This window comes from Dipteris shenzhenensis, chromosome 26 (assembly GCF_047967505.1).
Source record: "Dipteris shenzhenensis isolate YYH24624 ecotype China chromosome 26, Dip_SZ_1.0, whole genome shotgun sequence".
Taxonomy (NCBI): domain Eukaryota; kingdom Viridiplantae; phylum Streptophyta; class Polypodiopsida; order Gleicheniales; family Dipteridaceae; genus Dipteris; species Dipteris shenzhenensis.
Genome location: NC_141621.1, coordinates 18,855,292 through 18,927,380, shown reverse-complemented (window position 1 = coordinate 18,927,380; position 72,089 = coordinate 18,855,292). Strand labels below are relative to the sequence as shown.

The 72,089-nt window shown below is 41.5% G+C and overlaps 2 protein-coding genes and 1 pseudogene across 3 annotated transcripts in view; 2 read left to right on the top strand and 1 right to left on the bottom strand.

Moving 5' to 3' along the window:
- The window catches only part of LOC147884775 (filament-like plant protein 7), a 9,591-nt gene extending 3,654 nt beyond the window's left edge, over positions 1–5,937 (top strand). For both annotated transcript variants that reach the window (XM_087397727.1, XM_087397728.1), the window contains exons 5-7: positions 1–1,338; positions 1,475–1,550; positions 5,049–5,937. The exon at positions 1–1,338 is cut by the window's left edge and continues 1,354 nt beyond it. In XM_087397727.1, the coding sequence (XP_087253853.1) occupies positions 1–1,338; positions 1,475–1,550; positions 5,049–5,720 (2,086 nt within the window). In that variant the 3' untranslated portion in view covers positions 5,721–5,937. The remainder of the gene's footprint in view (positions 1,339–1,474; positions 1,551–5,048) is intronic.
- A 26,888-nt stretch (positions 5,938–32,825) lies between these two features.
- Positions 32,826–36,478, bottom strand: LOC147884774 (putative pentatricopeptide repeat-containing protein At3g01580 pseudogene; annotated as a pseudogene).
- Positions 36,479–66,707: 30,229 nt separating this feature from the next.
- On the top strand, positions 66,708–69,463 carry LOC147884773 (uncharacterized). Its single transcript, XM_087397391.1, has 7 exons — positions 66,708–67,094; positions 67,183–67,321; positions 67,445–67,498; positions 67,593–67,684; positions 67,930–68,156; positions 68,390–68,566; positions 68,936–69,463. Exons 1-7 carry the CDS (start codon positions 66,859–66,861, stop codon positions 69,031–69,033), a joined length of 1,023 nt encoding a protein of 340 aa, XP_087253517.1. The 5' UTR covers positions 66,708–66,858; the 3' UTR covers positions 69,034–69,463.
- The last annotated feature ends 2,626 nt before the right edge of the window (positions 69,464–72,089 follow it).

Sequence of the window (72,089 nt, the reverse complement as noted above, 5' to 3'; positions counted from 1 at the left end):
TAATGCCCTGCAGGCTAAGCAGTCCGAGAGTGAAGCCACAATTGCTAAACTTCAGCATCTGTTGGCCATGAAATTTGAGGTGGAAGCAGAAGGGAAAATATTGAGCAAGGCCCTGGAAGCTGCCAGACTTGCAATGGAAGCCGAGAAATATGCAGGAACTCAAGAACTGAAAGACCCTGCTGTAACAGAGATTCTAGGAGAAAAATCAAACGTTTGGTCACCTAACTGTATTCCTGTAGGAAGCCTTCCTCAATCTGATACAAGCCTTCCTCAATCTGATACAGATGTTTCAGGAGGACCTGAATTAGATGTTTGTGCTGCAGGCTCTGAGTTGGCTACAGCTGTACGAAAGGTACTTGAAATAGTAGAGAGTATCGCTCAGACGGATTATAGTTTGATCTTCTCTCAGTGGATGCCAGAGCCTGACTCTGGGCCAAACGTGACCTCTGAAAACGTTGAGGACTCTGCAGATGCTAGCCTGGGAAAGCAATGGAGGAGTTCTGGTTTAAATGCTTGTGTGGAGAGTCTCATCAATTTGTGCAACACTCTTTTGCAGGGGAAAGTGGATGTCGTAGATTTTATTGCAGAGGTTGCCTCTGCTTTGGATTGGCTGGTTGGACTCATTTTCTCTATCCCAGATAAGTCACCTAGTCAAAGACATGCTCAGAGCTGCAAAGGATCACCAGCTAGTAGTGACTCTGAGGTGATCAGTGCTGGAAATAGCCCTAGTCAAGTGTTGTGCAATGTAAGTGACTTGGAGGAAGCAAAAGTGAGAGAATCACAGGATGCTCTTCATGATCAAAGTTCAGTTTCTGATATAAGTTTCCAATTTTCGGAAGCATCTACTCATGATGAGGAACTCAGTAAAACCATATCTGAGAAAGCTGCTCTCAAGATGAAATTGGAGGCTGAAATAAGAAGGGCTGATAGTTTTGAATGTGAGGTAGCACGGTTGAAGTCCGAAAATGACCGATTTGAACAGGAGTATAAATTGACTACTGAGAAGCTTGCAGATCTAGGATCTCAGATACATGAAGCAAATAAGAAAATTCAGAACTTGAATAGTGAGCTTCTTGAATCTGAATTTCACTCTTCTGACTTACAATCGCAACTACGTGACATTTTGGACAAAAAAGAGTCAATGGAGAATACAATAGCAGACCTCCATTCCGCAAAGCAGGTACTGGAGTCACAACTTCATTATGCCAAAGAAAATGTGAAAGCACTCGGGAATAAAGTTTCAGCCCTGGAAGAGGAGCTTCACGAAGAGGTTAGCTCCCGCAAACAGGTCGAGATGCAGTTTCAGGAACTCAAGGAAGAGAGAGAGAAGCTTCAGTGGTAATACATTGAAGCTTTTTGTGTGTTAGATTTAGCTTTGAATAGCAATGCTTTAGGCTCACAGAAAAGTGACTAGGTAGGTGTTGATACGTTCGATACGAAATGTTATGAATGCATGAGTTTTACATCTCTGCAGGAAAAGGTCTGTGCTGTCAAATGAGTCAGTTAGTTCGGGAGTGTCGGCAGATGAAGAAGTGGCAAGATTGAAGAAGGTAACAAATCTTTCTTGGCTACATGCATAATAACTGTGGAAATGCTTAAATCACTGTAGGAGCTTCTGCGTTAAAACAGACAACAGGCCAGTAAGATCGATTTAGGAGACCCTTTTGTTTATCCAATGGATTGATTCTCCTGATTCTTGGAGGTCGTAGCCTAATTTTTTATTTTCGCTGCCTCCTTCCCTTGGGGATTCTGAGCATGGGGCATATGTTTTCCAACCCAGGCTGGGTGCATGTAGCTAATACAGTTTCAGCTTTCAAGCTGGGAATCTGTTCAGGCTTCGTGGATCCTCTTTCGGTCTGTAAGGTGCATTGCAAGTGTAGTTGGCATGGCTGTTTCCATGACTGCACAGTTATAAAGCATCTAGGGATTCTTTCAGAAAGGCAAGAAAGTGATTATCCACTATTAGACGCTTGCAGAGATAGAAAATGTAATCCAGCAGGGTTGGAGGTGAGAGACATGTGTAAACTTGTCAAAAGCTGCTCATTTGGGCTACGTGGGTCAAAGTCTAGACTGCCCTCATCTTTCATTTCTGAATACACACAGCTTATTTTAATTTTAGGAATAGTTTTCCAGATGTGCATACGGAGCTATCCTTTTGCGACGTACATAAGGACTACTGATTGCTACTCTGGATGCAATGTGAAGTAACCGCTTCCAAGTAGGGTACAAGACATGAGACTTTGATTCATCCTCTTTCAGGCATGACGTTGGTTTCTTCATGTTTCATATCTGCATCCACACTCTTGTACTCTACTAACACTACATTGATATCAAATCCTTGGGTCAGCTCATAAGCCAAATCAATCTAAGGGCATTAAGAGAGTGAAAGTGGCCAAAGCACGTAGGGTAGTCACGAGTGAACGAGGGAAACAAATCTTCAAAAGAGCCAGTAGCCACGCTGGAGGAAAGGAATCCCCTGTCATACCATGTGCATTGATGGAGAAGACAGTCAGCTTACGTCTCGAGGAAGGCTTCACAAGGGCCGATTCCTATGTTGTACATTTTCTTTTATTAAAAAAAAGTGATGTACAGATAACGTGGAGACGTGATCCCATAAACTAGAGCGGCTATCCCATGGCTTTTTAAATGCCCGGTCGCCTCCCAAAGTAGAGAGCTCTCCCCCCAAAACAATCTCGTTGACTCGTAGAATCCTGTCAACATCGTGAATAATCAGACGTGTCAACCATGTGCCGTAGGTCTCCTATTCCCTCTCGAGGTCATAGGCAAAGCCTAAGGAAATCACATTGCAGTGAGCTGAACCCAGGTCACGTATTCAAAAACTTGTGGAGGGTCTCTTAAATAGGCCAAGTTCACTGTCTTGGCATACCCCTGTGTGCGACACTGTACGAGTCAAATGTGCATGCTAACGAACAAGGCATTCCCCAGTTTCTGGTTCGGCGTTGCAACAGCACGAATAGCCATCCCTGGATCCAAGACAACGGACGTGTTGAGACGTACCAGTGTCATCTAATCAACCTCTGATCTCGAAGTACCGTAACTCTATTTAAGCGACCCAGCCGTTGTGATGAAAGTTCTGCCCTTGTCGCCAGATTGATGCTTAAGGATCGATCTCATCCTCGATAGCGAAGCCTCAACCGAGATGAAAAAACCCGCGTGAAGCTCCAAGCGGAAATACATCATGCTGTGCATGAGGAAACCCCCTGAAATAGGGAAGGTCGATTTTCTTTTGGTCTCAAGCATTTGTAAATTGCATGGGATCTACTTGCGATGATCTGGATCGATTGTGTGACCGTCTGATCCCAACAAAGTAACGGAGATTGAAAGACTCCAGTTAACTCGTGCACCTGAACTCAAAAGTGTCTTATAAAAGTTTCATGCAAATGATAATTTCATCCCGAGTTTGTGCTTAGGACTGGTCTCACCCATTGTCTTAAATGCTCCTATATCTCACTTGACCTGAAAGTCTTTGAGAAGCATGGCCTAATCTAAGACCGTGCTTTGCCTATGACTTTCGTAATCTAAGGTTCGTGGGAAAGAAAATCTGTCTCTACCAAGTAGTCATAGATTAATGTTTTAGGATGGCAATGGGCAAGTGGAAAGCGACCCTTAATGTCATATAAAGAGATCCGATAAGACGCTCAAGCCATATTTTTGAATTTCAATTTGCGTCTAATGCCTCTTGAAGGAATGGTCTAAATGGGATGCTTGTCTTCTTGAAATTCATCCAAGATAGAGATTGACATTCACATGCACGTTTACCATGTATACGAAGCTAATGCAAAGAAGTATTCACTCATTATTCAACAACTCTAGACAAAAATGCAAGAAAAGTGCTGCCAAGATCCACAATATATTCAAGAAGTTGATAAGTTTTTGTACTTCGGGAATTGTGCCAGATTTTGCAATCCGAGCTATGCCTTATGAGCTACGAAGGTATTATCATATAGACTCCTCAGAATTTCACTTGAGAATATTTTGTGAGCTTTGTTATCGAGGATGTGGGTGCTAAGTTTTATCATGGCGCTTCAAAATTGTGAGTTTGGGCAAGGAAGTCTTTTCAGGGTGTGATTTAGCATGTTGATAGGACTGAATGTGTAGTACTCCAACATTTATCATTTGTGATGAAGTAACGGTTGTCGACCTTTTGGGTCACTGTCGTGAGGTTGAAATTCGTTTTCGGAAAATGAGTTTGGGCATGTTCGTAAATTCACTGCAGCAGTAGACATGTAGATTTCATCATGTGAAGTTTTCATTTATGTTGCTGCCTGTTGATATTGTGATCGATTCTTTCTATTTTTTGAGAGTTCCCTATGGCCCATCTAAAACTAAAGTGTAATGCTCTAGTCTTTAGAAGTTGTTTGAATGAACAGAATGCGTATTCGCTCCTTATTGCTGGCCTTCGTCTTGGGGAGGGTGCCCTCACGTCTCTAGTGGTTAGAAAAACTCAGTACAAAGGCCTTTATTTAGATATATGCCCAAGTCTGCGGGTGCATGGATACCGACGCAACGGAGCATGCGTTTATGCTGTAGTCACTGATGAGTGTAGTCTATACCGGCTTTTCTCTTTGAAAGCAAAGAATTGAACGACGTGTTAGCATGCCTTCCAGGGAGTGCTCTCTCCTTTCACTTTTGTTAACAAGTGTCCTCTAAGCGGATCACCCTTCTGCTGCAAGCTTTCATCCAGAACAAACTTCTATAATAAATTAGGAACATAACAAACTCATCCTCAAACATATATTGCAATTTCAACAAATCGTGTCATCCCCGCTATCATTGTCAACTACCAATGGTGAGAATCTAAGGCGCAGTGCTCACGAGTACTGTTCTCCCTTGTTATAGTACATTCACTTTCATTTGTATGTAAACTGTGACATAAGGCACACAACGTGCTTGATCAAACTCGCTAGTTTTGTGTGCTCAACTATGGTGTACCAATGCTCAGATAACGCTTCTGTTTGCTCCTTATTTCTTGTGTGAGACATACAATCAGCAAAGGATCTCATCTAACGTTTGGAGTTTGTAAACAGGAGCAGGAAATTGCTGCAGCAGCAGAGAAGCTGGCAGAATGTCAGCAAACTATTCTTGTTCTCGGAAAGCAGCTGAAGGCTCTAGGGCTTCCCAAGGAAACATTGGACGTTCCCTTCACCGGTTCTGCTGAATCACCTAGACTGGTAAATAAGGTCTTTTCAAGCACAAACAGGCTGCGCAGTTCAAGCGAATACGAGCATTCTGAGAATGACGTCAGAGATGAGATCCTTTCGAGTGCCATCGAAGATCCAAGAGCCAGTCCTGTATCGGGTTGGACAAGAAACGAGAAAGAGCGAAAGCAAGAGCATGGGAGCAGTCGGTCTTCCAGGAGCAGTTACACAGCAAGTCTTCAGGAGCTAGAATCGGGACCGTCTGTACGAAGAGGGCATACTAGCGGTAGATATGGGCTGCCAGCACAACCTGAAAGGTATAGAGGCAATACTTTTCCATCACCAACTCGGGGTGATAATCAAGAAGGGTCAGGCTTCATGACAGGCTCCACAATGGAACCTGTGGTAAGCTCACCTTTAAGGTCTCCAGCAAGATTCTTAAGCTTGAGAAACAGGAATGCAAGCTCACATGATACATCCAAACACGGGGATTCTGAATCTTCTGAGAAACATGGTTCGGGATTTAGCAGGTTCTTTGCTAGAACGAGGAGCGGCCATTAAAGTACAGTTACCAGCTCACCAATGTTCATATTGTCCCCCCAATCATTGTACAGGTAAATAGCTTTTAGTCATGTTAACCCTCTTCTCGTTGCCTCTCGCTTTAACCAGGGCAGTGGTCACAGACTTGGGCACAATTTTTGACCATGGTAGAAGAAAAGGTCTGAATTGAATTGTTAGAGGAAGAACTTCTGCCCTCATAATATAAGCCTGTTACTGAGTTTTCTAGGGGGATAACTTTTCAACGTCGATATGGAACTCTTTGCCTTGGTTGAATGTCTTCTAGCACAGTCTGCTCACCCCATCAGAAAGCTAATATCTACCATGGGGTGAGAAAATGGTTTGATCTTTTGCCAAGATGGTTGGATTGTGTCTTAATGGAAGGTCTAAAGAGATTCCTATTTCATAAGAATGAATTTTGGAATTAATGTTTATGATAAGATGTCTTACCTCTCTCTCTCTCTCTCTCTCTCTCATTCTCATTCTCAAAGTAACAAGTGAAGAATGGATTTAATGTGATTTGTTCATAGGACCTATTCCCATTGGTATTGAAGGAGGCATACCTAAGCTCAATGATGACATAATAATGTAAGTGCATTCCCATTTAGACTTAGGAGGCTTTATTTATGTTGAATATTCAAGGGCTCTTGGGAAATGCTTGGGCTTGGTTAAGACCTTGCACTAACACATTCGATTGCCTTTGTGAATTGTAAGATGTAATCACATCAAGTTTTGCTTAATCCTATCCCTTGTGAATCTCTCAATGAGTAGGCTTTCAACTTGTTGACCTTTTTGCATTTGCAATATTCCTAATTCCTTGCTTGAAGTAGCTCTCAAAAGTGACTATATCAGCTTGTTCATTCACAATCAATTTCTTGAATTCTTTTATTGATCAACCATTAGTCAACTTGTTGGCTCATTGATTGGTACCCTATTCGTTAGCGATATGTCACTATTTCGTGTTGCCAGTTTATGATGCCATATTTGATTTATGGGCTTTAGCTTGTGGTTGTTTGATTTCAAAAGCTCTAAAGCCTTTTAAAGTGTGAAGTCATTCTTTATCTCCTAGAAGAGTATGCAAGTTGCTTCGTTGCACCTCCCTTTCTTTCGAAAAGTAGCACATATAAATTATAGCCACCTTGAAATCGACCAAACCTCTGCATTAACAAGGCTATGAAGTTTCCTTCTTGAACTTGTGCATTCCATTCAGTGCGGACTAATAGAACTATCAAATTTCTCTTGATGTATTATGTATTGATTGAGTACCTAGAGAGGGATTATAATGCTCGAAGAGTTTGGTATCAACAAGTTAAGTGCCTTGGAATGTAGGAATCATTGAAAGTTCATGTGGATCATCCTAACACAAGTGAGAATTATTGTGTAATCATGTGGACGATCCTAATACTATTGTGTACTAATTGAGAATTCTAAACCTCAATGAGTTACCCACTTGGGATTCGAGGTTAGATATTGACCCCATATGGGTAAGGATTAGTGCACTACAAGTATAGTAAGCAACTCATTAATCCCCAACAATCCCTTGAGTTCTTGGTGTGGCAAGATTTTATAGATTGACTATATGCAATAATTGTTGTAGTATGCCATAATGGACATGTATAAGTGAATGGCAAATTGCAATAAAAGAATGTTACTATCAAGTGTCATGATGGGTACTAGATGATGGACATGAGATGATGTCCTATGAAGTGTCATGATGAGCACTAGATGATGGGCACAGCCTATGAGAATGTTGTAGTCATGTTGTGATATGATAATGGATACTGTAGCCATACCCTAAAGGTGGAGCATACAAATCCTCCTGTATGCTCTAAGTGAATAAAGTAGAATGGCAAAAAAAAAAAAAAAAGAGGAACAGGGCCCGCTTTTATTAAAAAAAGGACAGGTGGGGGGGGGGGGTCAGATGTCATATAGACCCCAATCAAAAATGGACACAACCAAGATCCACGCACATATGCAATGTTTATTAAAAATAGGGCTAGACCTAGGTCTTTCAAGTGAGATGCCACCAGATCATTATACTTGACCCAAAATCCATCAGATGAGTAGCAGCTCCATCTAGTAACCCTCACCATAGCGAACAACCTCCACGATCTCCAAACATCCAATAATTCCTAGCATTCCAAATCGCAAGCCCTATAGCTACGCAAACATACGGCCATCAAGAAGCTAGCGTCAAAGGAACACCCACTATGTCTCCAAGTAGTATCAATCTCCACCTCGCCCTGATATAGAAATGAAGCATCATCCCTAATCTCCTTACAAGAGCCTCTATCTTTGACCAGACACCCCTTGCTTCGATATACCTAGGTGCTTCACTGATTCCACTACTTTGCCACAGAGGGGGCATCATGGGTTAATTTCCTGTCATAGAGCCAATTTAGCTCTCACAGGGAGCCACAACTGCATTGACTTCCATAACAAGAAATTTGCTCTCCCAATTTTGCATCCCTTCCATACCCCCCTCCACCGGGCAACCCACCACTTGTGTCCCCTCCTTAGTCTCCACTTTATATTCAACTCCTCAACCATTCTAGGCATCACAAACAATTTCTTGTACACCACTTTTAGCTAAAAACGCAGTGTTTTCCAAACCGTCTAGTAACCTCCACCCATGGCATTTCAACCCAAACAGCTTGGGAATCCATTTGCAAATTAGTGCCGTATTCCTAAATGCCACATCAGGATGCCCTGACCCACCTTGCAGTTTTGGAGCCTTCATTGCTTCCCAAGGAATACAATGGATGCTTCTCCATCTGCCCTCCTCTGCCCATACGAAAGCCCTAAATATCCATTCTATCTCCTACTAGCGAGACCTCCTAAAGTTCCAAACCGAGTCAATATAAGTAGTAATTGCAAACAACATTTGTTGCAAAACCAAGAGCGTAGCATTCCAATGTAGGGGAAGGCCACTCCATTGTTGCAGCTTCTGCTTCATCTTTTCTATTACCCACGCAAACCATAATCTTAGAGATACACTTAGACCAAGGGGGGCACCTAAGTACCTAACGATTTCTCCCCTTTTAATCCATTGCATAGGGAGAGCGTTTTCCCAATGAAGATAGGGACCCAAATCAATTCTAATGGCAAAGGTTTTTGCCCAACTGCATTGAGAACCCGAAGCCACACAGAACTGCTTCATTATCTCCAACACGGCATACTGAAGCATTGTGACCATGTCATCCACAAACATCTACAAGCATAATTGCTTGCCTGAGGGGAGGACAACCCCCTTCATTATCCCAATCTCACAGGCCTTCTTGATTTTAGTCATCAAAGGAACACTACACACAGCAAAGACGGGCGTGAGAAGGCACCTCGTCTAATTGGCCGTTTGAGGTCGTATCTTCCCACAACACCTCCATTGATACAAAGGATTGTAGAAGCATTGCCAAACAGTGTCTCAACCATCTTGCACAAGGCATCCCCAAACCCTAGCCACCGTAGCATAGCAAGCATAAAATCCCACGAACTCTATCATAAGTTTTGTCCAAATCGATGCCAACAAAGAGAACACATTTTTGCCCCATGCATAATCCAAGGCACTCAATACATTCATAATGTTTCCAAAGATCAACTATCTTAGTGCAAACATCCCGGATTTTGAGGGCCAATGCTTTGGCCACAATCTTAGATGAGGTATTCATCATAGTGATAGGCCTCCAATCCCCCAGTTTGAGCCTCTCCTTACGTTTTAGAAATAACTTCACCAACCCGGCATTCACATCCTTGGATAATTGACCCCTCAACACTGCTACTTTAGCCATTCCCACAAGGTCCCCTTTCAGCAGTCCCCAAAATGCAATGAAAAACTCTACAGGGAAACCATTCGGACCTTGAGACTTCTCCTTCTCCATGGTTGAAATTGTACCCCATTTCTCCTCCTCTTAGAAAGGGGCCTAGAAGGCTCCTTTGATAGTCCGACACGAGTCTGAACATCCTCCAACATTCCCAACAAGATGTTTTGCCACTGCTCATCACACTTCCAGGCAGCACCCACAATCGAGCTTAGTTCTAGATGAAAGACCTCAGCTACATGCCATAACTCAGTTATCAAGTTACCTTGTTTATTAGCACTCAGTCTATTCTCTCTCTAGTATGCTTCCTTTGCATAGATTGAAAGAAAAATTTGGCAGTCACCAACTTCTAACCAGAGTTGTCTACTCTTGGTCCTACTCTCCGAGCTACTTTGGTAGCTTCAAGTTCCTTGACCTGCAAGGTAGCCTCAGTTTCCACCAGTAGGGTACCCACCACACCATCTTGGGGATCTCTTGAGCCACTAGGAGGACTGCCTGCACAGCTTTATCCCACTTGGTGCATGGGTCTGCTTTTCTCTCAAAAGGATTTAGATTGAAGCAAAGCATTATCAAACTTAAAAGGAATATTCAAAGAATGATCCGAAGAAATCGGCAAAGGAGAATCGCCAACAGATAGGCAGATGATATGAGAGACCAAAAGACAAGATGTAAGACCCACTAAATGGGGCACATAGCCACCACCCTTCCTTAGGGACATAGAGTCTATAGATTCTACCCGCTCTAGACTCTAAACCTTGATGACTATTATTCCAAGAGAACCCTCCCACACCTTGTGAATCAAGCTCCACGCAATCAATAAGTCCCCAAGATAGGATCAGATCCTCCCAACAAGCATCCTTGTCAGAGCCAAACAAACTCCGCCCATGATTAGATCTATCATCTAATCCTTCAACTCCCTCCAACACTCACTACGCTCAACTACACTATTCGGAGCGTAAACACTAAGAACATTGAAAACAAAAGAATCAACTAGAAACCTTGAGCCCCATGAAATAGCCTTGAATATTTCGAAAAATCTCCTTAGCCTGGAATGAAGATTTTACAAGGACTGCTGAACCTCCCTTCCCACGACAAGGAAAATTCACAAACTGAACCCAATCCACTACAAGCGAGCCAAAAGCTATCAGATTCCCCACATTTAAGTTCCTGAAGCAAAACTACACCAGGTTTCCAAATGCAAATAACTTTGAGATAGCCATTCTATTATCGTAGCACCCCCTTAAGTTCTACAATAGCACCACAAGCAATCTTAGTTTGTTTGTCTTGTGCAATGGTCCTAATTACATCTCTGAGAAAATGGAATTGATTCTCTTTCCACGAACCTGTGTTGCAAGCCATATTTTTAATCCTTTTTGGCATGCCTTTTGTCTTAGCGACTTACCTTTGTGATTGACAGCTTCCGCTAATTGGTATTCGTAATATTTTCTTCAAGAACTCGCTTCTTGTGGTTGAAGACTTTCTCTTGACTAGAAGAAATAGCCACCACTTTAGACTCATTGCAAGATGAAGCAACAACTTTCTACACATTATCTTTTTTGCTCCCCTTCTCTATCGAAACCACATGTAGGGAAAGGACACTGGCCATAGATCTCTTGTACACTACCGACTTTGCTCAACTCTCAATCATTTTCACGCTTCGTCGCACCATCATCCTTCATTGAGCCACCATTAGACCGATCCACACCTTGCATGTCACATGTAGGCTCGTTTTCCTTAGCAACCACCACCACTGGAGGACTCTCCTCAACTCTCAATCCTTTATCTTCTTGTGCCAAAGTTATGTTCTTTAGCTGGGATGGGCAATTCCTTGCAAAATGTGATGTTTGCTTAAAGATATAACAGGAATTAGGGAAGGGCCCAAAGCGATGAACCTTGATCAGCAGCAATAAATCCATTTGGGAGGCTCTTACTTTGCACCGTATCTGAAATTTTTTGAGAGTGATCCCACAAGATCCAAGAGCACTTGCTTTATAAACAATTTTTGTTGTTGATTTGATTCTCATCCTATTTGCAGCATATTCTCTAATTGGTGCTCACCACTACCATAGCTAGGTGATCTTGTGTTCCAAGATTCAATGCTCAAAATCTGATGGAGCCAAAAATAGGACATGTAGCACTTTGCCCAACAAAGAAGCCACACAATCCAACTCCCCCCCCCAAGCCATGATGGGAGAAATGTAAAATCAACCCATACTAGACATTCCTTAAAAAGAAATTCATCCACTAAAAGATGGGCTCCATGGAATCGATAGAACCATCGCACCCGCATACACAAGCATCCTCCCAACAATCTCGTTCTTGATAGCCTCAAAAACATAATGCAACAGAAAGAAGCCCTTACCTATGAACTTAGCCGGACAAGCCTAGCTGCAACCTCACACTCATACAACAAAAACTCCCCCAACTTCGCCACAAACATGATTTTCCCCATAAAGAACAAATACACCTCACCCCTTTCCAAATGCTCAAACTCAAGCCCAAACTACATCAATTGGAATGTCAAACTTAGCAGCATGCATTTGCCAACCTTTACAATCAGCCGCCGCTTGATTCTGCCAAGCCACCTGTGCATGCAACAACTGAAGAACCTTTGAATCCTATAGGGGAAAAACGACCTTGCAGCTTAGCTACCAGCACATCCACATAGGATGGAGCTCGATTCTCTCTAGCGCTTCCTTTTGTTAGATTTAGAGCTTTGCAGCATGTAATTAAAAACTAGTTATCAATTGATATGCAAATGAAAACAATCACCTTCTATTAAGTTCTAGAATTGATCAGATTGTTGGACTATAGCACATGCCTACGGGCCTTGTTGTTGTGTTTACAACAATTGAAAGAAAGACAGACTATCGACTATGCCTAGAAAGACCTCTCTTGCATTATGCACAGCTGTACCACTTCTACAATTCTCCACATCATATAATTGCGCCATCACTTGCCAAGTGTCCGTTCATAGATTGACCAGTCACTGCCTTTTTGTGCATGGACCTATAGTTGCCAATGATCCACGTATGGACTCACCTCCTCATGCACTCAAATCATGTGCCCGTGCTAACCCAAATGTTTAGCATCATCTATGAGCCATACTGCCAACATTCCCCCCTAGAAGATGAATGGGGATTGCACAACAAAAAATGATCAGCTATAGCAACCACTACATCACCTCGGTGTTGAAGATTTATCCCCACGAAGAACCAAAACCTTCAAACCAAACATCGAAGCTATTTGAAAAGACTACACTGTGACCTGCTCACTAAGTGCCAAGATCATCTCAATTATTGTGTGTTTACCAATCACATGGACTAGCTCAAGGCCTCACCTTATAGATTTTAGATCAAAGCAATTCATGAGATTATAGCCACACAACACTGCAAAGACCTAAGGCTTTGCACTCTTTCTGATACATGTGAGGTGGAGACAAAGGAGCATGTCTAGATGCAAGTATTATGAGATACGAGGGAGATACCACTATGTGTATTCCCATGGATACATGGAGACGAGAAGAGTCATTGATTAGTTAGACTAAGAGACATGTACATTTTTTGCATACAAGATCACGTGACTGAGATTTAGACTCATGAGACCTACCATAGGACATGGCCTTAGATAGTGAGAGCTCATTAGAGAAGAAATGGATGGGAGACATCGGGATTGAGACCTTGATTTTCAAGGATGCTAGGACAGTAAGAGACTAACACAATCTATCTCACGCTATCCATGGTGGGTACACCTATAGAGGAGAGCATAAGATAGTAGTAGTAGGTCTCAAACATATTTTAGAGATATTGGGACTGTAGATGGGATTCTAGTCAAGCCCATGCAATGCTTAGGTCACTCTACCTATTGAGACTTGATATAGGACACTTGACATAATATGACAAGAAATCCTCTACACATGGAGTTTCATTCTTGTAGTTCCTAGTTTTCATTAGTAGTTCTTTCTTAGAGGTGCGAAAAACACCTCTAGTCCTCCCCATAGTAGGTGTACTCTCATAGTGATTTTAGTTTCCATGGTCTCATAAGGTGTTTTGACCTTTTGTAAGTGTTTATAAATCTTTCTTTCTTTCTTTCTTCTTCACATGGCATACATAGTTCTCTCTCTCTCTCTCTCTCTAGCTTTACTTGCATTAAGCAGACATCAATCTCAACTACAACAATTTGTGATAATTCTCTGATTACACGAATCACAACTCAATACAAAGATCACTTGATGACACATATCATACAAATCATTTTGGAATATCTTAAATTTTCAACCACACACATCTTGTCGCAAGTATCAAACATGATTGACAATACATATCATGACTTCACAAAGCTACTTGACCTCTGAGTTCTGCCTTAACTCAAAATTAGAACACAAAGGCGGTTAAAACTTTGGTGTTAGTATGAATCCAATGTTGGTTATACACATAACACTTGATGATTGTAATGGCTTTCCTTGAAAATGTGTATCTCTAATATAATTTAAACACAAGAACATAGTAGAAGAACATTTGGCCAAGTTTATCTATTTTACATTTCTAAACATGGACCTACTTTGGCATAAAGGGAAAAAGATCATAAAATCCTCAGTACCCATGAGAGATCATGTTTCTCGAATTGTTGTGATTACATATTCTCCTTTAAAAAGATTCATTAGCACATTTTACCATGAGTAGATTCTTGAATATTACCATTGTAGCACATTAGAATAAAGGATAGATACTGCACATACATTTTCTATCAAAAAGAATTTTCCAACCTTGGATGTGCAGATAGAATATACGTGTATAATTGCTCACAAATACTGATGGGATTTACACACGAGTGTATGGCTAAAATATCATGAAATAATTAATTACATATGGCTGACATTATTTTCAGATACTAGACTTTCTATCTTGCTACCTGATTAATTACTCCCACGTATATGGAAATATATTTTGTTGGTTAGTGTTAGCACGTGGCTAAAATGTGTCAAGGAACAATTGTAAAGATCCAAGTATGTTGACAACATCATTATCAATAAGTAAAATCACATAATCTTGAATCCTAAAACTACATAGGCTGTACATAATATGCATGAACATATGTATAGACATACCTACGTACATATGTTTGCATTCACACATACCCCCACATGAGGGGGGTGAACCTAAGCACAAAAGCATGGTACCTAGGTGCTAGTGAAGGGCCTGGCAAAGGCAGCTCAAGGCACCTTCATGGCAGGATGCAGTCACGATATAGGCGACCCGGATGGCAAGGATTGCAGGCAGGATCTCGACCTGCAGTAAGCCTTGGACAAGGCACAATGACAGTAGCAGGAATAGCACCGCTTTGGGGCCTGGAAAGTAACCTGGCAGGCCAGCACAGCAGGCTGGAACAGGCCTCACATGGAGGCAAATTGTGGCGCAGGGCCACGTGGCAAGGCAGGGGAGCAGAGGCTGGGCTGGACCCTGTATTTATAGGGCATCTGCTCTTGAAAGGTGGGCCAAAGGCCCTTGTAATGAGAGCCCCAAAAAGGGTAGCCTACAGTCCCATAAATGGGGAGCTGTGGGGTCGGTTTTGGTTGGCCAGGGGCAGGGGGCTGAACCGACTAGCAGTCGGCCCTTTCTAGGGCTGCTGGGTCGGTTGGTTGGCCATGCTCTTGGGCCTATATAAAGAGGTCATTCAGGCCTCATTTCATCATCATCTGGAGCAGCAATTCCACCAATAGAAGGAGCAGCAGTAGGGCTATCTTTGGGCCTACAGTCAGGAGGAGAAAGAAGTACCTTGTGCTGCAGACTTAGCTAACAGGAAGCTACCCACCTAGACTGGTTTCCAGACAGCAAGGTGGAGAAGATCATTCTAGACAGAAAGTTTACTTATGCTCGAGGTGGAGCATGCGGACTCTAGTCTAGAGATAGCCAGCAGATAGGAGAAGGACTTCGTGGTAAGATCAAAGGACCACATCATTGGTGGGACTCTAGATCTGTCTCTCTTATATTGTGTCCATAGTTGTGGACGAAAATATATTATTTGGTGGTTTCTTTATCTAGTTTGGTTCATTTTCTATTGATGAGTCTGCACACCTATTGAATGCACATAAGTAAAGAAGTTTGTGATTCCACACCCACACCGCACACTGTGTGAGCTCCTGGGCATTATTTCCGCTGTGTGTACCCCTGTGTGTACCCTCTGTTGGGTCATTTCTAACATGATGGCTCTCATGGCAGTATGCTTTATTAAGTTATGCAACTTTCTTATGTGGCTTTGCAGTCGAAGAAGCTTCTTTAAGTTTAGGAGTACATTCTCATGCTGATGGCAGAAATGTAAATGTAGCCGCCTTTTCGATGTTGCATATACTATTTCCTCCTGGTTTTCATTTTCATTTTAATATGTGTCTTGCAGGTGTTCGAAGCTAGACTGATAAGCTAAGCTAGCAATGATGCAGGATAGAAATGAGTCAAGGGAGGAGAAGCTGCAAATTTGTCTCCTTATGTGGTTGCAAAAAAATGAATTATAATTTAGAGTTGTTACCAGGATTTACTTCTTTGAATATGAACTTCTACACGAAGCTTAAGTTTCCACATGTGGCTTTTTTTTTTTTGTTCTTTTTGAATGTTCGAATTCCCCTAAATTTTGGGTTACAATTTTTGAGCATCTAGGGCTGCTATGATGGGTAGAGTAGAAGCTCAAAGGAGAGCATTTTATATGTGTGTGGGATTCTCTCAACCTTAAGTTCTTATCTATGGCATTTGGATTTTTAATCTTTAAGCTTCTCTCCTTTATCAAATTTTCACACATTGAAAGTCTAATTTTGAGCTCCCAACTTCATCTTCCTATATGTTGTGAAATCTTCGAGCATAAGCTTCTCTTATATGCTTTCGTTTACGTATCATAATATCGTCAAACAATTGTCCTTGTTCGTTTTTTAAGGAGCAAATAATCTTGAAATACTCGTCATTGTGCATGAGGATTTGTTTTTTAATTGGAATCATGAAGTTGTCGCTTCTTTTTTTTTAATCCATAGTATGCATATCAGACACAACGTCATATCTAGGGAAATTATCTTGTTTTAAGTCACTTTCATTAATGTTTTTAGCATCGTAATTATGTGCTTGAAGGGTGTTGCTTTGTTCTATATTGTGTTCATAGATGAGTTACTTTGTATATGAAGCCTTGTTTCATAGTATAACATTATATCTAGAATTATAGGCTTCTTGCTAGCAACCATGTACCAACAGTTCATGATTTTCATCATCTTTAAAAGGATAGTATAGGAGAACTTGTTCTCGATAGTAATTTTATGGATCCTTGACAATGTTGAACTTGACGAATCTTATAATCCTTACACTGCATCTTTTCTTAATGTTGCCGTTGTCGTAATTATATTATGCTACTACAAATGTTGCAAGACAAATGTCATCCATGTCTTTCCTTTTTGTGTATTTATTGATGATAGTGTCACATGTGATGTTTATTGAATCACTGGGGAGTTGCTGCACTTGTGTTTTTCGCTTGAGGATGAGAGCTCTATTTTCTTCTTTGTTTGTATTGATAAAGAAGAAGCTCCTTGTTGTTCGATGTAATGGTAAAGATAGAGTAATGAAAGATGCTAGTTGCACACTCATTTGTTTTGCGTGCAAAAAAGTGTTTCCCATCTTTCGTAATCTATCATATGCAAAACTATTGTATTGTATGCAAATTTTAATTGTGTGTTGGAGATTGTATCATCCATTTTTGTAATATATGATGTGCAGTATGTTGTGGATGAATATGGGTCCATGATGTATTGTATATCCATATTTGATTGCCATAGAAAGCTCATTTTTGGATTAAAAGCATTTGTAAAAATATCCTTAGGTTGTCTTTTCAAGAATATTGTTGGTTTTCCTATTTGTGATTGTATTGCTAACACATATGTTGATATGTCTATGCCAATATTACCAATCCATTCGGTAAATGTGATATTTGTTTTGGTATCTATACAATGCAAATGTGTAGTGATTTCTGCGTATATTGTTTTGTTAACATGGAGATCATTGCTATCTAAAGGGGTTAGAGTCATGGTTTCATGTAGTGGAGGCTTTGGATAATTGAATCTACAAGTGTTAGTTCTCTTCTTATGGCATGTGGATGTGTGCTTGTGTGTTTGTATGTCTTTGATCTTTGGGGGCAATAGGTTTTTGTCGCATGTTATCTATTTATCAACGAAAGATGTGATGGCATCAGCATTGTGAATTTTGTATGTGGGTGCATCTTTTATCCATATGATTCCATGTTCATGTTCGCTTCCTCTACTTTGGAATTCTGTGAGGCGAAGAAGTAATCGTCTATTTTCGCAAGAATTTGATCGTCCTTCATTAGTAGTTTGAAGAGTTATTAGATTTTGTGAGTGTAATATCTTGCGCAGATTGTAGGATTGTTTCTTATTAAGTCTCTTGTTTCAACATTTGTATGTTGTGGTGTTATATTTTTATTGCTGTTAGTTAAGTAAATATCATATAAACATTTCGTTAAAGGCTCCCACATTCTCTGCACATGATAATGTCATAAATAAAGATGGAGGGCCTAATTGTCTCATCATTGCAAATGCATCCTTTCTAAGTTTTTCTTTGTGATCTGGAGATGTACGTAGATTTTCGAAGTCTCTGTAACCAATTTTGGATTTTAAGATGGCTTCAATGTTCGTGTCATTTGAAACATCTTTAGCATATAGTACTTTATTTTGCAGAGCGCCTTTGTGCAATCTTACACAAATAGATTGCATTACTTGGTTAACAAGAACCTTGATTGATTTGAAAAATAGGTTAGGTATGTTTTGTGAAAACTTAATCATTTTGTGTGTCAATTCCCATTTTGCAATATCTTGATATGTTAGTCGAGGATTTAGAATATGTCTTCCTGAGCCAAAAAAAAGCGTAGGAAAATTTCACCCTTCACTATTCTTATCTTGAAATAAGCCTAATGGTCTATTGTCTTCACAAGGGGCCATGTAGTTGATGTCAGTTTCGTAATCAATGACCTATTCAACTGTAATGATGTTATGGATTAGGGTATTTGTGTAAGTTTTATCAGTGCCATCTATATAGTTTTGTTGGCAATTTTCTTCATCTTCTATACTTTGTTGTGCAGACAGGATTTCTTGTAAGTGTTGGGTCCATTGTTGGTTGATTTGCACATTGTTAGATTTGTAAAGTGGGGTTTGAATAAGAGAGCTCGAATAAGCATAGTTGGTCTAACTTTCCCAACTAAGTATGTACTTTTGTATTGAAGTTTTTTAAAAAATTCCTAGTATTATTGATGATTCGTCATTAATAAATCTTGGCAAAATATGTTGGACTTTAGTTGTGTTAGCCATAACATTCACAATGCTTCCATGCATTCCATATTGGCCACTGTGTGTTAGTTCTCTTATTTGAGTGAATGCTACTCTTGGAGCAACTAATTGTTCCTCAATGTCGTTAAGGATTACTATGTTTGGCAACTTCGTGTTTCGTTTTATTTGGTCAGGGACAATGGTCAGGGACAAAATACTTTGGGATGCTATTTAGTTTTATTGTAACCTTGCATTCTCTGCAAATACATTGTGTCCTTTCTGCAAAAGGAATATCTTGCTATCTTTTTGACATTATCCAAGTGTGTGTGATTTCCTTTACAAATGTTGTCTATTTTTTGAATAACAAACGCTCATGATAGACATTCATACTTTGGTGTGTCTTGATTGTGGCAATATACATTTCTATGAATTTAGGAGTTACAAATGCTTCTGAGTATTTTTTTGATGTTATACATTCATCTATTATACATGCTCGCTTTCGTCTGTGTATTCTTATTCCTAGTTGTGTGTTTGAGATTTGTTCTAATTCAATTGATATTATTGAGTCATTGTGTTGTTGTAATTGATTGTGTTGTTCACTTTCTTGATTGATATAATTATGTTTATGTTGTGTTGTTGAGTTTTTATGTTTCTTTCTAATGTTCATAATCTTATGCTTGACAGTGTCAGTTTGGAGAAATACTTGTGGGAACTCTTGTTTTAAAATACTCATTGTGTCAGTGGTGGAAGTGAGTGTATTTAGATTAATCAAGCATTAGGGCAGAATTGGGGTCTCAAAAGGGCCTCATAAGGAATGGATTAGTCCTAATGAAAGGGCCAAGGTAGGTCCCAAAAAGTCCTAACCCCCCCTCACCTAGATTTGAATTTTGAATTCCCTCCCTCCTCCTCTCTCCTCCCTCCCTCCCTCCCCCTCCTCCCTCCCCCTCCCTCACTCCCCCTCCTCCCTCCCTCCTCCCCCTCCCTCCTCCTCCTCCTCCCTCCCTCCCTCCTCCCCCTCCCCTCTCCTCCCCTCCCCCTCCCCCTCCTCACTCCCTCCTCCCCCTCCCTCCCTCCCTCCTCCATGCTTGCTCCTTCTGCCCTCCCCCACGCCAGCTCCTCCTGTCCTCCCCCTCCCTCCTCCTCCACTGCTACTCCTCCTCCTCCCTCCCTCTTGCTCCTCCCTCCTCCCTCCTTCCTCCTCCATGCCTACTCCTCCTCACCCTCCACACCTGCTAGTCTGCCCCCCTTTCCTCCTCTTCAACTACTGGTCCTCCCTCCCCCATCCCTCCTCCTCCTTGCCCTCCCTCTTCCTGTGTGATGCTCCTTCAATCTTGCATCTCCACACCTTCTCCTTCTCTACATCCTTTACTCATGGCACCATTCGAGGATGTCTCTGGGAAGAACGGATGGGGATGATATTGAATGTTCATATGCTCTAGCTAGTTTATTGAAGTCAAGCGATGTCATTGGGATACTAAGGGACCCAAGACACAAGCGCCTACGTGTGTAAGTTGCTGAGGAGGTGATGAAGGACTTCAAGGATATTGTGGATGCAAAGGAGATGCTTGCAGCTTGTGATACTACTGGTGTAAGTCCTGAAGCTTACATATCTGTTTTCAAAATTTTCAAGTCTGTTATTTTGGGAAAGTATAAGAAGTCTACAGTGCTCCTACCCACACCTTAGTCTGTGAGACGTGCATGGCGAGAAACAAACCAATGTGCAAGAGAAATGCTTGAAGGGTACCATTACATAAGGGGCACAATGACTTGGAAGAGTAAAAAGAAATCTGGCTTGCAAACCTTTGAGATGAATGCTTTCAACAGTGTCTACTTAGACGTTGAGAAACTGCAACAAGCAATGGTCAAATTCTATGGCATGAGAGAAGATGGTAAGAGGAAATCCATTATAGCATTGCACTTTACTTAGTTCATTTCCTATATCATGTTTATCCTAACGATTTTTCTCTTTTGTTGTACACATTGCAATGGAAAGCTCATATTTGTCATCAAAATGGATGAAGCTCAATTGGTGAAAGAACACAAGTTAGAAAGAATCAACATCTACATTATGAATAAAGCCTTAGCCTTTGTTTAAGAGGATGAAGAAGTAGAGCAAGATTTCTCAATGCAATCAGAGAAAGATATATGGTGGCTTGCATCATTTGAGACTCCGAAAGAGTGCCATGAGACATTGAAGTGGGTTCTAGATAGAACAGGAATCCCATCGACCATCCAAAGACAAGAGGAAGGGCAAACATTGACAGTCGATGGCCATGGAACCTTTTAAGTTGAATGGCATCTTGCTGGTGATTTGAAAACCCTCAAGTCCTTGCATGGTTGTGATACAGGGGCAAATGCAATGAACACATGCCTTTATTGCATGTGTTTATTGCATGTGTTCGCAACGTAAGCAAAAGGTTGGCTTACAATGGGAGAATGGCATTCTATCTTGCAGCCAAATGCAAGCTTCAAATCGTGACAAGAAGGATCCAAAGTGGGATCCCATCTTGCCCATCCCACTTGAGAGAGTACACATATGTACTTTACACGCAGAACTATGCGTACTTGATAAGTTGTATTTGCATCTTGTTTATGCTTGGAATTTAATTCCGCAAGAAGTATTCACACGGTGCATTGCAGAAGCTGAGAATTGACCATGGTTTGTACAAAATTGGGGTCCTTTGTCAATTTGGAATACACAAGGCATGGAGAAGTCACACTATAGAGCCAAGGCAGCCTACTTCAAGAACTCAAGGCATGGTGGTGGTGTCACTCGCAGTAATGCATTGCATGAGATGTTCGACTGGTTTTTTAGATGTTTACTAGGAAGGATTTTGAAGTCTGAAAAAGCAAAGGCATCAGAACTTGCAAAAGCAGTTCAAATTATATCAAAGAATAGAAGGCATAGTGCTTGGAAAGCATCCATAGGGAGTCAAGGAGTCACATGTTGGTTGCAATCTAGAGTGAGAGAAAGGAGCAGATGGGTCCAACCTCCAACAGAAGCTATGGTGTAATTGTATACAAATATGAAATAAATGTATTGCTTATTTTGACCACAATTTGTGTACTCTCTTTAATATCTTGCTTATTTTAACCACAATTTTTGTACTCACATGACGTTGGGGAACGTGGGGACATGGTGAAGGAGGGGGGAGAGAAGGCAGGGGCATGGGGCAGGGCAAGGGGAGGGGTGGAGTGGTAGCAAGGGTCAGGGGAGGGGGGCATGGGGGTATGGGGGAGGGTGACAGGTGTGGGCGGGGCAAGTAGGGGGAGGGCAAGGGGGGGGAGGGCAACGAGGGTGGGGGGGGTTGGAGGGGTTAGGGTGGGGGAAGGGGGCACGATGAAACCCTAGATGTAATTAAAAGGGATGTCAAAACATGATGGGCCCTTATAAAAAGTTAAAAAAAACCCTAACTCTCATTATTCAATGGCAAGAGTGAAGAACAGCAGTGCTAGACCCACTGGACGCTGCCTCCACCCTTCCTCCTCTAGCTCAACCACCTCCATGGCATCCGCGCACATGAACCTATCTGGATCCGATGGCACCTCCCCCGACTCTCGTGAGCCCTCCCCCAACTCCCCCAAGACCCGTGAGCCCACTCCCCATTCTCCTGAGCTTTCTTCTCCTCCCAAGTCCTGTGAGCCCACTCCCCACTCCCAAGAGCATGAGCCTTCCCCTTAGCCTTCTCCCCAGCCTTCCCCTCATCCTTAGCCTTCCCCTCAACCTCAGCCTTAGCCTGACCCTCAGCCTTCCCCTCAACCTTCCCCTAAGCCTTCCCCTCGGCCTTCCCCTCCCCATGAGATCCCCCTCCCTATCGAACAAAATGTGTTCGATAACCTCCCGGATATAGAGAGGCTTCATGAGGGTCAACAGACTACCAGGAAGAGCACCATCTTCCCTCTCTCGGAGATACAGCCCATGGCCGAGATGACCCTTGTGCCCATCAGGAGGGTAAAGCAGACTCCGAGAAAGCCCCATCCCAAAGAAGGCCAAAGCTACAGACTTCAGTGAGAGGACGACTCAAAGGAGGACCAATGCAGATAGGAGCAACAGAAGAAGTTCAAGGTAGAGAGGAGGCCGTGTGAAGGTGTTCGGGAAATCTGTAAGGCCCCACCAAGAATCAGGAAGCCGTACCGAGAAAAACCAAGGGTACAAGTTCTAAGGGAGATCAGGCAAATGTAGAAGACCATCGACAACTTGATCCTGTGTGCTCCCTTCTAACATGTGGTACGGGAGATCACACAGGGATACAAGGACAACGTGCACTTCAGCACAGGAGCTATGGGGGCGCTCCAGGAGGCTGTAGAGCAAGTGACCATTGCTCTATTTGAGGACGCCAACTTGTGTGCCATCCATGCAAAGCGCATCACGGTCATGGACAAGGACATGGATCTGGTGAAGCGGCTACGGAGTGACCCAAGTTTGAAGCCCTAGATTCTCTTGTAGCCCACTCTTAGGAGTTAGACCACCCCCTACCCTTGAAGGCACTATCTTGTATCTAAGGCCCAAGGGTCAATTTTTTTAAATAAAATATATCGACATTCTCAACACTATTGCATTCTTGTATATTTTCCATTTCAATGCTTGCAGTAAATGATCATTTTAAGTTAAGTTTTGAATTCTGTCAAATCTTGAAGGAATTTCACTATTGCGCAGAAGGAAAAAGTGTTCAGCACGTCACGAGGACCCCAAAAAGCCCAAAACCCACCACGATCCGAATTTGGGCATTCTGGACTTGCCAGAATGCCCAAATTCGTGCCGTGTTGGGTTTTGGGCTTTCTGGGGTCCTAGCGACGTGCCGGGTCTAGAATGCCCAAATTTGCACTGTGGCAAGTTTTGGGCTTTCTGGGGTTCTGGCGACGTGCTGGATACTTTTCCCTTCTGCATGACGGTGAAATTCCTTCAAGATTTGATAGAAATGAACTCTTGATACCCAAAATTGGTGAAAATGATACTAAATTGGCTAGAAATTTATTAAATTAACACAATTAAAATAATGGAGAAAATATATCGTCGACTTAAACAAATACAATGGAATTCATGACGAGCAATGATAACTTAAAGCAAATAATAAAGACATGTAGTCATGTATCCATTGAAATATCCATTTAAATATATGTTTATATATACAAAAGGCCTCATAGGATATCTTTCTTCTTGGCTAGTTCGAGTACATCCAGAATAGGGGTCTTTGAATCCCCTAGTGCATTCCTAGATATAAATCTAGCTGCAGCAGTAAGAACATCCTCCTCTCCTACTGCCAAAGACATAGCTATTCCCGTCAATGCCCTACCATGAATGTTTGATCTAAAGGCATTGATAACAGCCAGGCGGTGTACCAAAATGTCTTTGACAGCATTCCGAGTAATGTTGGAGTATCTGATAGCGTGCGCCAATGCCTTGCACTTCAATAGCTCTGAAGGACCTCAAGGAGAAAATTTGCCATGAAAGACCATGATATGCTCTGCGACTTTGCCAAGGTAATGGGCCAAAGAATGATCTGCCCAAATGTGCTACGAACATTACCCCATCAAGATGAGAATTCATCAAGCTCGAACGCATCCTGCAATAATTCAACAAACATTAGAAGACCAACAAAACAAATTATACTAAAAGAACATCAAAATAAAAAATATTGTTCGAACTTACCACTACATCGTCGTTGGCTTCTATCGCTTCCTCATTTGCAATGTTGATGGAACTAGGTGTTGTGTGATGTTCCATTTGGGAGGTGGACGCTTTCTCCGGACCTGTGTTGGAGGTGGAAGCTTCTGCATGAGAGGGTTGTGCATCGTATACGGACATGTCTGCATCCCTCATTGAAACCAGCATCGTCAAGAGAAAGTCTTCCATTGTTTGGTCTTCAGTACCTAAAACCTCAGGATCTTTGACACTTGTGTCAACATCGAACCCTGATAGGACTCTGAGTGCCTCATCCTCTCGTAGTCCAAAAAGAATCTCTATGTCATGGAGGAATACGTACTCTTCTCCATTGATGATGAGGGGGGACAAGGACCATAATTCTGAGTTTGGGTTAATGGCGGTCTCCGATGTAGATTCTTGCTCTAATGGGGGCTCTTGAAGTAGGCTCAATGCTTGAGCTGCTTCCATCTCCTCTGTTGGATCGTCAAGACTCTCTTCCATGTAGATGTCTGAGTCTAGTCTAGGGACGACTGGATTAGTAGTTCTAATAGAGGGGGTGCTAGATGATGAGGCTTCTTCCTCTAAATTTCCTTCTTGGAGAAGGAAGATGAATATCATCTCCCATGAAAGGAATTTGGTGCCTATATTTCCTGTGATCCTTGCATCTAGGATGTCTTGAACTTTGACTGTCCTAAACCCTTCATCTGTAAGGTTGTCACAAAAGCAGGCCAAGTGCTTTACAAACTTGGGTTCCTCTATGAATAGATACTTTATGTAATCTATGGGAACCCATCTCTTTGAAGTGTGGTCAACTGTATAGGCAAAATTTGAGAAATTATCTTGCATGTAAAGGATGAGATCTGAGAAGATCCTTGGCTCGCATATATGTGCCGAAGACATCTAAAGTCCTATCAAACACTAAAAATAGCTCTTCCTCATGATTTGCAAATGCAGTTCATGAGATGAAGTCATGGAATGCAGTTCTAGCTGAATCCATGGCAAATAGCAGTTGATGGAGGGAGTAACTTCTGAGGACGGGAGTTTCTATGGCTCTCTAAATGTGAAAGTGAGAATGTCATGTAAAAAGGGCTCTTACCTCTTAATATATATCAAAACCCTAAAAATTAAAATTAATCATAAAATCCCCAAATTTTTTAAAAAACATTTACCACCATGAACAGAAAGGAGAAAACATTTAAAAAAATAACATTTTAATTTAATTGTCCATCTTTTGAAGCAATAACTAGGATTTGACAGACAAAAAATTAAATTCTGCACTAGTCAAACACATTGTTAGCAATCTTTAAAGTTGTAGGAGGAATGAAATTGGCACTATGCATGCACTTCTCCACATGGCGGTTGATCTTACCACCATTTAAGGTAAAGTAGAAGGACTCTGACATGCCGTCCTCCATGACCAATAGGCGTTCTGGCTCATCCCTTAGAGTCCATTGCGATGTGACATTCACATTCTTGACATCTCCCTCTTCAACATCAATAGACAAACTTACCCCCGTATTGTCTCTATCATTAGAGTCTAGGGGAAGCCACCGGCCATTTGTTTTCTTCTAGCGCCTATACTGAAAAGCTAAATACAACATTTGGTGTGACAAATGGTATCTAATAACCACATTGTCTTTATATGCGTGACATTGAAACACATCACCCTTTTGGTCACCTGACCTGGTTCCCCAATTCATCCCAAGTAAATCTTCAAGAGCATTTTCATCTACACGCTTGTAGAACCACATATTTTTTGTTCTATGCATATGTGTATTCCGAAATAAAGAAGCAAAAATGTGCAGAGGCATAAACCAAGATAACCTTTCCCATTTGGATCCAAATGTAAACTTCATGGCCATGCCCACATCCTTTGCACAAGAGAGGGAGAGGAGAGAGAGAGAGAGATTGGAGCTGCAGCAAGCAGGCCAAAGCAGGAGGGAGTAGAGAAAGAGGGGGAAGAGGAAAAATGTGTGGGATTTGGTTCAAATCTGAGTGATTTGGCAGGCTAGACCAGAATAGTGGGGGGAAGAGGTCCTAGAAAGAGGGAGGGGAGAAGAAAAATTTGCCACAAGGGCCCTATTATCCCATTGAAGGTAGTTTTGGGCTCATGTGGGGGAGGTGCACCTGGTAGGAGGGTCAAACATGGGTTAAGAGGGAGGGGGGATGGTTTGGGTGGTCCCTAGTATAAGGGGAGCAACCAATAGGGGCTCTTTGCAGGCCTGCCCACCCTCCACCTCAACATACCATTGCCCCACACCTTCTAGCACTCTCATTGGTACACCTCAAATCACTCTTTAATCCCTTGAAATTAGGAAACACTAATTGGAGGCCCTTTTGAGACCCCAATTCTCCCCTAATGGTTTTCTAAAATGTGACTCATATCTTTTGTCCAGTGAGTATACTTTGTAGGTGTTGTTTCCGTTGAGCATGGAAAAATTAGCATCTCTGGGGTTATTAGTATGAGTTGTAGGTTTTGTGGCTTTTCTGTAAACTCAGCTATTTTGGAAGTATTTATGTTGATTTGTTGATGTGAATGATGTATTTCAAAGTTAAAGCCAAACATGTAAAAGAAAACATATTGCAAGAACAAGTCTTTAACAAAATAATAACAATTACTATCTAGCAATTGTTCGATATACTGGCCAATGGTTTCATTTCCGGGTATAGATTTCGAAAGAGCGTAGAATTGAAAAAAAGTAGACCCCATTCTACTGTACAAAATTCAGGTTGGTTTGAAAGTTCTTTGAATTGCATGTACACGGCTTTTCTCAATGTTGTAGGTAAGATATGAAATTTCAGAATGTAGGAAATACATAAGAAGATACATTTATTTTGCGGATATAGATCTACAAACTCTAGGTCAACCTGTATTTGTTTAGAGCACTTTGTACTCATAATGCTCGTTCGTTAACTTATATCGTGTGTATTCAGTCAAAGATTATTGGAGTAGTATTTTTGGAAGACATACAAATTAACTTGTTGAGAGTTGTCGACATTATTTTAAAATTGTAGTTTGCAAATTACATTTAATGATGACAATAAATTATTAGCATGTTTTGTAGCTTAATAAGTATCAATACCTCATTACAACAAATCTATTAAAAAGCTAAGAAGAAATGCTTAACTTTGAAGTAACGATTGTGTTGCCTTCATTAAAACACTACAATCGTATGTAACCTAGAGATGGATCTACTTCTAAATGCGAAAAATACATTATTTGCTGAATAAACTTCACTTGGATAATAAATTAAGTTAGGAGTAGGTACAACTTTCTTCTATGTACAAGTTTTTTTCTTTTTTTATAAAAGAAGATCTTTTTACAAGGTAGCATGTAGCAACAAGTGCTACTATGTTATGAAAAAACCAAGCTTACAAGCTTATGTTCTGTAGTTACAAAAAAAACACTCTTAGCACATGTTCTGAACTGTGTGACGAAGAAAACTGAAGATGGAAAACATTGAACTACTAGGCAGCCATAAGGAAATTAAGGTAATACACTCATCCAGCACCATTACGCCTTAGAGGGATAAACCCTGCAACCAAGCCGTGCATGTTCACTGCTGGGAAGCGGCCTTCAATCCTTTGATCAAATAATTCCAATTTTAGGAATTGCGTATTGTCTTCCAGTAATTCTATGAAAGGTCGGGGCAGGTCTAAAACTTTGTCAACCCATGTGCCCTTCAATGTTACTTCTACAGTTGCACCATCCAAGCTTGTTATGAGTACCTTCACTTTGGGGATCTTCTCCAAGATAGTTATTCGCTCACATGTTAAGCATCAGGGAACAATATTCTCCTTTAAAATCTTGCCTTCTTTACAAAATGAGCACACAGGCTCATATAATGTTGAGTTTAGACTCGTCACAGTGAGAATGCCATTATCTATCAAGACACCATTATAAATATTAAGTACTAATACATTTTGAACTGCTTCAAAATATTATAAACTAATGTATACGAATGGAATATCACTTGGTTCCCATAACCAATTTGCTGAATATGATGATGAAACACTCAGGCTAATTTCACAGAGATTGAAGGAACTCGCGCAGGTGCCATAATAGTTAGATCAAGCATGTTTAACGCAATTGGCTGGCTTTTTTTCTTTGCACCTACGTTTCTCAGAACCAAATGGCAAAAACCAACTGCCTTGAATATATCCACAATCTTCACATAATCTGATCGTCGATTATTCCAAAAAGTCAGCTCTGCAAGAAGCACCATGTCAAGATTGCTGCACTTAAAAGTGAGATTCAATGTTACCAACAATCTAAAGACTTATAATGGCAAGGTACCATGATAAGATCTTCTGCATTTTCACCATCACCAATGATTAGTTCATCCATCTGACGCATGTAGCTTCTGAGCTTAATCACCGTCACTGCAATTGTAGCCAGTGGCAAATAGTTGCCTTGTCCTTTGCTCATTATCTCTTTACAATCTTCTTTGTATTTCTAGATACTAGTGGTTGGAACGAATATTGGGTCAATTATGAAGGTTTCAGTACGTTCGACTCTAGTCGAAGGATCAAATACTAAGGTATAATCAGATGTCCCCCCATCATTCCAAGTATTTCTATTACAAACAGAAAAGTTTGTAACCTTGATACAATCTCCTATATTTAGCATCTTGACAAAGTCGGCATAATAAACCTCACCTATAGCAAGTGTAATACACCCACCTCTTTCTCGATTACTTAAATCTAGTTTCAAACTCTTGGGGTAATTAACATTTTGCAAGGCTCAAGTGCCGTACTTATTTAATATTCTACCTTCGAATATACCATTCTTAACACTTAGGTCTACTTCATGAATGAGTAAAGCCCTCTCATTAGGTAAATACTCACATTCAACGCTTAAATCATCTGAACATTCTATAGTTAAAGTATGGTAAGGTCTTTCCTCTTGCGAAGATTCTAACTTGGGACGTTTGTCTTCTTTATAATCTACTTTTGTATACATTCTTTTTACAGAGCTCTTGTCAATAGTTACCATAGCAAAATTTGATGATTCGCCATCAAACTCAACGGGGACTATTATATCGTCCTTAGTATAGTACCTACTTGAATCTGAAAATTTTACATTTGTTACATCTTGGTCTAATTCAAAAAATGCACATCGATTTCTAATGTAATTGCGATACTAAACATCTTGTACATTACAAACTTAGAGTACTTCGTTTAATCTCATGTTTATAAATTACATGTAGTATAAATAGTTCAACATAGAATAAAAGCATTTAATTAAACAAACTTCCAAAGATATATTCACACCATATTGTTTTTAACATCTACGTAAAGAAAGAGTGTTTATGTGTACAGATTAGTCTTGACTATACAAATGCATATGCGTGCTTATAAATTCAAAAAACCCTAAAGGTCTAGCATTTTCATAGAACCAAGGTTTCATTACAATCTTCTCTCCTGTCTTTTTACGATTTAGCTTCTTCTTTATCTTTACAATTGCAGCCAACTTCGATTTTGAAGTTTCATTACTATCATTGACTTTTTGTACAACTCCTGCATGTCATGTGCAAATCCTTTTAAGGTACAATGAGCAAGTACAAAGGTTGCTAAGGCTTATAAATTATTTTAGGATTTCAAGAAACACTACAAATTGTAATAACATGAAAATCTGTAATAGTTGATAGTATCTTTCTATTAGAGTAGCGTGCTATAGGAAACTATGTATTAGGATGAAATATATTGTAAAAAAACTTATAATTACAATTAATTCATATTCAACTTGGAAAATCACAACTAATTTATTTTAGGATTTTAAAAAACACACTACACTGTAATAATATGCAAATCTATAATAACTGATAGTACCTTTCTATTAGAGTAGAGTGCTATAGAAAACTATGTATTAGAATGAAATATATTTTAAAAAAATCATAATCACAACTAATTCATATTTAGCTTGGAAAACACCTTTGCTATGATGATTCTTTCTTAGGAAGTATTGGGAAAAAACATTTCAATTATTGACATATCTACACATATACAATTCCCTTTTAAATTAAAAAATAATGGACTTGCTATGTTTTCTTAATTGATAATTTCACAGATTTTGTTAATTTGATTACTTCTGAGTAGGATAGTAGACATTTACATTCACTATACCAAGCAACAGCCGCAAGCAAAAAAATAGGATACAAGCATGTGCAATAGCGCTTAGTTGTTGCAAATATTTTTAAAAAAATGCCAGAGTAAAAAACAAACTTAAAACATGTCTTATAAAAAAAAAAATAAACACCTGTTATAGCATGTTCTTTAAAATAAAAGCTAAGAAATGTAATAATGTTTATATTTTCTACCTGCAAATTTCAATAAGACTTCAAAGATTAAATTCCATACATTGATGCTTAAATTTATGCACGCTAAGTACTTCTACAATTTTAAACAAAAAAGTGATTGTAAAACTATTCAATTGCAATATAGCAATTGTGCTCCAATAATCTGTTTTAATTTATTTTCAAAATGGGGCTGTTGATACAATTTATATTACTGAAGTAATACTTCTCAAAATACAAAAGTCGTTGCCAAAAAGCAATCTTAAGAGATTATGCTATCTTCAAAGTAACTTGATACTATAAAAGGCCTACAAAATTACAACTCTAGAAGTAAACATCCCAATTTTTGATATATCTTCTCTAAAGTAAAAGAACATGTAGGGCCTCCCATTAATTATGTCTTCTAAACTTGTTAGAAGACATAGCCACATTTATACATGCAAGCACAACACAAGACAAAACCTACACAACATAACCAAACAATCCTTTGAAAACCCTAAGCCTTTTTATAAAACATGTAACCCTAAAATAACCTAACCATTCCTCTAACCATGGCGAAACTACCGTGGTTCCGCTAACCTGGTCAAATTGACCAGGTACTCACAAAATCCCCCTTTTACTAACCCAACCCCAAAAAACGACAGTACCCTAAGAGCCTTTGCAAGGCCAAAAACCATGATGTTTATAAAAGGCATGTTTATAGAAGGCCTTTGTTACAATGGACTCTGCAAACTACATAAATGGTAGCAAAGTGTGCTATGGATCTCGCATGGATTTCATACATGCAATGGGGCACATGGTGGAGCTGGAGGTTGCAGATTGGTGGCGATGATTGCGGCAAAATTGCCAGCACGGGCTGGCGAGTTGACATAGGGCCAGAGTTGGAGGTGCTGGCATGTGCATGGAGTGATCGACTACGGCTACAACTAAAAGGCTACAAGACTTCATGCCAGGCACGCAACATGGAGAATGAAACTTCCTACGAGAGATAGGGGATGATGGATCCGACAACGTCATCAACGCACAACAAGGCAACAGAGGCCACGATACCCATGAACTCCACGATGGCACAGATTCCAGATTAGCCCCTTCCTTTATCATGAACTATTGGTTCTAGAGAGAAAGAATCCTCGCTGTATTGCTCATTTCATATGCAATTTTTAGGATTGTCCATTCTTCAAAGGCAATATACCTAGATGAGTCCAGGAACATGCCCAAACTCATCCTCTGAAAACACAATATATAGTGCAGTTTCAACCTCATGATAGTCACTCAGAAGGTTGAAAACCATGAACTCCATCACGAATAGCAGGGACTAGCTATTATGACATCCCCACTGATGTCATCAGCACCCAACAGTAGGTGTAGACCATAATATAAACATATGCTCTCACTAAATCCACACACCCACACATATTTGAGCATCCATTTATACAAAGTCTTCGTACTGAGTTTCTGTCGGCACTCTGGAGGTGAAGGGCAGACTCAGCTATGACGAAGGCTAGCAGTAAAGGAGAAGGCTAATCAAAAGTTAGTCCAAAATCTCTTCATTCAAGCTATGACTGCTTGTGAAAACTAAATGATTTCATTTTAGTCTCTCCCAGACGAGCATCTAAAATCTAGCTGAATATGTTCGCAATGTCTGCAAGTTGAATACGGGGATGAGCACGCACAGCACGGACAGTGTCTCGCAATTCTTTTTCTCACACCCTTCCACATCGGCAGGGTCTGCAATTAGAGTGTCTTTTTACCCATGGCATCTCCTGACATAGTGGGCTTCAACTCTGTAGCAATCGCCAGCCTCTATATTTTCCACGCCATCAGATGGCTCCATATCTTCATCTTCTACATTAAATACTTACTCCCATCCAGCTTGCCATTCTCCATAAAATTGGGAGTAAGCATCCGTAAAGCCATAGCTGAAGTACTAGATGAACTAATTAGATTCCTATCCAAGCTTACACTTGATGCTAGCACACTGACTGACTTGGAGTTACCTTCCTTCCCTTGAGCAAGTGTCCACCTTCAACAGTCATTGTGGATCCTTGACATAGTTTTCTGGGATCTGATACCATGTCAGAATAATCAAGGCTTGCTTGCAAAGATAAACCCACGTGGCGGAATGTTTTGCGAAATCACCTAGCACTAAAGATCTCACACATAGGCGTGCACACAAGCAATAAAGACATATACATTCCAGAGACCGCCAAAAGTCATGTATATATCATGCTCCAAAAGTAAACAGACCATAGTGCAAAAGTTTCATACCAAAGAACCTCACATCTGCCAAGGACTGCTCAAATTTAGTACCAAAACGAGGGCCAAGGTGCTGCTCCTACTGCTGCAATCTGCCCTTGCTGTGTGCCCTAACTAAAGGGACTTTAGTGGCTTAAAGGAGCAGGCCAACTCCACTCTAAAAGAGGGCCGATTGTCAGGTGGCCAACCACTATTGTGACCAGCCATTTCAGACCAAACTGGTGGCAGACTTGCCCCGGGCCCCTTTTGCCCTGTAAATGCCTCTGCACCCTGCCATATTACAGGGCCTTTCCTGCCCCATACCTGGGCCAGCCAGCCCTTGTGGATGCTGACGCATGCTATCCATATGGCAACCTTTTGTGCTGCCTAAATGACAGCCCACACTGCTGCCCAAGTGGCAACCAACATAGCTTCCAGATCTGCCCACATGACAGTCCCAATCACTACCCATGTGGCAGCCCTCTCATAGCTCATAATTGCAGGTGACCTGCCCCTTTGTCCCTTCATTTGGGGCTCACAGGTGGGGCAGTCCACCGCAAGTCCTCAGAGCCTGGCTTCAGCCTCTTCAATAAGGACTGGCCATAATTGTATCCAGCCCTGGCAGCTCAGACATATTCTTTGTGTACTCGGTGAATTAGCAAGGCCATAAGGAATCAATTTGTAGTTAGCATGCTCAATTTTCTGTTGCCAAGAGTAGTCATAGTCCTGCACATCACCAATAATCTCCACATGAACATCTCCCATGGTGAAAATGATGGAAACGAGTAGAATCCCTCACAACAATTTCACGCTCAACAATCTTTCAGATAAACTTTATAGCATTGTGACAATCTGAACACACTCTAAGATTCTTGGTAATATGGAGAGATGCTCCAGATGGTGTACTTATCAAGCCAAACGAAATTGCCAATTTTTCACTATGGTAGCTGAGCATGTGCTCTCTAACTTCCTCTTCCACATCATGCAGCACTAACTTCGTGTCAGGCACCTATCCTGCTTCCTTTATCCGAGCATGCAAACTCTCCAACTCTGCATATATTTCCTGTGCATTTGGGTGCGCTTGATCTCGGACAAAAAACCGATGCAATTCATTCTTAACCTCAATCCAACTGCAGCCTGGCACCTTTTTTATACCTCTTTCCACCATGACTTTTCGAACCCTTTCTGCATCCTCCCACCTCTCCTCTGCAGAGTAGATGTTTGAGAGTAATACATATGGAGTTTCATTCTGAGGATCCAGGTCAAAGACCTTTTCTGCAGCATGTTTTGCTCGCCCCATATCACCATGGATTCTGCAACCACTAAGCAATGCAGACCATACAACTCCTGTGGCTTTAATGGGCAACTTCTGAATCAAGTTCTCTGCCTCTTCCAAGTGACCAGCTCGCCCAAGTAAGTCAATTAAAGAAGCATAATGCTCCAGCAAGGGTATGATTCCATAATCCTCCCTCATTGAAATAAAATAGGCATGGCCCTCATCTACCAACCCTGCATGACTGCATGCAGAGAGGAGGCTCACAAATGTAACTTCATTTGGCTTCACATCTTGCCGCTGCATCTGCTGAAACAGCTGAACAGCCTTCTTGCCATGCCCTTGCTGGGCATAAGCAGTAATCATTACATTCCAGGAGATCAATTCCTGTGGCCTCAAACTATCAAACAAGGCCCGAGCCTCGTCCAGCCTACCACATTTGCCATACATGTGGATCAGGGAATTCATCACAATAACATTTGACTCAAAGCCAATGCCAAGAATGCATTCATGGATCAGCTTCCCTTCTGCCAGGGCTGTCAGGTCAGCACATGCACTCAAGATGCTGATAAAGGTAACTTCATCAGCCCTCAACCCTGTCTCCTGCATGTGATAAAAGAGTTGCAGGGCTTCCTTACTATGCCCTTGCTGAGCATAGATTGTGATCATGGCATTCCAGCAAACCAGATCACATCGTGGAATTTTATCAAAAATCGCACGTGCCTCCTTGATAGCACCACACTTGCCATACATATTTACCAATGCCGTTGCAACAACCACATCTGATGCACATCCACCATCAACTACCTGCTTATGGATAAGTTTCCCGACTCTTAATGCTGCTGGGCTAGAACATGCACTTAAAATGTTGATAAAGGTGACATGGGTTGGCTTCATGCCTTCCCCCGGCATTTGTTGGAAAAGTTGAAGAGCTTCATCAGCATGTCCTTGCTGGGCATAACCTGCAATCATGGAATTCCAAGAGACAACATCACGTTGCTGCATTTTGCCAAATGCAGCACAGGCATCTTCCATAGCCCCACATTTGCCGTACATGTGGACAAGAGCATTGCCCACGGAAACGTCAGACTCCAATCCAACACTGATGACGCATACATGAATAAATATGCCTTCTGCTATTGCTCCTATATTCGCACATGCACTTAACGTGCTAATGAAGGTGCTGTAATCTGGCCGTATATCTTCCTGCTGCATTTGCCTAAACAGTTGAACAGCCTCTATGCCTTTCCCTTCCTGAGAATGAGCAGCGATCAAGGCATTCCAAGAAACTGTGTCATGTAAAGGCATTTTACTGAATAGAATACGTGCGTCGTTCAGAACCCGACATTTGCCGTACATATTGACGAGGGCAGTGCCAACCATAACCTCTGCATCGTGCCCCTGTTGAACAATTTGTGCATGCACTAGCTTACCTTCCACTAGTGCTTCAAGGCTGGCACAAGCAGTCGAAACGCTGACGAAGGTGACACTACTGGGCTTCGCTCCTTGCTGAAGCATTTGTTGAAAGAGTGCAAGAGCCTCCTTACTTTGCCCATGCTGTGAATAAGCTGAGATCATGGCACTCCAAGAGACCACGGTGCGTTCAAGCATGCTGTCAAAAACGGAACGCGCATCCACTACCTTTCCGTATCTCCCATACATACTGATCAGAAGGTTAGAAAGAAATGTATCCCCTTCGAGCCCGCTTCTTTTGATATGGAGATGAACTAGCTTTCCATCTGACAGGGAGATTCGATCTTGCAAGAGCGATGCCATTCCCTGTCGGTCCATACCAGCCAAGGAGTCCTTTAATCGATTTTCGTCCCGCAGCCCTTCCAATCTGTCCTCCAAAAGGTAGCTTTGCCCCACTCTAACAGAATCTGCAAAGATTGTGGACCTATGGGCATCCATGGGAGGCTGCGGAGAAGGCGAGCGACCATTGATTCTTGGAACATCGTCACGCGCTACCGATAATTCTTCCGCAAGGTGAGCAGAGCAGAGCAATCCAGTGTTCCGAGCAGTGTACGACGGCGGTGGGGAGGGGAGAGGTCCAAAGGAATGAACCTCCACACGGATACCCAAAGAAGAGGAGACGGGGGGAGCAAACAAGGATAAGTTCCACGAGCTCATGGCCATCGGGCACTTTGCATTTTTCACTCGGAATGAAAAATGCAAACAAGGATAAGCTAGAAGAGCTCATTGTGGGAAATTTGGTGTCTCCTTTCTCATTGAGAGCATTTTGCACTTTTCATTCGAAATGACTCTACTCCATTTTCATCGGGCATTTTGCATGCTTCTTTTTTGGCCTTCCCTCTCGATAGAGCCTCGCGTCTTTTCGTTTTTCTCAAAGCAAAAATTGCAAATTTTGAGAAATTAAACTCACTCCTTCACGGCACACACACAAAACTGTTTACTTCATGTTACATTGAAGGAGGCCAACAACAACTTTGCCCTTCAAACGACGCCATTTCGTCTTGTTCGTTAATAACTTATTAAGAGAGAACACGCTTCTTTCAACGATTTTTGGCGTCTTGCAAGTAAACAACACCTACAATGAATATTTGGATAGATTGCCTCTGCGTATACTCGTTCATCGTTTACTCCACTTCTGGAATTTTTGGCTGGCCTATAAAACTGTAAGTGGTGAGGGCTTGATACCAAAAGTCTTTGTGATACTTTACTACCATACGAAAATGGGAGCTATGGAGGGTTCAGCAGACTTGATAGAGACGGATAGTGGTGCTTTTGTGAAGGGTGGTGCACCTCTTCTACTTTGTCTTCCCTTTATATGATGTCATCCTTCCTTACTTCTGCATGCTCTTATTTTTTGTTCGTAATTTCTGTTGTGTGTAGGACTTGCTGCAAATTTTTAACGAGATCGTCTCTCGAACGCTTCCTGGCAGGTTGATTCGTAGTACGTGCAACTTTCGCGTTGTTTTGCTTTCTAAACCCTATGCTAGATCTCCACTTTCACGTCAATCCACTTTGGTTAGGGTTGGTGCTGCAGTTGAATCATTCGAGCTATAATAGCATGGCAAGGTCGAAAGGGTCTTACCAAGTGTCTTCTCACGTTTCTTCTCCTCCCTTAACCTCTTTGGAGGTAGAGGATGATGGCTGGTAGGGTCTGCTTTACGTGGTCGCCACTGGTGAGGTCGTCAGATTGAAAATTACCAACTAACGAAAGGCTTTATCAACAACCCCATTGCCTCCAAGGGCTATATTGGTTGCCTTATCAAGACCTAGCCCCCGGTGCAACGAGTTCCATCTTCTGCAAAGTAGACCTCTGCTCCGCTCTTGAATCTCCCCCGTAATTTGGCGTGGGATTTGCATCTTAAGAGTGGCCCTACGTCATACTCTATGGACAAGGCTGCTCCTGTCAGGTTCAGTAACTTGCAACCATGGAGTATAAGATGAAGAAGATAGCGTTGGAGGCATTCGTTCAGCTTCTCAAATCCAGACCCGATTGCACCGAAAATTCTCTATTCATAATAGTGTTTGATGATATGGTTTTGTTGATTAGCGGTCTAGGACCTCCCTTCTTCTTCAAACTTTTCATATGTAGTCGAATTCCATGTAGAAAGATTTTTGGCTTCTGGGTTCTTCAATAGCATGCACAAGAATTTGTGATACAAGGATTGGCTAGTTTTGGGTTGTTCAATAATATATCCATCAGGGTTCAATAGCCTTATAGTACACATACATTTATTTTCTTCGAGAGCCCAATAGCCATTCCATTTAGCATAGGGATAATCATCTTTTAGCCACCCCATTTTGACAGACACAAGGCATAAACAACCTTCTAGCATCATTTAGACGCTACAATTGGGCTACAATTTCTCAACATCATTGAGATGCTTGTGCAATGGTCATTGCATTAAACTTTGGGAGCTCTTAAATTCCCTTCACTTTGGGATTCTCCCCAAAGTGATTCTTTCTTGTTCCCCTTAGTATTTATGTAGCGGGATTGCTCTCATTTTCTCATGTTTTTAAAGTGGGTCACTCTCACTATCTTCGATATTTATGGGCAAGTTGCTTCCACTCTCTATAGGTGTCTCCTTGCATGAGGAGTTTTTACTCCTTGATATTTATACAACGGGTTTTACTCCTACTCCATCAAATATTTGTATAGTTTGTCGTTCCTTCTCTTTGCAAGTGTCTCCTTGCTTTAGGGTTTTAAAACTTAGTAGACCCTCCAACTTCCTTATCTTCACTTTAGTCAAGTGCATCATTATTTGGATGCTATCAGCCTCCTCATAGGCATAAAATTTTGAGATCCTTTATCACATCCCCTGTAACATAGTAGGCTAATTCTAATAGGTCATCATGAACTTCATGCTAGCACACCTTGCGAGTCATTATCATAGATGTCCCTTTCTAGCAAAGATGACTACAAGGTTTTAGCTAAAGTCAAAACACTTTGGCATCTTAGGAAGCATCGGCACATTGTTGTATGGTAGCTATAACTACCACATAAAACCTCTTTGTATAGGAGTACATGATGCTCTATAAAAGCCTGAGTGAGAAGATGCCTCATAAAAGTCAAGGAATTAAGCATAGGATTTTGTTGAATCATTCTAAGTTACGTTAGCTCCATTTCAAAATCCCAGTAACAATGAAAAGCAACATTTCATGAGGTTTATGATCATTAACATTTATGGAAAGCTTAAAGGTCTCCTCTCTAGTATTTAAGTAGAGTTCTTAGTGTACTTTGCTATTCAAGTCGTGTCTATTAATGCAAGCCAAAACACCAATACATCACCATTTTGGATGCTCTTATTCTTTCAAGGCCATAACTCTCAAATTTTTGTTTAGAATAACTAGCTAAGAGTAGCTATTTTTGGGATCCTTGTACGTCATCCCCTTCTAGCATATGGCTAGGCATTTTTGTTTAGCATAACTAGCTAAGAGTAGCTATTTTTGGGATCCTTGTAGGTCATCCCCTTCTAGCATATGGCTAGGCATTTGGCAACCATATTGGATTGAGTTTTCTAGATTTTAAGGTGAGCTATGGCTACTATGGGATCCATCAATGGTCATTTTCTTTCGAGAATTTCGCCAGACACCAACTTGCATATGCAGGCGACTTCATTTCCTCTAGCAATGATCAAGATCTCCTGAACATTCACTTCCTATAGCATTGCTCAATGGCTCCTGAACATGCATTCCTATAGCAATGTCCAGTGTCCCACGAATATTCATTCTCTTGGCTTTGTTCATCAGAACACATTTTTTCTTCTAGCATTCTTTAGCTAGTCTTTGTCCTGCATTTAGGGAATCAATCAAACATGCATCCTACTAGTTATTACAAACCATTACATAGTATCACTTAGATGCTTTGTTTAACCATGGCATAACCTCTAGCATTGTTTTGTGTCACTCAAACATGCATTCTTTTGGAAAATTTCTAGGTGTCTCATGAACACACATTCCTTTTTAGCTATTATAGTCTTCCACTTTAGGAAAACTCTTGATCATGCATCTTACTCTTGTTATGATTTTTTGTGCCAAGATATAACATATTTCTTTGGAGCTTAACAACCATTTGGATTAGATTGGAATCTCATTTTTAACAACCATTTGGTTAGCCTCAACTTCCAAATTGATCTTGGCTAATTCTAACTAGTCTCTAGGCATCATTTAGATGCTATTTTTTTGTAGTACCGCTCAGTTGCTTAGATGTCAACCACAATGCAATTTGACTATTTTTTAAGAACCCTACATTTTTGCGCATTCCCTTAGCATGCTACCATGTGCAATACCTCTTAAACATGAATCTTTTTGGAAAATTTTAGAGCTTGCATTCACAATCATATCAATTGTGCTAGCCCATAACAATTCAAGGCACTAATATGTTACACAAAAGAGAGAGCATAACTTGCAAAATCATAAGAGACATCCATAGGTTGTGTTGAGAAAAAGATGGTCATAGCATTCAGTCTCAATGGGCTATGTGTGCCAGGTGCCTATTGGAGTGGGTTGTCTAAGGTTCTAGTTGTGTGTTAGTAGCCTTGTGACACATGTGCGTACTATGTGGAAAATAGTTGCGATCACCTTTTGCATGTGAGACACTTGGAGGTGGAGTTCTTAGTGCAAGACAAGTGGATTCTTCCCCTTACCTATTTAAATTCTTATACATGAGTCTGTGAGACATCTTTATGAGTTGTATTCTCTTTATGATCAATACAATTTTTGTGTTGCTTTGTGACATCTTGGCTCTCATTCCACATTCCACTTCAGCTTCTTTATGAATTTTAATAGGTTGTCCTATTCTTATATGTCTCCTCTCCTATCTAGCACTAGGTGGTAGTCATATGGCCATACCCCTTTTTTATAGTATCTCTATCTAGCCATTGGCACAGGTGCCAGCTTTTTTCATTCTTTAATTATTCCATCTTGTAATAGGTTAGTATCCATGAATGCCTTAAAATTAATCAACATGATAATGTGGCATTGAGTTGTCACATGGACCAGGTTCCATACGTTCGTGCTAGATGAGGTGTTTCCAACTCTTGGGATTTGCATTGCGGGCCCATCCCACACTAGGGTGTTTTAGTATTTGTAGCATAGTACCTTCTTGCATTCTTGAGAATCAACTTTGTGGGTCTTGACCTTTTGTTCTAGAGTGTCCGATACCACCCTCCTCACCTAGCAAAGTCATCTCACCTTGCGGCCATAACTTGCATCAAGCATCAGTCTTAAAAGGTCAATCCAAACCTTGCCACTTCAAGAGAAAACATAAAGAGTAAATACTCTTAATCATTTCTTTGGAAACTCTTTTCCTATTTGTAGATACAAAGGTAAATACTCTTCCTCATTCCCTTTATGCCAAAGGGGAAACTCATTTCTTGTCTTTTTTTTGGCTCCCTTTGATGACTCTTTTTGCATCTATATTTTGCACATGCAAAGATTATAGATCTCTTAATTTGGTATATCATAGATCTCTGACATTTGCCCATCATGCAAAAATCTCAATCATGTATTCAAGTGGATAGCATAACACAAGAATAACAACATAGAATGAATAGTGTAATCTTGCTGAAGAAGCCACCATGAGATATAATATTACCCTTTTGTCAACCTTACGGTGGTTGATACTATGACATGTCTATGCATGAGAGGCTATTTAATCCATAAGTAGTGAAAGAGGTAGATAGAGAGAGCGGAAGTGTATCGGCTACTCAAAGACCTAAGTTATGAATTTGATAACTCATTTCATGCCAATTAGAAATTATTTTTGGGCTCCTCTTAGGTTGCACCATGTCACATCCATCTCAAATTGTACCACCCCTTTGTCAACCTTATTGTGTTGATACTATTACATCTCTACATATGAGAGGCTATTTCATCCATCAAGTGGTGAAAGAGTGAGATAGAGAGAGGGGTAGGGGAAGTGTATTGGCTACTCATAGAAGACTTAAGTTATGAATTTGATAACTCATTTCATGCCACAATTAGAAATTCTTTTTGGACTCCTCTCAAGTTGCACCATGGCACATCCATCTCCCTACATACATAGCTCAACCAAAAGAGTTATATCCATGCAATGGACTCCAGATCTTTGCTATGATACCTTCTGTTGCTAGGGTTAGAATTACCCTAGTTAGCAACGCCATGGTGACCCATGCTAATATATATGATTTGCACTAATTTAAGATGAAACTTAAATCATAGAATGAAGTGGAAGAAGTTCATTTCATGAGTTCTTGCTTAAGCAAGCGATACAAGTGATGGTGCACATGGATCAAAACATCATCACATCACGACAAATATATGCATAGTAGTTCGCTCACTAGTTTGCAATCGGGACATGGTCCCTCATGGAAACCTATTGTACTATGCATGCCTCTTAGCAACATAGATGTCTACTTTAGAAACTCATGGAAAGATAGCTTAACACATACTTGACAACATTAACATTATGCACTCATCATAAGTACAAATTCTTGAAAATTGTGTCTCTCCATCAAAAGGATGAGGTCCCTCATGCTAGGTATCCCTACCATGTGTGTCGCTAGTGGTGTGATTGCCTGATAAAAAAGGAGTCCATCGTCACATCACAATTATGGATGTCCTTTGTTTCTTCTAACCTCCTCATGTTGATGTATTGCTCATAATAATTCAAGTGGAAAAACTTATGCTTTCCTCACATGAAGCACATGTCAGTGTATTCCTCATCATAATTCAAAGGGAAAAACTTATGCTTTCAAAAAAAACAAATCACAATTTAATTAGGTTGCAGCAACAACAATGAAAAGAAAGCCATAAATATATTAAACATAACCCTTACACAAACACAAGGTAGGGGACCCAATTGGGAGGGCTCTAGCTTGAGGGGACTTTATTCACTTGCCAAAATACATTCATGTATAGCCCTTGGTCTCAATCAAGTCACCATTGAAGAGGATCATCATATTTATAATCTATTCTGATGTGAACATCAAGGTCTCAACATGATCTTGACACATGGCTATCCATCCATCAATTTCATTCTCCTTGTAATTAAAAAAGAAGCAACACCAAAGGAAATAATGTCTACAATATATGTTCATCTAGAGGTCAAAGAAGTTGCTAGGGTGAAAGTGCATGAACAATAATAAGACAATCGATTTATTCTTTGTAAAAAAGATTATTCTATTAGTCCTAGCTCCAACTTCCAAAAACAGATCATACCAAAAAGAAATTGTAAAGCAAAGACCTTCCACAACAAGATCCAAAGATCTTGAACAAAACTCAATGCAAGAGCTATGATCACAAATCCTTCATGACTGAGTCATGGAATTGATGGATAAACACCTAGTTCTATTATTCTATTAGTCCTAGCTCCAACTTCCAAAACAGATCATACCAAAAAGAAATTGTAAAGCAAGAACTTCCACAACAAGATCCAAAGATCTTGAACAAAACTCAATGCAAGAGCTAAGATCACAAATCCTTCATGATCGAGTCATGGAATTGATGGATAAACACCTACAAAGAGGGTGAAATTGAAGGAGGGGTTTTTTCCCACATCTGGGAACATTTGAAGCCCTAAAATGATGCTCTACTATAGGTCGTACCCACCACAAGATATGCTCACATCAAGAAATGGAGGTAGGGAGCAAGATGGAAAGTGCATAAAAAGGGCCACCCACAATAGGGTAGATTATATATGTGTAGTCTCCGGTGTGATTCACATGTTGTGAGGATCTTGGAGGAATGTTTATGGAGCCTCCTACTCCATGCTACTCCTTGTGGGGAAATGCAAGCATGTACTGGCCATAAGTGTCACACAAATGGCTTTCGAGTTGTGGTAATGTGAATCCTCATGAGAAGAAGTAGAGAGGGGAGAAGAAGAGGGAGAGGGGAGAAGAAGAGAGATTCTATTACTCAAAACTTGCAAGTTATAAGTGAAGACCAAAGTTTGACTTTTGGACTTTAATACTAGTCCCCTTTTGAAGGGAGGACCAACCCTATGCTCTCACTCCACTTCCTACCTTTCTACTATTGTATTTCTAGTATTACATTTCTCTTAGGCCGCTATGGCTCCAAGGTATCTTCTAATAAAATCCACATGCCCCCCTTTCTATAGTCGATCCATCCTTGGATCAAGATGTTCTGAGTAGGTCGGAAGATTGTGTTACCTAGACGAGGGAATGCTGGTTGAGCAGTCATTGTGAGATCTGGCAAAATGGAAAATGGGGCTCCCAAAAATGAGTGTTGCACATGTCCTCAAAAGTTTGTATTTGATGAGCATGGAGGTTTTGCACTCAGGGGTACATGCAAATTACTTTCTTGTAGGAGGGGACCTTGTTAGAATCAAAGACTAACTTGTGGCCGATATTCAATTGGTGTTTTTCAACCACCAGAGCTCATTCAAGGATGTCAAAAAATGATCAATAGCTAGAAAAAGTGGATGGAAGCGACGATAATAAGATTTGGGATCTCTACATACATGTCGATAAAATTTTGAATTTGGTAGGGGAGGCCATATGCAGTAGCCACCTTTGAAAAGTTGAAGTGAGGGGAATTATAAATAACATTAGGGTCGCTCACTTGGCTCTATCATAAGAGATTCATCTCGAGTGGCAAATCTAAGAGGCATATAGGTCGAGTGGATATGACGGTCCCTGCAGGCATTATAGTACATATGCCAATATCTCAGTTGTTTCAAAAAAGGAACCTGCCAAGATGGCTCCACTCAAGCATCTACGTCATTATTGGGCACAGCTTGGGGATCGAGATCTGCATAGATGCCTTTGGATTCTAGCTTATTTTTGTGCCTACCACTTCTGAAAAGTCTTCTCTATAAAAGCCGTTAGGGCTTGAACCTCCATCATGTCCACAACCTTTAAGTTGAAGCTCTACAGTTTGCCCTTCCATAGACTGAGATTGGTGATGTCTTCGAATGGTCTGCATTTATGCAGCACATAGTACTCCTCGAGAGGGATTTTTTCGATTTGGTCCTCTCCTTTAGTTGGAAGTGGTCTGTCTCACTCGGGATTGAGTTGTGTGGAAGAGGCTTAGCTGGGACAAAGGCTGGGCAGGGTATGGTTTTGACTTACTTGGGGTGAACTCAGTGGGTTGATCTTGATAATGTCCTAGAGGTGGCTCCATTGACCCGATGTTCTTGTGGAGGGCTGTGAGGATGAGGGCTATGTGGAGGTGGAAGAAGTGGAGAGATTAGGGAACTTAAGGTAAGTATTGGGGGGGGGGAAGAAGGTGGGCAGTTAATATCGGTAGAGGGGTGTGGAAACTGGTATGTATTAGGATGGGCAATGGACTTAAAGATGGCTATAGCTAAGTTAGATTCCTCGTGCATTAGTTGCTTAGGGTAGGTGACATGCTCATTTCCAAAATGTCTGAAGCCCTCATTGAGCATGCACTACATGGCTTCCAAAATTTTATTATACAGGATGAGAATACCTGAGGGGTGGTATTGAGTAACATTGTTGTCCAAAAGATAATTTCGGGCACTTTTTGCTTCCTCACGATTGCATTCTCAAAGTTGCTTGAGACCTTTTACCACAGAATGTGGACTGCAAGCCCACATCAGAAGGTTGCAGGTCTTAGATAAGCCTTGGATTTCTATACCAGTGGGAAAAAGGGAGGAATCCATGATACACCTACACCACCTCTAGAAATTGAGGATTATGGTGTGAAGGGAGAGGTGTCAGATGTGTAGGTCCTCTAAAAATTGTAAGTCTCCCCACTGGAAAAAGCCTTGGATATGGGGTGGGCATGGAGAGAATGGCAACAGATAACATCTAATATGTAGCTGGGTGGGAGAGGGTTAGCAAGGTCTAAATGATATTGGATGGAGGAAATTTTCAAAATGTCGAAGGGGAAGTGGAAGGTGTCTTCCACTGTGTAGGGTATGGTTCTAGGTGGTGCATGCTTAGGTCAGCAAAGGCCTTTAGGCCTTGCTCATATCCTTCCTTCGATTGGCTCTTAATAACCAACTCTTCTAACTGCTAGTACTTGGTTGCTTTTAGATGATGATATAGCTAGTTGTACTTTTTTGTCTTGGTAGGGAGATCTGTGTGAAGGGCTTCTATGTGCTTCTATTGAGTGGCGTGGGCCTTCTCAATAGTTGTGCGGTATTGTTCCAGAGCCTACTCAACCCTAACACTTTTTATTTCAAGATTGTAAGTGCATGCCATTTTTGTTGACAGCTCATTTTCTAGAGCTTTGTTCTATTCCCTCAAAGATGTAACCTCGGTGCGGTTAGATCGAGCAGTTGCTTCTAGGGCCTCTCCTACTCCATGGAGGCTGGTGACCTTGGCCTTCTGGAGCTCAAGCTTCTGGGTGAGCTGTTTGGTTCATTGTTGAGCTTGAGAGTATGTGGTGGCCATCTTTGCAAGGGTCCCGTGATGCTGCTTGAAGATACTATAGGCCATCTGTGTGCCCTATATGAAGAATTCCATTAACTGCCGGCCCTCTAAAGATCCACTTTATCCAACGCCTGCTTCCTAAGCTATTTATACTTTGTCAGAGAGTGGTAGGTAGGGGATCGCACTGTCTAAGAGCTTCCTAGACATCTACCCATCTTGCACTATAGGTGAGAGTGCTCTCAACGGAAGCGGAACGGAAGAGGGAGAGAGAGAGACAGAGAGCCACACAAGTTTTAGTGGGTGCAGAACACCCTAATCTTCTTTTTCATTCATTTATATATGTGTTTGAGTATTGTACATAACCGGGGTAAAGGCACAATGACCTTTAACCCCCACAACCTCCCACTTAAAGGACAATGTGCCTTTAAGGGAGAACAACTAGTGAGCATACTATCCAATGCCCATCAATACACGACAATACTCAAACCACTGACTAGGTAGACTCTTCGTCAGCATATCTGCAAGGTTATCATCTTTATGAACCTTGACAAGCTCTATGCGCTTGTCCTCAAGTACCTCCCTGATGAAATGGTACCTGACCTCAATGTGTTTGGTCTTTGCATGAAAGATCGGATTCCGTGCTAGCTGAATAATAGCACTCATGGAATCATTTGGCAATGTCGGTACACATGTATGAATCCCCAAATCTCCCACTAGCCGATCAAGACATATAGCCTCCTTGCAACCCTCTGTGGCTGCAACATATTCAGCCTCTGTGGTAGACAAAGCAATGCACTTCTGTGCACGAGACATCCACAACACTGCACCACCTGCAAAGGTGAACACATAACCAGAAGTGGATCTCCTACTATCCACATGCATTGCATAGTCTAAATCTATGTACCCAAGTACACGCATGTCTCCTTTACCAAAGCAGATGCACATCTCCTTGGTACCCTTCATGTGCCTCATGATGCACTTAACTGCGTCCCAATGCCTCTTTCCTAGATTAGCCATATACTGGCTAACAACTCCGACTGTAAATGCAATGTCTGGTCTAGTAGCTATCATAGCATACATAAGACTCCCAACTGCTGATGCATAAGGTACCTTGGCCATCATGGCCCTCTCCTCATGTGATTTGGGACCATTTGAATGACTCAGTTTCACATATGGAGGAAATGGAGTACTCACTACCTTCCCCCCCTCCATATTGAAACACTGTAATACTTTTGTAACATACTCTTTCTGTGAAAGCCAAAGGAGTTTCCTACTCCGATCATGCGTGATGCGCATACCAAGAATATGACCTGCAAGTCCCAAATCCTTCATATCAAAGGCCTCATGCAACTTGGCCTTTGATGCATCTAGCTCATAAGTATTCTTGCTAGCCAATAGCATATTATCCACATATAGTGCCAGGATTATTAGGCTAATATCCTTAGCCCTTTTAGTGTAGAGGCAGTGATCAATTTCACTCCTTCTAAAACCCTGGGACCGAATGAAAGCATCAAACTTCTGATACCATTCTCTAGGCGCTTGCTTAAGACCATAGAGACTCTTCTTTAGCTTGCAAACTAAATGCTCTTTGCCCTTTTCTTCAAAGCCTTCCAGCTGCACCATGTAAATTTCCTCATGCAAATCCCCATGTAAGAAAGTTGTCTTGACATCCATCTGTATAAGCTCCATATCCTCTGCTGCCACTAGTCCAAACATGCATCTAAGTGTGGTCATCTTCACAACTGGAGAGAATATCTCATCAAAGTCCACACCCTTCTCTTGCTTGAACCCTTTAGCGACCAAACGGGCCTTGTATCACCTATGACCTTCATTTTGTAGACCCATTTACATGGCAATGCTTTCTTTCCATGTGGCAAAGAAACCAAGTCCCAAGTCTTATTCTTCATAAGTGAACTCATCTCTTTTGCATAGCATACTCCCACTTGCATTGATCCTCGCACATCATAGCCTCTCTGTAGCAAGAAGGCTCCCCGCAATCAGTAAGCATCACATAGTCTACCCATGGAACAAACCTATCAGGCGGTCTAGACACTCTAGATGATCTTCTCAAGGGCATTTCAGCTTGCTGTCCCACCTACATATCAGCCACATTTGGCTCATCATTTCCACCAATAGATGATCCATCATCTACCCTTGATTGTATACCTGTGGGAGTACTTGGTGGTACCATTTCTTGCACATTTGGTGCATGGACAGCTTGCTGTCTATCAACATATGCATGTGGATTCACATCCTGGAAAGTGATTCTCCTCATTTCCACATCCCCCATGGGTGCCTTATGCATCTTCTTCTCATTGAAGACTACATCATGGCTGTGTATGATCTTGTTTGCTTCTGGATCCCAGAGACGATAGCCCATCTCTCCACTTTCACCATAACCTAGAAAGATGCATTTCCTAGACTTAGGATCTAGCTTCTTTCGAAGCTCTTTTGGCACATGTGCATATGCCTCACACCCACATATACGCAAATGAGAGTAAGAGGGCTCCTTGCCACTCCATGTCTCTTTAGGAATACCACCATCCAATCTCTTACTAGGTGATCTATTGATCACATGCACTGCAGTCTTCATTGCCTTAGCCCAAAAACCAACAGAAACACTTGCATTGGAAAGCATGCATTGCAACCTTTCTTGAATGGTACAATTCATCTTTTCTGCAATTGGATTTTGCTCTAGAGTACGAGGGGATGTGAGCTCCCTCTTAATCCCATGCGTATCACAAAAATGTTGAAAGTCATGAGAGAGATACTCTCCACCATTGTCAATCCGTAGGCATTTAAGTGTTCTACCTAACTGATTCTCAACCAAGGCCAGCCATTTCTGAAATACCTGGAACACATCACTCTTCCGAGCTATAGCATAAGCCCACACTTTCCTAATTGCATCATCAATGAATGTCACATAGTATTCAGCCCCGCCTAATGAACGTGTAGGCATGGGATCACATACATCTGAATGCACCAAATCAAGCTTTTCAAACTCTTTCTTTCCCCTTCTTTTATGGGCTGATTTAGTCTACTTCCCATAGAGACAGTGCTCACAAAATTCAAAATCAGAGAAACTCAAATGCGGTACATAACCCAAATGGCATAAGAGTTTCATTCCATTTTGGCTCATGTGCCCCAACCTGCAATGCCACAAAGAAGTGCTTGGCTGCTCGTTTATTGCAACAACATGATCAAATACCCCTGATACATGTAAGGGATACAAAGTCCCACACTTGGCACCCCTGGTCGAAAGCATAGAACCCTTTTGAATTTTCCAATTCTGAAAGCCAAAAGTGGTGTGAAAACCAGCATCATCTAGCTGACCCACTGAAATAAGACTCTTGGTCCAACTTAGGCACATGTCTCACATGTTTCAAAATAAATGCAGACCCATTTGCAAAAGAAAACTTTGTCACCTACTCCCACCATGTCACATGCATAGTCATTTCCAAGATGCACACAACCTATCTTTCCACTGTCATAAGTGGAGAACCATTCCCTATGGGGAGTAACATGGAATGAAGCACCAGAATCCAAAATCCAATCTTGGGAATATGCATCATCTGAAATGGTAAGCAACTCTGCAGATAAACTAGACATGAAGAGAACATCATTGTCACTATCATGTGTAATTGCATTGATCTCCTCGATCTTCACTTTTCCTTTGTCCTCCCTTGGACTCTCTTCCTTCTGATTTGCACCCCAATTTGCATACTTTTTCTTATCCTTTTGCTCTCTTTTCAGCTTATAGCAATCCTTTTTCATATGGCCCTTCTTGCCACAGTGGTAACGCTCAATGTTCCGTGCCCTAGATTTGCTATGAGACTTTCCTCTTTCTTGGGAATTCCCCCTGAACTATGATCTACCTCTTTGCACATTTAAGGCTGCATCTTGCTTGTTGCCATCCATAGACTTCCGTCTAATCTCCTCGGCCAACAAGCTACCCACAACATCATCAAATTTCAGCACTCCACCAGGTGCGGAGTTACTAATAGCTGTACGGAAGGTATCCCATGAGGATGGCAATGAACATAAGAGAAATATTGCCTTAGTCTCTGCATTAAAATTCATCTTCTGAGCTTGAACCTAGCTGAAAATAATATTGAATTCATTTAAGTGAGAAGCAATGGAGACCCCTTCCTTCATCTGCAGCTGAAACAACCTCTTCATGAGGTAAACTTTATTAGAGGCAGTTTCCTTCTCATAAGTGGCAAACAGTTTCTTCCACAAATCTTCCGTAGTCTGCTCATTTACTACTGTGAAATAAACTAACTCTGCAAGATGAAGTCTAATAGTAGACTTTGCTAATGCATCTAACTCATTCCAATCATCCTCAGACATATTTGCAAGCTTAGCTTCAATCCCTGCCAAGGGTTTAATCTGCTTCTTTTGAATAAGCACATCCCTTATCTATTCTTTCCACAAAGAAAAGTTTGTCCCATCAAATTTTTTAATGCTGAAAAACTCCTTTTCAGACATGGAAGAGGATGCTATGATGCAAATGAAGCAAAATCCCAAATGCTAGTGCCTATAAGAGAGAATCGCATCAAATACCAGGTGCACCCAAATGTGTATGCCACAATAGACTGAAATATCACCAAAACTCAAAGCTCAAAGCATCAATAGCTGACTCATGTGCATGTACTATGCATCCATATGAGCAAATCTGGCCCAAAAGAAAATGCCAACTATAATGGCAATCCAAAATGCCAATAGGTGCCAAATGGCTCAAGCATAAACACCGTCCATGGGCATATGCATCAATAATATCTCATTCAAGAGAGCATAACACTATCAGTGCATCACCTACAATGTGTCAAAGCTGCCCCTTAGCATAAAATAGCATCCATGTGCAAAGCGTCCATAAAAATAGCATCCCACCAGGTAATCTGGGCCTATCAGCGCATCCAATAAGGATCGCAATGCATCCAGATGGCCTATAAATCATCCACTACAACCCAATGCACACCACGAATGAGCGCACATGGCTCAAACTGCAACCAAAGTGATCTGCATAAGGTATGCTCAAGAAATCATGGTCCCATGGAAAAGATCGCTACTAAAAATAGAACCTGAGATGCCTCAAAACATTGGTGCCATTGCATAATCAGACTCAGCAAGAAAATTTGCAAATATCTCTCTTTTGCCGGAACTCCAAAATCCCAACCGATGAGTGAGAAATAGGAGTCAACACTTATCCACTGCCATGTGGCATAAATCTAAGGTTTCAAAACCTTAGAATGAAAAATGCATAACAAAGAGACGAAATCGAATACACAGAGATCTGTAACTCTGAAAATACTCCATCGAATCGTGCAAGAACTGACAGGTAGGGGTTTTTGGGCATCTGAAACGCAATGAGATAGACGGTTTTGGAAACCGTGGTCTCAATCACTGGGTCCAACACACGGATTGAAAAACGTTTTTGGAAACAGAGTTGTTTGTAAACTCCACTGGAGTGCGAATGATGAGCAATATAGAAGTTTTAGGACCTCTTGAGTCCATCGGAACTGATAGATCTGCAAATGGTTGCTCCAAACTTGAGTTCCAACAACTAGGCAAAAAAACATAAGAACTAATGCAGTGAGTCAGAAATCCAATGAAATGATCCCAAATTCAAGAATGAAGGTGTTTCCAAGCTCGTGAAGTGAAGTGGACACCAAAAGTAAGCAATAGGTGCCTCTACAAGTCGATACGGAGTCTCTGTCATCGAAAGGGAAAGCTCAAAAAATGACTTTTTCTTTAAAAACACTTAACAGGTTCTCAAAACCACTTCACAAAACCAAAGTGACTTTTCCAAAGGTTCCTCCAAGGTCTCTGGACACTCAGATGCAAGTAAAGTCACCCACAAAGCTTCCCACAGAGCTTCTCCTTCCTCCCACAAAGCTGCTGAGCTTCCAAGCATTCACGCATGCCCAGCTAGATCACCCGTGCTCTGATACCAGTTGAGAGTGCTCTGGAACGGAAGAGGGAGAGAAAGAGACAGAGAGCCACACAAGTTTTGGTGGGTGCAAAACACCCTAATCTTCTTTTTCATTCATTTATATATGTGTTTGCATATTGTACATAACTGGGGTAAAGGCATAGTGACCTTTAACCCCCACAAGAGGGACTTGTCTGTTTAAGAATGGGGGCCTTGCCCTTAAATGAGGACATCAGCGACCCTAGTTGCTTTGATATGTTGGGAAGCGAAGTCTGGTTATTATTGGGGCCAGTAGGGTCATCGAAGGAGAAGAAAATGTCATTGTAAAGTTGGTGCTTGATCGATTCCTTGCTGCCCTGGCTGCTATTGTTGCCAGTCTAAGGCTTCAGTGGTCATGATGGTGGATGTGACCAATTGGTGATTGGTAGTTCTTGCTTGAGTGGTAGAGAGAGAGAGAGACGACCAGCTTTTGTTTTTGGCACCGGTTGCTATGACTTTTATTTAGCTCTTTCCACCATTACTTTTGCCCATTTGGTGGCTATTCTAAATGCTTCTTATAGCTTGTGGTACTCGGCTTGTTCTTATACTGTGGAGATGGGTGGTGGAGATGGGTGGCACTACGATTGGAGTAGAGGCGGCATGGGTTGAGGTCGGTAGCTCCATATTGGTTAGTCGGCCACTTTGCATCAAAGACATTGTGCTTTATAATTGGCATGAAGGGTGTTGGGTTGCCAAGTTTCTATATCAACTTATGGCACTATAGGTGTATCTCTTTGTTAAAATAATCTGCCCAGTTTTTGCGGTATTGAACCAGATCTAGTAGTTGGAGCAACAAGTTGGGCATGATGACAGTATGGTGGTCTGCTATATCCACCTTTATAAAAAAATGGAGTACTCGAGCCAACTTGATGAATACTAGAACTTTAATATCATCAAATGGAATGTGTCCCTTGGCTTGCAGCCATCTAGTCCACTAATGATGTGATCTTTTGCTATAAGTGGCACACATTTGTGAATGGCTTGACCATCATAGAGAAACCAAAGGTTGCCTTGATGGCATCCATGATGAGCTAGAAGTGATGGGTTTGCCCCTCATCATCTATAAAGAATGTGACCCTAGTTACATGGTTGTATTTATCCACAAACTGGGCAACTAGATTGAGGTTAAGATGGTAGGACAGGAGGTTCGCCAAGTGCATAAACATGACTGATTCGAGATAGGGATAGACTTCAGGACGTGGTAGGCTTGGTAGCATTGGTAGCTATGGTAGAACATTCTAAAGTCCAAATTGGGCTTGTATTAGAAGGAAGGGTGGATGATGACACCATTGAGGGCCTCCAATAATTGTTGTCTGAGAGGGGACGTATTCTCTATGGTCACAGAATTCCATGTAGAGGGAAGCAACTAGAGTTACCTTTTATCTTTTGGCTGGCCTCATTGTCGATTGCTACCCAAATTCTTGAGGCTGTGGTTGGGGCTCTGACTCCACATTGAGCTCTTCTTCTATGATTGGATCAAGCAAAGGGAGAGAGAAAGGACAGATCAAGTAGGCGAATAGAGATAGAATTGGTTACAGAGGGGGTGGAAGTGGCGGAAGAGAGAGGAGCTGTAATTGTAGAGAGAGTGTTGGAGGGGGTGGTGAGGCTGGTAAATGGGGTAGCAAGGTTGGTAGTTCCCTCATGAGAGGTCTCGAAATCAATATGGTCAAACAAATGATAGATCTAGAAGAGATCACTAAGGGAGTTATCCAAACTCTCGAAAGTGAAATAAATGCACTGTAAGGAAGATAGAGAAGCTAGGAATTAGTTTTAGAAGGTTGTGTGAATTTTTGGATGAGCTTTAACAGAGAACTATTAATGCAACATATTTTGTTTAGGGGGTCCCTACTTATAGAAAATTAATTTTCGTAGCATGAGCACCGAATTATTAACCCATCGGACGTTGGGCTATTATTGCAGTGTACCACTGGAATATTATTCCCATGTGCGCTGCATTGGAAACCCCACATGGCACTGGACTATTATCACACCACGCACTAGGTTAGCTAACTCAGCATGCATTGAATTGCTATGCATCATGTGCTAGGTTAGCCTTAACTCAGTGTATTGTCCATTTGGGCCTTTTTTGGGGATTTTGACATTTCTGACATTTTTAAGCATTTTTTCTGTTTGGACTCACCCACTACATGTTGAATTGACAAGTTTTATTTTTTGTGAATATGCAACTAGTTGCCTAACCTAGACACTTACCTAAGGCTACTGTAACAAAATATCTTTTTAAAAATAACATGTTGGCATACCTCATTGAGAATAAAGATGAAAAGGGGTTTGGTGGTTAGCATGGTTGAGTGTCTTGTGGTAGAGACTCCTGGAATGAGTCGATGGTGACTTTTGTCACTTTGTGATGGTAGTAGCGTTACGTCTAGTTGCTTGAGATCCTTTACTATAGTAGGTTCTTGTGATGATAACCCCATGATGGGGATAGGTTCTTATGGGACTATAGAGTTTGGAGCATGCGGAAACTTGTTGTTTGTCTGTCACTCGAAGTCCTTGGATGAAGATTGACAAAATTAGAACCTTGAGGGAGTGTTAATGTTGAAGGCAGAGCCATCCTTGTATTGGGTTCTTATGGCATTGCCTCCTTTTTAGAAGTAGGTTCTTGTGGGACTACCACAAGTGCCCTTGAAATCCAAGTAGTGTTTGGCCGTTTTTGCTTGGGCTACCATACTAGTTGTGGTTGGGATGGCCCAAAGTGCAGATCAGGAAGGAACAATCCTATGGAGACATTGTCAAATGACACAACAACTAGGCTAATAGGAATATTGAAAGATACATACTCGGCCTCCTATGGTAGATAAAGCAACACACTTTTGTGTGTAAGACATCCACGGCAGCACACCACTTGCAAAGGTGAACACAACCAAAAGTGGATCTCCTGCTATCAACATGCCCTGCACAGTTTGAATTTGTGTAACCAAGTACACACATCTCTCCTTTGCCAAACCATATGCACAGCTCCTTGGTACCCTTCATGTACCTCATGATGCACTTAACTGCCTCCCAATGCCTCTTTTTGAGATTAGCCATATACCGGCTAACAATTCCCACTACAAATGCAATGTCTGGTCTAGTAGCTATCATAGCATACATAAGACTCCTAACCGCTCATGCATAAGGAACCTTGACCATCATGGTCCTCTCTTCATATGATTTTGGACTATGTGCTTGAATCCATTTCACATATAGAGGCAATGGAGTATTTATAGCTCCCCCCCTCCCTATTGAAATGCTACAATACTTTTGTAACACACTTCTTCTGTGAAAGCTAAAGGAATTTCCTACTCCCGTCACACATGATGCAAATACAAGAATATGACTTATAGGTCCCAAATCCTTCATGTCAAAGGCCTCATGCAACTTTGCCTTCAATGCATCTAGCTCATAAGTTTTCTTGCTAGCCAATAGCATTTTATCCACATAAAGTGCTAGGATTATCAAGCTACTATCCTTAGCCCTTTAGTGTAGAGGCAGTAATCAATCTCACTTCTTCTGAAGCCTTGAGACCGAATGAAACCATAAACTTTTGATACCATTCTTTAGGCACTTGCTTAAGGCCATAGAGACTCTTTTTTAGCTTGCAAACCAAATGCTCTTTGCCCTTTCCTTCAAAGCCTTTCGACTGTACCATGTAAATTTCCTCATGCAGATCCCCATGCAAGAAAGCTGTCTTGACATCCATCTAGATAAGCTCCATATCTTTGTTGCCACAAGTCCAAGTACACATTTAGTGTGGTTATCTTCACAACTGGAGAGAAGATCTCATCAAATTCCACACCCTTCTCTTGCTTGAACCCTTTAGCAACCAAATGGACCTTGTACTTAGGCACATCATCACCTATGACCTTCACCTTGTAGACCCGTTTACATGGCAATGCTTTCTTTCCATGTGGCAAAGAAATTAAGTCCCAAGTCTTATCTTTCATGAGTGAATTCATCTTTGATTGCATAGCATACTCCCACTTGCGCTAATCCTCGCTCATCATAGCCTCCATGTACCAATAAGGCTCCCTACAATCAGTAAGCATCACATAGTCTGCCCTGGAACAAATCTCGCAAGTGGTCTAGACACTCTAGTTGATCTTCTTAAGGGCATTTCAGCTTGCTATCCCATGTGCATATCAGCCACATTTGGCTCATCATTTCCACCAATAGGTGATCAATCATCTGACCTTAATTGTGTACCTGTGGGAGTACCTGGTGGCAGCATTTCCTACACATTCGATGCATGGATAGCTTGCTGTCTATCAACATATGCGGGTGGATTCACATTCTGGAAAGTGATTCTCCTCATTTCCACATCCCTCATGGGTGTCTTATGCATCGCAATCTCATTGAAGACCACATCATGGCTTTGTATGGTCTTCTTTACTTTTGGATCCTAGAGACAATAGCCCATCTCTCCACTTTCACCATAACCCAGAAAGATGCATTTCCTAGAGTTAGGATCTAGCTTCTTTCGAAGCTCTTTTGGCACATGTGCATATGACTCACTCCCAAATATATGCAAATGAGAGTAAGAGGGCTTCTTGCCACTCCATGCCTTTTTAAGAATACCACCATATAAACTGTTACTAGGTGATCTATTGACCACATGCACTATAGTCTTTATGGCCTCAGCCCAAAAACCATAAAAAAGTCTTGTATTGGAAAGCATACATTGCAACCTTTCTTGAATGGTGCAGTTCTTATGTTCCACAATTGGATTTTTCTCTAGAGTATGAGGGGATGTGAGCTCTTGATCCCATGTGTGATACAAAAATGCTAAAAGTCATGAGAGAGACACTCTCCACCATTGTCATTCCATAGGCATGTAAGTGTTCTACTTCATTGATTTTCAACCAAACCAACCATTTTTGAAATATCTGGAACACATCGCTCTTTTGAGCTATAGCATAAGCCCACACTTTCCTAGTTGCATCATCAATGAATGTCACATAGTATTTAGCCCCGTCTAATGACCCTGTAGGCATGGGACCACATATGTCTGAATGCACCAAATTAATCCTTTCAAGCTCTTTCTTTCCCATTATTTTATGGGCTCATTTAGTCTACTTTCCATAGAGATGATTCTCACAAAATTCAAAGTCTAAAAAACTCAAATGCGGTACATAACCCAAATGGCATAAGAGTTTCATTCCATTCTAGCTCATGTGCCCCAATCGGCAATGCCAAAAAGTACTTGGCTACTCAGTTATTGTAACAACATGATCAAACACCCTTGATACATGTAAGGGATACAATGTCCCACACTTGGCACCTCTTACCAAAACCATAGAGCTCTTGTGAATTTTCCAACTCTGAAAGCCAAAGGTGGTCTGAAAATCAGCATCATCTAGCTGACCCAATGAAATGAGACTCTTGGTAGCTTAGGAACATGTCTCACATTTTTCAAAACAAATGCAAACCCATTTGCACAAGAAAACTTTATGTCACCTGCTCCCACTATGTCACATGCATAGTTATTTCCAAGATGCACACAACCTATCTTTCCACTGTCATAAGTGAAGAACCATTCGCGATGGGGGGTCATATGGAATGAAGCACCAAAATCCAAAATCCAATCCTAGGAATATGCATCATCTAAAGTGGTAAGCAACTCTGCAGGTAGACTAGATATGAAGAGAATGTCATTATCAATATCATCAGTCGACTACATTAATCTTCTCGATCTTCACTTTTCCTTTGTCCTCCCTTGGACTCTCTTCCTTCTTATTTGCACCCCAATTTGCGTTCTTTTTCTTATCCTTTTGCTCTCCTTTTAGCTTGTAGCAATCTTTTTCATGTGGCCTTTCATGCCACAATGGTAACACTCAATGTTCCGTGCCTTGGATTTGCTACAAGACTTCCCCCTGAACTGTGATCTGCCCCTTTGCACATTTAAGGTTGTATCCTGCTTGTTTTCATCCATCGAATTTCATCTAATCTCCTCGGCCAACAAGATACCCACAACATCATTAAACTTCAGTACTCCACTAGGTGCAAAGTTATTGACAACTGTACGAAAGGTATCCCATGAGGATGGCAATGAACATAAGAGGAATATTTACTTAGTCTCTGCATCAAAATTCAGCTTATGATCTTGAAGCTCTATGCCAAGGTGATGCTATTAATATAGTATGTTGTGATGCCCAGCCCCTCTGGTTTGAGGACGTGTGAGAAGCCTGAAATGGCATTTGTGCTCACATTTGTTGTCTTGCAAACACAAAATAGTTGTGGCTTGCATGCTGCGTGAAGAGGTAATGTCTACCTTATGCATGTTGAAGGACCTTGTGTTCGATGATTGCAAAGACATTTTGTTGGTACTGATGAAACTAAAGTCTAGCTATTGAGTTTGCCATGGATGTGTGCTCCGCAGCCCACTGTAGCTCTTGGAGTACCACCTGGTTGATTTGACATGTGCAGGCAAAAAAGGCTACAAGACGTACAAGTTTGCAGGGTCATGCACACGAGAGAGCACTGTGTATACAAGCCCGTGCACTTTGATCCTAATTGGGTCAAAGGTGAGCGAGTCCATGGAAAGGCCTTGTGCTTGATGGATTGTTCTTGCTGCGGTGGCTTGTTGTATTGGGAATTGGTATCTAGATACAGTGTAGAGGTGTTTTTTAGCAATTTGAAATTCACCTGCATTTTTGACAAATTGGTGTCCATGATCATGGAATGCCTTTGTTGTATAGAAAGTAGTGTCTTGTGCATGCGTGTAGTCCTACATTTGCGTCGGTGAACTTTATCCAAACAACTCGAGGTCTTGTGTTTGAGGATGTATCTTTGAAGATAGTGTCTGCCCCATTCACGAGGCTACCTGATATGTCAAGGTTTCCTATGCAGATCTCTACAATCATACCAACTTTCAGCTATAGTTGGTTGTGCAATCCTTCGGTTGATTTTGCATCTGGTGGTATCCTTATTGTTTTGCTGCATGTTTTTGGCTGCATTTGTGTAGAAGAGGTGCGATACTTCATGTTTGTTGGGTGGTTGATGCAAGTAAATTCTATTTATTTCCATGGGTACTTGCTCACATGCAATTTAGCTGGCCAAGAAATGCATTGTCTTATTGGTGCATGGGCTCATCGAGCTTATAATTGTACGTTGTTCTTCCAAACGGAGGGTGCTACTGCCAATGCGGGAGTCTTGCATGAGAATATCCAACTATCTTTTGTAGGGCTTGCCTGGCACAGGTCTCCACACAAGAGAATATCAACTTCGCCAAAAGATTGCAAGTGGTTATGTTTGATTTCACGTATGCGAATGTGTGCTGCAATGCATGTGCTTTGGCCTATTGCAAAATTTCATTGAATACTATTAATTGGACATCCTTGTAGACGTGCAAGACCATTTGTACATGGCTTTTCCTATGTAGGTTAGCAGTAGAACCTTGGGTAGATCAACATCAGACACACGCTCTCATGAGTAGTGACACAACAATGATTGCAATAAAAGCAACAATGCAAACGTTTTGCCTATTCCAATGTTGTTTGACAAAAATAAAAGAAAAGGTGTTTTCGTATGCAAATGTTCTTGAGGAGAATGCCTTATATGAGGTCATTGCCTTCTATTCAATTTTCTTAGTTCGTGGTGGTACTGTGCGTTCGATATGAGCACGCATGTGAAATTGTTTGGACTGTGCTGTTGGCTTGTTTTGTGTAGGCCTTCCATCTCAAGGTTGAGGTCAAAGTTGTCATTGGCACCTCGCTGGTTGTTCGTGGTGTTTGCTCTATTGAAGACGGGGTCACGCGAATTTCTCTCGTCTATAGGGAAAACTTCTCTAGTTAATTTTTCTTTGTTTCTTTTAATTGTGTTTTCCTGGAAATGGTATAAGTCGTGTCACGTGGGGAATTTTTCATCTATGCGTGACTCCTCATCGTCGTTGAATGGTAGGCAAGCAAGCAAAGTTTACTATAGTGGTTTTCAAGGTCTTTGCTTTTGCTGTTGTTGTTAAAGCATAAAATCTTCAATCGCTTGTGTTTCTTCGTGCTATCCCCGTTCTTATTATAGGCGCTAGCGTATTCAACTAAACACAAGCTATTTAGCTCCCTTGGACTACACCTATCTAGCTCCCTTGGACTACACCTGTCCCCGTTCTTATTGTAGGTGCTACTGTATTCAGCTAAACACAAGCTGTCTAGCTCCCTTGGACTACACCTATACTTGGCAATGATGTTGGGAAAGAAAATGTTAGTGCTTTGTGGGTCCATCTTCTCCAGCTGGAAGCATCTCTTTAGTAGCATTGTGCGCTCCTCGATTGGGCTTGTGTTTACGTAGTAGAACTCGTGTGTGGTGCCTGTTAGTGGAAGTGACAAGCACAAGTGCCCTGCTTGTTGTGAGATGATGTGTTGTGTGTTCAAGATGGTGTTTCCGATTCATCAAATACGTTCGTTTGTAGGTGCACTTGATTGTAAGCATTTATCGAAAGCAATCTTCACCACTTCCACCGTGGCTTGTCTGTCTTTGTCATGTACGAAGTGCAATAGGATGCAGCTGCGTGGGGGTTAATGACAAATTGAATGTCTGTGTTTGCGCCCCATAGCATAGATGTAGTAACATTGAAGTTGTCTGTGTAGGTGTCCTTGGGATGGCTTTGCAAGAAAATCGTAGGTTGCACTATGCTATAACATAGTGCCATCACGTAATTATCATTTGTGCGAGACAACGCACTCAATAAGCTGTATGTGATTGCAGTAAATGCTCGATGTTTGTGTCTTGCACTACATCCTTGGCTAGGATTTTTTGGCCGCATAGTTGTCCCTTACGCATGCACACCCATGATGAAGAAAACACTTGTCTGACGAGCACTTTCATTGTCCCTATGGATGTCGCAAAAGCGTATGTCTTTGTTGGTGAGCTCATAGCATGAAATTTCCTAGTAGGAGATGTGCTTTGGCACATTGTAGGTTTTGCTGCCCCTAAAGAAAATATTTGGGAGCACAAGCTCTTTGCAAAACTTGTCCTTGAAGATGCTGAAGGGCGTGAAACCCTCAGATGATGCAACATTGATTGTTTTGTCTTCAAAGTCAACTACTTGTTGTGTTGTGTAGATGTTATGGATGAGAGTATCAGTTGGGTTGTCGTCTTCTTACTGTTGGATAGAATGCTAGTCTAATTCAAGGGTTTTAGCTAGTTGTCTTATGTGCTCTTCCCATATATGGTTGAGGACAACATTGTTCTCTTTGTATAAGCACGTGTTTAACATTTATTGTAGATCTTTGACAATGAGTGTGGGTCCCACAAGGCCACTCATGTAGCTCTAGTTTCTATTTTAAAGCTACCATGTCTATGGAACTATCACTCAAGAACGAGACAACACATTTTGTGCTTTGTTGACATCGATGAAGACATTAACAATTGCATTGTGGAGACCAATGATTGCCCTTCATATGTTAGCTCACGAATTTGTGTGAAGGGTATCCTAATCGCTATCAGGTGCACCTCCAAATTGTTCAACATAGCGATGTATTTTGTTTTCAGTGAAGAGGCATGTTTTTTCATGGCAAACTTTGGAGCTTTGCCCTTTTGCACCTGGTACGATGCATCTTTTTCTTGAACTCTAATGTCCTACAACAAACACAAGGTGCTTCTCAAGTACCTTGTAGCAACATTGATTTGGGCTGAATTATTTCCAAAAACAACTTCTTGTTGTCCTATTGAGGGTTGCTGTGTCTCGCGTGCTAGCAATGGGAGAGCACATGTTGGCTTCTCCTCATGGTTGCTTTTGTGAGTAGTGGCAAACTAGTTGCCAATTCTTTTCTTTAGACTTTTTTGGCAATAGACTGCAAAGAGTACTTTGACTCTAGGAACATTTCCACGAAGGACAGAGCTACCTCTTTAGCTATTGAATGGGGCATAGCTTGTGCTAAGGCCAACAAACCATTCTCGTGAATTGCATCCCACCTTGTGTACTTGCGCTTTTGTGGTTGTTTATGGAGGGGAGTTAATTGTGTGGGACTATGTAGCTCATCCACAAGCAAAGTGAACACGACTTCGCTATTTTTGCCTACATTGTAGAGTGCACGTACTCCAAGGGTGTCTTGACAAACAACTTCGAAACTACATTGCCACAATCCATTTGCATGGACTAAGGGATCAAAGCACGAGAGTTTGATGTAGTTGCAAGAACACGCACCATGCACTCTAGCTCTGTATTTTCTGGCTGTGTTTCAGCCATGTGCGATAGTAATTGTTTTGAGGACTCCTTGGGAGGAGGTGATTGCACAAAATTGGAGTCATATAACAATGTGGCAAGCATTTCATATGGAAAAAATCTTGCAAGCATACTATCAAGTCAAAGTTCACAGGATGCGCCTCTTTGAAACTTGTGTATTTGTTAATATCATACAAATCCATGTGGTTGTGTTCACTCATTTCGAAGGCATCAAATTACAACACAAGACAAATGACAAGCTCGAAGGAACATGAGGAACACTTTATGAAAAGCATAAAAGAAGATTGTTGCATTATAAGAAACTTTAGGAGCCAAGGCTTTTTTGTTCATGCGTTTGGTTCAAATGCAACCAAGTGCCCAGAGCTGTTGATTATGAAGCTTCCACTTGGATTCATGCCAAGGAGCATGGAACACACATGCAAAATACTATCATTGTACAAATCTAGGAATGGTGGTGTCTTGATCCCAAGCAAGGTGTCCACATGCGAACCTTAGACACTCACTAACACATCTGAACCATCACGAAGGTAAATGCGACCCTTGAGTTGCGGTATCTTCAAAATGAACTGGATCGACACACAAGTGTAGCAATAAGGATGTCTGAGATCCCTACTAACACGTGCCCCTCCACAATAACCGCTGGGCATTCAAGTTTGTGAACACATGCCGCTCCACAGTAACCGCATTGGTACTTGATAAACTGGGCATTGAAGTTTGCGAAGTGTAGCACACTTGTGACCTGTGAAAGAGACAAGAACTATGTTAGCATAGCTACGAGGCACAAAGAAGAACTTGGACTTACTCTTTGGTCGTAACCTAGCTTGGACACTTGAGTCACAAAGACTTGTTGCAGTTGCTCTTTCTTTTGGGCCGTTTGAAATGTTAGCAAGTATGCTGAAGTTGTAAAATCCCAAAGCATTCTTTGTTATCATGTACGAGACATTCTTAAGAGTGTACATGATGATACCATCCTTGTTGTTCTCTTCCACCAAGTGGTTGAGAACACTTTGTCATTCTAACACAAAGGACAACTACAAACACAATAAAAAGATTAGAACTTGGAGCAATGCACTAAGAAATTGTTGTGTAGTGACTCACAGTTGCGCAATCCTGATCACATGGGCCATCAACAACAACAATTTGGTCCATCGTGTCATCGTCACTATCCACCGTTATCAGAACAACACTAATTATCATGACCACAGTTGAGATTGTGCCTTGTTTCATCCGGATTGCCCATGACGCAAAGGGAGCAAAGTCTTCTATTAAATTTTCAGACACCAACTGCACGTTGCCCTCAAACGCTTCAACTTTCACTACCAAAGTCGTTGCATCAACATGCAAAGAGTAGTAGCAACTACCACCCCTGCCAAGGCCTTTTGAACAGGGCACTACACCTTAGATTCTATAGAATGAGTCAAGAAGCAGTATGTCTTTGTATTGCTGGACAAATGCGTGTGGCACAATCAAAGTGGTTGTCTCACAATTGTGCTGATCATTCAGATCGATGCATAGCTGTGTCATGTTATTAGCTTTTTTGTCTTTAAATGTGTCATACTTCACGAGCACCTTACCCTTGAAATCAAATTGATGTGTGATTGTGTCAGTGATGTGACTGATGGAGAGGACATGCAAAGTGTTTCCACTAGCTATGTATGTGCATGGAGTAAGGGCTAATGCTTTGTGCTCTGGTGTAGTATCATGAGCTTTGCTTGAGACCACAACGTTTGGATCCAAAGGTTGCTCAATTTGGTTGGATGGCATTTTGTTGAGTGATAATGCTTTACTTGCTACAAGAGTTGGAAAAGTGCACACAATGTCAAAGGAGCTCCTCTAGAAGATAATGTACTTCTTAAAACCACGAGCACATTTATTGATGCATTTGATTGTTGTGAGGAAATTTGGAAGCGTGTTTGCATTCTTTAGTTTTTAAGGTAGTGTTCAAGTTAACATGCTAGCGCAAGTCTCCCAATTATCGTGTGTAAGTGTATAGTTTCTTATTCCATCAGTTGCATGATACTATAACATTTTTGCGCTGTTATACTTCACTGTACAAATCATAATCACAACAAACATTATCATTGCTACTAAGTATTGAAAATCCAAATCGTATTTTCACTCAGTTAGCAATATAAACTAATACACACTTTGAGTATTTTAGGAATGTTTAATACCCAAACAAACACTCGATTTCATTTTCTCTCATGCAAGTGAAATCATGCAAGTGAAATATGAAGAGGCAACGAAAATATATGTGTGGAGAGACGCCAGTTGCCGAAAAGCAACTTTAGCAAAATCAACTACGGTCGGAGAATTTGTGCATGGCAGAGCATTGCACAATGAAAAACCAGTCTAAAGAATGAAGTGGATCGGAGAAGACAGTGATCATGATGAAAATGACCAGGACAGTGCGTTAACGCGCTGCCTATTTCAGGCATTCAGGCTCTAAAAGTTAAGGCGCTGCCTATTTCAGATCCATCTTGTGAAGTTGTCGGATGCTTGGTGTTAATGAAAAGCAAATACAGATGGGCAATCAGAGACTTGCAAAACAAAAGAATCAACATTCGAGACACCTAATATGCACACCCAAATGTGTACAGAGCACTAATACGAATCCAAAGGCGTTGCCACAACAAGTCCTATTGAATGCAAGATATGTCGATTCTTCAACATGGCCCTTCAGCAACCTTCGAACGGACAGACACACAGGATTAGATGTCAAGACACTCGTTGAGCAACCTCCGAACAGTGTAAAACCACAAAAAATTAAGTCAATGAGCACCATAAATTGATGTCCCCAAACCTGTAAAGGTTCTAGCGTTCATCAAATTATCTAATCTTCTTCTTACCTTATGTAGCGAGGCTAAGTTACGACAACAAAGCAAAACATTCACTGATGGAACAACTTACGAGCGACTCTATGTACTCATAGATCATCGAGTAGCAGAATACACAATCAAGGATTGTCGCAATCGAGTAGCCAAACATGCTTTCATCACAATATCACAAACCTACAAAGGGCTACAACTGCTCAAAAATAATTTGGCAAATATGTTGTTGTCTTCGGACTTCAAATAGAATCGTCAAAACATGTGCTATATGTGCAACAGTAGAGCCTAGAGTTGCTGTAGAAAGAACTTGCCAAAAAAACTCTCGCTTCGCATTAATCGTCCTCATTGCATGCTTCGAAATCACGCCCCTCTACCTCTCTCACCCCCTGTTCTATCTCCCGCCATCTCTATCCCTCTTTGCATGATACTGCACACCACAACGCCTCACAATCATAATCAAAGGCCTTCCACTACTAGTGACATGACCGTAAAGAATAGCAGAAACTAAAACACGCTCCTTGTCTTTCTACCCCTCTCTCTTTGTTGGCCATTCAGAAAAAGCTTCAAGCCAAAAGCAAAACAACAATCTCTACCTTCAGCATATGCCTCCTGAGCAGCAACTTGGAAAGCTGGAGGGAACGCTTCGTATCTTTAGAAATTGGAGACTTCTTTAGTAAATCAGCTTGCTTGTGAGGTCTAGCACCATTCGAAACCATCAACGGGGAACTAAAGATTGAGTGAGAAGGCTTTTCTTCAAACTTTTGGGCAACATCTCCATTTGAACATGCATGAACATGTATGAGTGCACAACTTTGCAAATCTTACGAATTACGTACATGAAGGTTTCCAAACAGAGTACCTTTGATTGAGGACATCGCATTGTCTTGTAATTGTAGGACAAGCTTTCCCACTAATGCATTTCACCATCTTTGGAATCACGTCCATATAGCACAACTCAATCCTGCTAATCTACAATCTAATGAGAACTGTGAAAGGAAGAAGAAATTCAAAAAATTGAATATGAAGGAATCAAACCCCTTTGAAAGGTATTGTTCTCTGTGTCCATGGACACATGAGAGCCTCCATGTGCAGCACTACATGCTCCTTCTACCTGCTGATCACTAGGCAAATCTCCCACGCCCTCACAATCAGCCATATCAAAAAGTAAATAAGGAATAATGCACAAACTTGGCACGCCTCGTAGACCGAAAACCTGCATGCATTTATACACGAACCGAACCACCTTCCTTGCTACAGCCTTGCATGCACGAGAAAGCTTTAACATTGAAAGCATAATCTTGCTTTTCGTTGACATCAACCAATATCCTTCCGAAGAGCGACCCTACACAGGCATGGGCAACAATAAATCCATCCTAAATCCATCGTTTGTATCCCTAAATCTGTCCAATGACTCCATACCCTTGTGACAAAGCCACCTCTAATTGTGAACGAAAACATGAGAGAAAGCAGCGAGTGCAATGGGACGTTGTGCCAAACTTACACAATGCTACGAATAACCTATCCACTAAGGCGGATCACACTAATAGAGCACAAAGGTGGGCATTGCAATCCAATAAGTAGCAAAAGATAAAAGATAAAATATGTATTTTTCCATTCTGCCAAAAACAATCTTCACGAAGGCCTAAAAAAGGCAGAGACGTCTCTAATGATAATATGAAAGAGATGACAATAATATTATGCAAGACATTGTCATCTCTTCAGCTGAAATCTTTTTCAGAGTGAAGCTTGGCTGTAGCGAGTGTGCATCCTGCACTCGCACTCGCCATGGCCTCCACCTTTCATTCTTCTGCTCAAACGCTGTCTTCCTCCCTCTGGCCTCCCCCCCCCACTTCCATGAATAAGCGATTTTGTGGCCTCAAATTCACCTCACCACTTACGCCGGGCCGTTTCTCCCAAACCGATTTTGTTCAGGAGAGACTATTGCTCGACAACCAGGACGCTTGTCGACCTTTGAGAGTAGGTTCCGAGACCTTCACAGAGCTCCCCGATCTAGATTTCAGGTGCTCCCCCCTGCCCTTTACTTGATTAGTGCTTTAAATATTTCCTGCCCGTTTGTTTCTCAGAACCTCCTCCATATCATTATCGCAGGTACTCTGCTTCTAGTCCGATGGATTTGCTCACCGGCGCAAAGATTAATACTTATGCGACTCCAAAGTGGAGTAGAGTTCTTCTTAAAGTCAGTGGGGAGGCTCTTGCTGGGGATGGTCGACAAAATATAGACCCGCAGGTGAGAGAAGTAAAGTTTTCTGGAAAAAAATGGGATGAATAGCATGCACTTTGTCGGGAGAGAGAAGCTTGAGTTTTGTATACTGAACCTGAAAAGACAAGGTAATGATCTATATGGCGGCAGATTACCATGTCTATTGCCAGAGAGATTGCCGCCATAACGCGACTGGGCATTCAGGTAATCTTATTATAGTCTAATATACTGTTTATCTACACGGCATATATTTGCTCATAAGTTATCCTGCTCTCAAGTTGCACTATGATGGTTGCAGGTGGCCGTTGTGGTGGGTGGAGGCAATTTTTTCAGAGGCGCTAGTTGGGCTGGTGCAAGCGGACTAGATCGAGCCACTGCAGACTATATTGGGTGATGTGAAGAAGCTTTACGTTCGATTCGTTGTATAATCTTACAATTCAATATTATCTAGGATGACTTTGGTAAAGGTTGTCATGCATTTTCTGGTTGTTCATGCTGTGTGCGCTTTTCCTAGCCTGAATTGGAGAGAGAGAGAGAGAGAGAGAGAGAAAGAGAGAGAGAGAGAGAGAGAGAAAGAGAGAGAGAGAGAGGACTGCTTAAATGTCTAGTGGAGTTGACATGTCTGCTTGGTGTAGGATGATGGCGACTGTCATGAATGCAATCTTTCTACAAGCCTCGATGGAGAGTATAGGAATCCAAACAAGAGTGCAGACAGCCTTCAAAATGTCAGAAGTTGCTGAACCTTACATTAGGCGGAGGGCAATAAGGCATTTGGAAAAAGGTCGAGTGGTTATTTTCGGTGCTGGTACCGGCAATCCATTCTTTACAACAGATACAGCTGCTGCTCTTCGAGCTGCAGAAAGTATGAGACCTCCTTTGTGTATCTTGACAGTATGCATAGGTTTCTATGGCATGGATCAGAGTTTCCTTTTTATGACCGACTGACCAGCTGGTGATGTTTTGAAAAGTAGAGGGGACCTACATTTTGTGTAGTTTCTCCTCCTCTTTTGGTGCACGCTGCAGATCTTTTTGACTGTTTTTTTCGATTCTATGTTTCAAGCTTGAGGCTCATGGTAATTGTTGACTGCCTTGTAGTAAATGCGGAAGTTCTGTTGAAGGCAACAAATGTAGATGGAGTTTTTGACAGTGACCCCAAGAAGAATCCCCAAGCTTCGCTGCTGGACCATCTATCTTACAGGGAAGTTACCCTGAAGGGCCTTTCTGTGATGGACATAACGGCTGTCACTTTGTGCCAAGAAAATCATATACCTGGTAAGTGACATTGCCAATGAGAAATCTTATATGCTGCATGTGCTAGACAATGAATTTACTCACCGTAGAATGACATTTTAAAAACGATCTTTTCAGTATAGATACCAAAACTGGATCAATGCCCTTGTCCATACTCATTCGTAATGCACCCTTTAAAAGTTTCCCCCATAAAGTTCATTGTAACAAAAAGCAATGATATAAAGAATTTGGCAGCTATTGGGTGTAGCCAATTGCAACTATCAGCTGATAATCAGAATGCCTACAGTTTTCTTATTTATGATGGTTATGTACATTGACTTTGATATTTTGACATATGATGCGAGATTTTGTATGTTAATTTTAGTTTTTGGATTCTGTATGCATGAGCAGTCGTGGTATTTAACCTTCAGAAGCCTGGGAACATCTCAAGAGCTCTGATTGGAGAGCAAATCGGGACTCTAATTGATGAGAGAGGGAAGACAAGTTAGCACCTGCTCCAGAAAAGGTTGTGTGGACTTTTACAGATTGGAACACATTCATAAATAATAGAACCAGCAAGGGAAACAAGGCATAACTATCACCTATTCTTTGCGGGAATATCTGCGGCATTTTAAAGCCTCCATCATTGTGGCTTCGGATGTTCCAAAGGGGCCTTGAGAGTCATATTGGTCAAGTGCTTTTCTGAGCTCAACTATTTCAGGTTGATTGGTTTTTCATGATATGAGACCCCTGCAGGGTTTGAAGGTTTTTTACAAATGTATTGAAATATGGTAACTACTTAACTGTGCATCACCCCAAATGTCAAAATTTCTTTACCCTAGTAGTTGGGCCATCTCAAAAGAATTCTTTGTCAATTCAAAGCCTCAATAGCGTGTTCAGTTTCCTATCTCAATCTTGCATCTAGCACTGGTGACTGGGCTAGTATATATCAGCACTAGAACAGCTGTCCTGTGATTATTCAGAGAGCTTTACATGATGATGGTAGTACATAATTGTCTGTATACCATCTCTTCATTACGGGCTGTTGTAACCGTCCCACAATGGTTGAACAGGATTGAAGCTCCTTGAATAGGTGTATATAATCAAGAAGCGACTTTTGTGAGATGTGCATTTGTGAATTGTGCCATTCTTCTACCGTATTCGATAATCGATCAAAGTAAGATTGATTTGAGAAGCTTTTGTTATATAGGTCATTCCTCAAAGTGATAATGAGTTTTTGTGGCGCTTCGTTCGGTGGAGGCTGGTTGGTTGCAAGTTCTAGAGTAAACCTCGTGTATCTTACAAATGATATAGGAGCATATCATGTTTTCCAACAGGTGGGGGCCCCCTAATGGGCCTAGCCGAGTGGCCTAGGTAAAAGCCTGTGAGCTGAGCCTGAGCAAGCTGGTGGCAGCATTAAGTCTGTTGGGTGACACCGCTGAAGCTGCCAAGACAATCTCTGAGGTCCTGAGCGAGAGAGAGAAGGAAATTTTATTAGAGTCTTCGGAAGACTGATGGGTCTATGAGACTGGAAGAAAACCTGATACAAATCACAATAAGGGTGGAGCTACTGAAACGAGCATCATCACCCGTGTTGAATCCTAAGTCTGATCATACATAATCAAATATATTTGGGTGTAACAATGAAAAGAAAAAGACTAGAGCGGAGCGGAATCCTCCGTATGTCATGTCGCCCTGGCTGGTGCATAGCCGATGATGGGACGTTGGTGCTCGTCAAGGCGTGTCGTGCATCTCGGTCTTCAGGACAAGGCTCGACGCAAGTCCAGAGCCACCGTGACTCATGTGGGACGTTTCCCAGGTCTAAACAATGACGGGAGGTCTCCCATAGTAATCAGTGTCTCCCCTCGATGTCTCATGTGTCATGCTGCGATCGTAGGGTCGGGGTCTCTGACACATCTGTGGCTAGAGATTGGACGATCAATGTCACTCGATGGGAAGAACTCTGTGATTCTGCTCTGAGAGGTGTTTGATGATGTGGCCAAGCCCCGTTGCCTGAGTAAGTACTCTCAGTGTCAGACTCCTTCGTGAATGAAGGCCGCGAGGCATCTCTGATCTGGGTAGGCGAGGAATCTGGAAAGGAGTCTGGAGCCGTCTCTGAAGAGGCATCTGAAGAGGCAGTGGTAGCGACCTCGGGATCTCGTAGTACACTGGGCACCTGAAAATAAAATGCTCCTCCAACTCAACCTCCTGACAGTTGCACAATATGCATAAGTGATGCTCCCTAGGAATCCCCTCTGCTCTGCCGCTCTCTATGCGGAGGCGGTGTGATGATACCCGAAACTGTCCGATGGAGATCCGTAGTGAGGCATATGAAGCTCAGTGTACCCCGGTGGTGTGATGAATCCCTCCTCCAAAATACGAAGACAATAATCTTTGTAGAAACTCAGCATCACTGGAAGCTCCCTCGGCTCCAACCAGGTCCTAAAGGTGTGTAGCTGCAGGAGAGAGAGAGAGAGAGAGAGAGAGAGAGAGAGAGAGAGGATGGACTAGGAGTCTATAATCCTTGATAAAATTTGTGGGAATTATGGATCTTATGTGCCTCGAATAAGAGCATTGGAATCCTTGTGCTTGCTCAGCTTGCTGCTCATGGTTGCTTCAACTCGCCTTGCAAGTTACCCCTCCATAAATGCAAGATACCAGTGGCCCCATCCTTAGCTTTCATTGTATCTTAACAATTAGACAAAGACTATTTGGACTCAAAAGCTTGCCAAGGTACCAATCTATGTGCCTAACTCTAAGCCTAACTCTAGGCCTAATCGTGATCAGCACCTAAGTGTCTTGGAGACAGTTGGAAGGCCGAACAGTTGGATTTGTTGGATCTCCAACACATTGGCACTCACTGTGAAACGAGAAATCGTTGAACCCACAATGATGCGAAATAAAAAGTTATACACCATTTTAGGACTAATTGCTAGGGTTGAGAACCCATAGAATACCAAGTGATCTATGCACAGATAAAAAGAAACTATCGGTGGACAAGTAAATCCACCCATAAGGTTTATGTCGATGAAGATCTAGTATCTGCTACATGTGGATGTACCATAAACAGCAGCACCTCCTCAGTCCAATGGCACAAAACATTATTTGTGTACCATGGGTAACTTCGAAAACCTGCTCCGTCTTTCCAATCGATTGGAAAGCACTAGAAAGGCCTTAAAACAACGTCCCTTGGATCATATGAGGAGTCCTATGGTGTTTCCTCCTCCAAGACATACTTCGGAAATATTGAGGGTAACTTTGTCAAGTCTGTGCTAGAACGGTGTAACATCATAACTATCTATGAAGCCATGGAACCTAGATGATGCGAAGTTGGGCACATCCAAGAGCTCCTTGATCTTTAAGCCATGTTGGTTCTCCTGCGTACTCTCCACCCCCATCAAATTTGTCCCAACATCATAGCAAAGGAACTAGGGAGGTAAAAAAGGTTGGACTTGTATCACCTCCTTGGCACAAGGTAGAATCTGTTGAACCCACCACTTTGAAAATGAAACCATGTCATGGTGTCAAGCCAATGCTGTATTTTGATCATCGTCTCTTAGAACTG

Bases quoted from the DNA above. Each gene is read 5' to 3' on its own strand.
- LOC147884773 (XM_087397391.1), top strand. From the start codon at position 66,859: ATGGCCTCCACCTTTCATTCTTCTGCTCAAACGCTGTCTTCCTCCCTC. The intron at 67,685-67,929 runs GTGATGTGAAGA...TGCTTGGTGTAG, and splicing joins GCCACTGCAGACTATATTGG to GATGATGGCGACTGTCATGA. The intron at 68,567-68,935 runs GTAAGTGACATT...ATGCATGAGCAG, and splicing joins CCAAGAAAATCATATACCTG to TCGTGGTATTTAACCTTCAG.